Consider the following 72,089-nt stretch of genomic DNA (forward strand, 5'->3'; position numbering starts at 1 on the left):
TGATGTAACAGGAAATCAAATATAATCAAAACCTTTGGAGTGACTAGGGGAAGGATTCAGGATCCCAATTTCTTCATTCATGAGACAGGAAAAACAAAAACCAGCTAGTCAAATCCACTCAAGTTTCCTGATGATCCAAAAGAGAGTGGATATGAACATCTTCGAATTAAATAAAGCACCAGAATAATTATGCAAAGAGCCCATACACATACAACTCTGATTTAAATTGCTGAGCTGGTGACTGATGGCTTTGAGCTTCTTATTCTAGCTTCAATTCAATTTGTTCCTCATCAGCGCTTGCCACCTAGGTAATTTGGGAGCAGATGGCAAGAGGAATGGAGGGTGTTCCATTTAGAACTGCCGCCTACCTGCCTCTCACTCTGGGCCATTGGAGCCTCCCTGTGTGCTCTCTAGTCCCTCATCACTAGCCCAGCAAAGTGATCTTTATTGCTCATGATATAGTCCTTATGGCCTAATTAGAGGCACTGGGAAGACGTAGAAGATGACTTCACTTGAGTTCATTAGGAAATAATATATCAGGTCTTGTTTAATTACAGCTGAATTACTACCACCTATTATAGAGCAGAACCTTGCTGGAATGACAGAGTGTGGCAGAAGTCTGTCTTACATTAATCCAAGATCTGCATTAGCTCTTTGGGAAAGGGGATGATTGCTCATCTTGGTTGGAATTGCAACACATACATTGGCAAAGGGTTTTATTGAATTGTGACCCCCTTATCACCAGATAATATGATCAGTGTCACATGCCATTCAGTGAGTCACTCTTTGCAGCTGCTGAGGGCTCCAGTGGAAGTAAAATGCTAATTTCAATTGGCAATTGCTTCTGAATGGCACAGAAAAACATCTCACTTATTGCTCCTAACTGCTTAATTGCTGGACATAATGTCGTGCACTAAAAGGGAGGACAGAATGGATTAAATATGAACATAACATTCTTTTAAACATAAGGCAAAAAAGGACACTTCCTTCTGAAGTCCTTTTTTTCTACTTAGTAGAATAACGTGTTTGCTTATTGTTGTATTCATATACTTGACAATTATTTGTTGCATATTTACTATGTAGTCAGCTCTATGTTAAACTTTGTAGGGGCATACAAAATTGAAGACCCAATCCCTGTATACCAGGAGCCTACACTTAAAAAAATGTGTCTGTATGCAATGCAAATATTTATAATATGATGGTTGAATGAATATTTCAGATGAAGAAAATTTTCATTGAAGAGATGGAATTAGGGTAAAAGTTAAAGAATGAATAGAATTTGGACATAAAATCACTGAGTAAAGTGCATTACAGATAAATGGATATTATGGGCAAAAATATACAGATCTGATAGTAAGGATCATGTATCAGAAATGATTTAGGTGAAATTTAGAATTAATGAAAATGTAATTGGAAAAAAGATTAAAAGCTAGATAAACTATGATAAAATGGACTTTGGTTTTTACTTTTGGTCATCCAGTACCTTTTAACCTGTTCCAACCACATACTGATTTCCTTCAGAGAATTACCATTGTACATAAATTACTGGGGCTTTATGCAAAAAAAGGGGCATGATGCCCCTAGCCAAGGTATGACTATTTAATGCAAGTTGGGTAAAATTTTCCATAAGATCTTTAAATCTTGAGCAGAATGACAAAGGACTCAGGTGGTGCCCCAAAATGATGGTTGTTGGGCTCTGGCTTCTAATTCATTTTATCCTATGTCCAAAGTTGGATTTTCTGGGGATGGCTTATTCTTTGACTAGCCTTTGTCTTCATGTTCTAAATCCTCTTTTAAATTAAATTAGCCATACATTGCTTATAACCAATCCATGGATTATTAGAATCCTTGGAGATCCTGAAAGCTATACAGTGGAAGATAGATTGTTCTACTTTCATACTATCAAAAATTTTGATAAAATTTGCTGTTCTCAGATGCCTGCAAAGTATCAGTTTGAAGTGATTATGATCATGTTAGAGACATAGTCATTGTAACTGAGTAATCAGAATTGGATATGAATGAATGTGTAAGGGTGACCAAGTTTTTTAAAAAAAGCCTGGGTGACTTGGAGATTGGTGATATATTAAACAACAACAACATCAAAGCTAGTAAACACAATATTTCTAAGGTAAAAGTTCCATTTCCTTTTTATTTTAATAATTGTTGAGATGTTCTGACATGATATAGGACAACTTTTTTAAAAAATTGTTGATAGTATTACAGATATCTCTCCCCCTCTTATTCCCTTTCTCCCAGCCCCTACCCACTCAGTAATGACAATGGCAACAATGGCTGCAGGGCAGGCAGTGTGCATGAAACATGATACAGATGAGAGCAGCATTCCGCCCAGAGAGCTCTAATGGTCTCAGGGCCTCCTCAGGTGGTGTGCCATCTCCTGGATTTCGTTTCCACCCACCATTAACCCTGTAGCCTTTGCCCAGTCACTTACCTTCCCAGGGTGCTGTCCTCAAAGGGGACGATGTGATTGGTTGCTGGCCTGGAGGGAGGATCTTTCAGCCGGATGAGGTCATGTGGTCAAAGCTTACAGAAAGTGGTATTTCATTACATGGGCAGAACAGAACTGGAGAACAGTGCCTTTTCAATCCCTGGCTATGGAGGAGGAGGTAGTGATTAGATGGGGAGACTTGGAGGGCCAGAAGAAAAGACATTTTACCAAGCCCCTCACGCTTCTCAAACTTGAATGTGTACATGAATCACCTAAATGTTTTGTTAAAAGGCAGATCCCAATTCTGTACTCTTGGGTGCGGCCTGAGGTTCTGTATTTCTAACAAACTCCAAAGTATCGCCAATGGGGCTGATTCTAGGGCCACATTTTGAATATATCCTCTTTCCCTTTTGTGATGAAGGAATGAGACTCAAAGAAGTCCAGAGATTTGATCAAAATCTCATAGATACCTGTGTAGCAGGATAAGTCTAGACTGGGGTCTCCTCAGCTCCTCCCCTAACCCACGCTCTGTTCATGGGAGCACCTGGAAGGGGAGAAGGAACATAGAAAAGGGGCTGTTTACATAGGGGCTGAACAGATACAGGCGCTAACGGAATGTGATGTCGAAGAACAGGGGAAAAAGGGAACAGATTAAGGACTGAATTAAATAGGGAAAAAAGGAAACAGCTAGTGAGGGAATGTTAGAAAGGGTATTACTATGTGTGTCAGGAACTGATTACCTTCAATTAGCACCAGACTTTGAGTCAATAATCCCACTTCTGTTCTCGGTTATTTGGTTGATCTAGAATGGTGATTTTCAACCGTTTTCATCTCATGGCACACATGAACTAATTACTAAAGTTCTGCGGCACAGCAAAAATATATATATATTGGTGATATGATTAAAAAATAGATGTAACATTGATTCATTCACACTGGACAACTATTGTGTTGGCTGTTGTCATTTTTTAAATTTGACATTCTAAGGGAAAAGAGGTCAGTGATCCTGACTAAATAGTCAGGTACCACATGTTTTAAAAATTCTCCCAGTACACCAGTGTGTCTCTTGCAGCACACCAGTTGAAAAATGCTAGTCTAGAATGATCTAAAGATTGCTTCTAACTCTGGAATTTTATGGTTCTCTAATGTACTTAATTATGCCAAAACTATATGATTTATTATACAGATGTTTTGTTTTATCTTTTCTTTCTGCCTCTAGGAAGTAGACTATCTGAGTGAGAAGGAAGGAAAATATTTAGGGTAGGGCCAAATCACTTTTTAGAAATCTGCTTGATTAAGAGTTGTTTCTTTCCTACATTTCCAAAATAGTGTGGTAAAGGTATCTAGGGCAGATAGCAGTCAGTAAACTTGAGTTTAAATTTCCAATAAGTACAGTTAATTAAAGACTTTGAACATTGTAGCTGAGGATTGGAATTAGTAAAGGGTATATTTATGTGGTGTGTATTTTCATTGTATGTCACTGTTGAAAATGCACATCATAGAAATACCCTTATTAAGACACACCATATTTTCATACTTCTATCCTTTACTTGAGCTAAGATGCAGTTGGCTGAGAAAATTGTTGATTCTTCTAGTACATGTAGACAAGTACATTCTTGACTTTATAAAGTTATGATTTCTGTGCTTGAGTTATCATTTACTCAGGCAGTAGCTTTTCCCCTCGGTTAAAGAGGAAAGTTACTCAAATCTAATCGTATCAACATGTTTCCATTTTATTCTATTATCCTTGTGTTTTTAATGCCTGGTTTAGTTAATGAGATTTGAAAGTTTTATAATGAGAGCAGTTGAAATAGAATTCATTAACAAGCAGAGATTTTTCTACCATATTCAGGAAATTACATGCTAATAGAATAGAAATACGATTTGAGACATTTCTAATACAAATTGATTTTTACATTAATGATTTCAGTATCTAATCCTAGGAAAGAGGAAAGAAGGATTCAGTATGTATAATATATATGAATCAAAATAAGTATTTACTGAACCCCTGCTCCACATGCAGCCCCAGATTACACACTTCGAGGTCATAATAGTGTAAGATGTGACTCTTGCCTGGTCAACACTCATTGTGTAGTCAGAGAGGTGACTGACATATTTCAACCAATTAGAGAGCAACATGAGACAAAATTTAATTAAATTAGTGCTTTATTGTTGTAGACTGCAATTGATAGCCTCATTTGGAGACTGGAGAGAACATTGGACCAAGAAAAGTTTCAATGAGGGCAAGATTGCAATGTGAGCCCCCACTAAACTGAGAGGGTGGAGCAACTCATGAAGACTCTGTTTTCTCTAGTTGCAAGTAGTTTCCTTTGTCTGTCTTTTCTGTTTTTTTGTTTTAAACGTAGACTATCTGTGATCATTACCAATGCATTGAAAAATAAACTTAGAATCCAAACACCCAAGGGGAAGAGAGAGAGAGAGAGAGAGAGAGAGAGAGAGAGAGAGAGAGAGAGAGAGAGAGAGAGAGAGAAGCGAGTACATGCTTTCTGTCCTCGTGGTTCTCAATAGTCTTGATTCCTTTATTTCTTGTCATATCTATTAACTTCTCCAAAATTCACTGAATAAAAATCCTCATGTTTTATCTGCTTTGTGATGAGCTTTTGTCACTTGTCATTAAAGAAATTCTAATACATCACTCCAGTGTGACTGAGATGTTATAATTCTATCATTTTCCTAATGTCGTTCTCTTATATTTTTCAGGCATGTGATATGTGGGATGTCACTAATTTAAAATGAATGTGCTTACACATTTTATTTTTATAAGAATAATTTTAAAAGAACATTTGAAGCAATGAATTTCCCTCTGAGTATAGGCCTAGTCTACATTATAAAGCCTGTTTTCATTTTCATTATTCTCTACCTCACCTGCTGTGGTTACTCTTGCTTTATTTAAATTTTAGCTTGAAGTTTCATAGCAACTTAGACAACATCACTTTTAGATTTTTTAAATATATTTTCCATGAATTTTTCTAAAAAGGTATATACTCTGATTGTAGAGTGATGATTTTATTATAAAACACTTAGCTATGGGGTTAACTTGTTACTATTTCCCCCTATTGATAGATAGGTACATTTTTTTAGAAACTTAGAGGGGATAGAATATTGGTTAAGAACCCATTATCACTCTCTTTAGAACATTTTTCTTTTGTATTATAGTGTTGCTATTTAGTTGTTTGGAGTCCAAAAACCCATTTTCTTTTCAAATTTAAAAAATGAACACATATTACTTTTATAACCAGAAAATAAAATATCACTACAAAAATGAAGAATCTTCCTTTGTTTTTTTATATGCTGACCATATAATAGGCTTAATAACATTTTACTTTTTGTCTTGCAATTTGCTTTGTCTGCCTGACATTTATTAGCTGTGTAGGTACAAGTCATTTAACCTCTCTGGATTTCAATTTCCTCATCTGTGAAATATGAATATTAATATGAACTTCCTCTGAGCTGTTTAGAAGTATGAAATGAGAATGTCTCAGTCTGAATATCAGGTCAATTCAAGGTACTGGAAAGGTTTACATTTACAGGAACCTTTCATTTTCTGTCCTTTTTACATAGTCCTTCTAAGCACCATGCTTTTGCAACCATGAAACACCCAAACATAAAGACAGAACAGAGAAGAATATTTTATTTCTCTTGATTCAGCCGAACAGGTAACATATCTAAACTTAAGATATGTTTGCATTCCCTCAAACCTTCCGTTCTCCAACATTCCTTCCACATTGGTATCTGGTCGACAGGTTTATGTAATAACTGTGTTGGTTGGGGTTAGAGATACGTCATGTGAAATATTTAGTCTTTGTCAGACTCAGAGTGGGTTTTCAGTGGATTGTGGAGGTGTTTATGGCTTGGGGTTTTGATATCTTCTCTGTTACAGTGCAAGCATGTTCTATGCCTTGGAGAGAGCAATAGCGTAACTGAAATCCTGGCTCCCTTTCTCCATCTGTGCTTAACAGAGCTGCATGACCTTGAAGGAAGCCACTTAATGTTTTTGATAGTTTTCTTCTAAGAAACCTGATATGGTTTTATGAAGACCAAAGAATATAATGGATGTGACTGAGCTTTTTTTTTTTTTTTTAGTTTATCTTTATTGTTGAAAGTATTACTACAGATGTCCCCTTTGTTTTTCCCCATTGACCCCTTCCACCCTGCACCCACCCCTTCCAAGCCTTCAACACTATTGTCTGTGTCCATGGGCTATACACATATGCATAGAGGTTCCCTGGTTAATCGCTCCCTCCCCACTCACACCACCCCTGCTTTCCCTCTGAAATTCATCAGTCTGTTCTATGCTTCTATGTCTCTGGATCTATTTTGCTCATCAGTTTATTTTGTCCATTAGATTCCACATATGAGTGAGATCATGTAATAGTTATCTTTGTCTGACTGGCTTATATTGGTTAGCATAATACTCTCCAGGGCCATCCATGCTGTTGCAAATGGTAAGAGTTCCTTCTTTTTTACTGCAGCGTAGTATTCCATTGTGTAAATGTAACACAGCTTTTTTATCCACTCATCTGCTGATGGGCACTTGGGCCATTTCCAGATCTTAGCTATTGTAAATTGCACTGCTATGAACATAGGGGTGCATATGTTCTTTTTGATTGGTGTTTTGGATTTCTTATGATATATTTTAAGCTTTTTAATTGCCTCCTTAATACCCCACAATAACTTACTTCTTGATACTTCCAAGTTCTTGAGTTGGCATTTCATGGTTTGGCCTCTTCTCATTATTCTAACTACGGTAAATTTTCTTTATACCCTACCTTCCAACCATAGCAAATCACCTAAAGTTCTTCTCAGACACTATGTTATCCCTTCACTTGGGAATTTTTGTGTGATGGGATTCCCTCTGCTAGGAATACTCCTCCTTCCCACTCCTTTGTTTGGCTTACTCTTTTTGGAAATTTAAGCTTCAACCCTCATGGTACCTCATGCAGAAAAACATCCTTAATTCTCCAAAGACACTCTGGCATCATGTTATCATTTCCATTTCCATCATTTACCAAATGTCTTTGCTCTGATCTTATATCTGTACTTATTTACGTCCTTCAGACATATTGTTTTCTCAGTCTTTCCTAGAACACATTGCATAAGCTTAAGAGCTACTGGCTGAATAGAATATATATATATATCTCCAAATCATTATTATTTTGATACACCTGCCCAGACGAAATAACAGTACTGAAGAGGTGGATGGGTAGAGTAAGTAAAGTCTTCATGGAAAAGGAGGATGATATAATAATATGTACTTTTTTCTTTTTTTTCAGGTACAGTTTACATTCAATATTATTTTGTTTCAGGTGTGTACCCACCTGGCACCATACATAGTTATTACAATATTATTGACTATATTCTCTATGCTATACTTTGCATCCCCGTGACTAGTTTGTAACTACCAATCTGCACTCAATGTGTTTTCAAGAGTTCTTAAAATTTTAAATTACTAAATAAACATAAGATGTCATTGGGTAAAATAATAACAAGATACTATTATAAATATGTAATAAGAATTATGTTTGGAGCCAGCAAGCTTTCAGTGAGACTGTTTATATTTGTGTGTTCATGCGGAGGTCAAGGGTCAAAGATAATTCCTGACAATTGCTGAGGCTAGGAAAAATTCCATCTTTCTTTTGACTTTACTGCCATCTGTTGTTCAAAGAAGTCATCGTATTTCAATGATTATCAACGTGACCCTTAATCACCAGCTTATGAAAAGTGCTAACTCCTGGGCCCAACCCAGGAAATCCACAAAAATCTGTTGGTGGGGGTGGGGCCTGTGATATTTTCCGCAAACTAACCAGCAGTTGAGGAAAATGCTTGACCTAGGACTTCATGTATATTCATAGTTGGTATGTGCAAAGCCCTGTGCTAAGTAGAGGCTGACTCTTCTGCTTTTAAAGTGGAAGCACATATTGTCGTAGAATTATTCTCTATCAGCTGTGAAGACCCTTTATCTAATCTCAGGCCATCACCACCACCAGACCACTCCTCACTTCCAAGCCCCACCTTGGATGAAAACTTCGATTTTAAACATCACATCGTTTTTTTGTTACATTTTGTTTTGATTGTCCCGGGCTCCTTCATTGATTTAACCTTCAAATAAAGCCACTAATGTTGCTGTCATTTTTCCAAATATATGTAAACAAATGGAGTCAGAGGAAACCAGTGTTCATTTCTTCAGCTCCAATCAGTGTTAACTTTAGATAATTCTTTCACCGTTTCTAAAATTTCCACCCCCATGAAAAATGCAATACTTGGAAATAAAGGTTTTGTCTTACCCAAACAAGCAACTATCCAAAGGAGTGGCGGAAACATATTACATAGTTATAATTTATTAACATTCCTATGAAGCAGTTTCTAAATGAACTTCTCTGTACCTTGGAAAAGTGAGCCCTAGGCCCTGAGACCAGAGGATTGGAGGGCTGGTTGGTCTGTGTTAGGAAGAAGGGGCATGTAAAGGATCAGAGCACACAGGTCAAGAAGTACAGTATCTCAAGGCTCTCTGTAGTGTCTGTGGGCAAACATCAGGCCGCCAGCCTCAGGTGCTAGAGTGGAAGTTAAGAGAAGTTAGGAAACAGATATCCAACGACATTTGCATTTTATAATTTCTTCCATTGCTGGCTCTGCATATCACAGGAACACATCTTATTTCATGCCTTCCAAATTCTAGCTTCTGCTGGCTCATCCTGATAATGATGTTCTTATTATATTAAAAAAATCTCTCTCAGGCCACAAACCTTAACTATAAAGCTACTAGAGGCCCAGTGCACAAAAATTTGTGCACTCGGGTGGGGGGGGGGTCCCTGGACCCCTCAGGAGATAACGACCTGCTGGCTTAGGCCTGCTCCTGGGTGGCAGAGGGCAGGCCCAATCCCTAGGTGCAGCCCCTGGTCGGGCTCAGAGCAGGGCCGATTGGGGAGTTGGGGCGCCGCCCCCTACACACTCAACGCAGAGTCGATGGGGAGGTTGCAGCGCCACCCCCTGTCACGCACAGAGCAGGGCCAATCAGGGGGTTGGGGCGCTGCCCCCTGTCACGCACAGAGCAGGGTCCATCAGGGGGGTTGGGGCTCCGTACCCTGTCATGCACAGAGCAGGGTCAATCAGGGGGTTGGGGAGCTCCCCCCTGTCACACACAGAGCAGGGCAGATCAGGGGGTTGGGGTGCCATCCTCTATCACCCACAGAGCAGGGCCGATCAGGGAGTTGGGGCGCCGCCACTCTCACACTCAGGGCAGGGCCGATGGGGAGGTTATGGCTCTACCCCTGTCACACACAGAGCAGGGCCTGTGGGGGCGGGAGGGGGGGGGGTTGTGGCGCCGCACCCTGTCACACACAGAGCAGGGCCGATCAGGGGGTTGGGGCGCCGCACCCTGTCACACACAGAGCCGCAGGGCGATCAGGGGGTTGGGGAGCTCCCCCTATCAGGCACAGAGCAGGGCTGATCAGGGGGTTGGGGTGCCGTCCTCTATCACCCACAGAGCAGGGCCGATCAGGGAGTTGGGGCGCCGCCACTCTCACACTCAGGGCAGGGCCGATGGGGAGGTTATGGCTCTACCCCTGTCACACACAGAGCAGGGCCTGTGGGGGCGGGAGGGGGGGGGTTGTGGCGCCGCACCCTGTCACACACAGAGCAGGGCCGATCAGGGGGTTGGGGAGCTCCCCCTATCAGGCACAGAGCAGGGCTGATCAGGGGGTTGGGGCAACTTCCCCTGTCACGAATAGAGCAGGGCGGATAGGGAGGTTGTAGCCCCGCCCCCTGTCACACACAGAGTGGCAGGGCGATCAGGAGGTTTGGGTGCTGCCCCCTGTCACGCTGATCCCAGTGCTGGGAGGCATATTACCCTTTTACTATATAGGATAGAGGCCTGGTGCATGGGTGGGGGCTGGCTGGTTTGCCCTGAAGGGTGTCCTGGATCAGGGTGGCGGTCCTGCTTGGGTGCCTGGCCAGCCTGGGTGAGGGGATGATGGCTGTTTGCAGCTGGTCACACACCCTTCAGGGTGGGGTCCCCACTGGGGTGCCTAGCCAGTCTGGGTAAGGGGCTGAGGGCTGTTTTCAGGCTGGCGGGTGACTGAAGCTCCCAACTGCTCCTTTTTTTCTTTTTTATTCTGGGCCAGCTTTAGCTCTGACTCCAGCTCTGAGGCCTCTGCTGCTGAAAGCAAGTATCTGGTTTGTTTGGGTTCTATAATCGAAACACTGTATCAACTCCAGCTCTGAGATCCCAGCTGGTTGAAAGCAGGTTTCTGGGGTTTTGTTTAGCTTCTATATTTGTAACAATGTTTCAAACTGCAAGCTCAGAGGCTGGCAGCAGCAGGCGGGGAACGTTGGAGTCCTCCATCACTGAAGCAAGCAAGCCTCATGTTCGCTTTAAGCTGCCTGGCTGCTGGCCGCCATCTTGACTGGCAGTTAATTTGCATATCGCCCTGATTAGCCAATGGGAAGGGTAGCGGACGTACGGCTAATTACCATGTTTCTCTTTTATTAGATAGGATATTAATTTACTCTTATTAGGTTTATTAATATGATTTTCTAGTTAACAATAACCTATATAGCAAATTAGAGATTCTTTCTTCCTTTTTCTTTATTCTTACCAGATAATTTATTTAATATTGCATTGTAATAATAGCTCAGCAAAGAAAGATAAATTGTATACTGTAGACCCAGGTAACTGTCTTAAAAATACATCATAGTGATACACGTACATAGTCCAATATAAATTCTGATGCACCTAACCTAAAAAAATTAGAGATTTTTGTATATTGGTAAAGTTTCTCCACTCCTGGTTGAGCTCCATTTTTCTTAAAAGAACTCATCAGTTTATTCTTTTTGAATGTGGGCATCCTTAACTTCTTTCCTCAAGTAATCTTTAACTATTTTATCACTATTTATCATGTCAGTATACTATAGGTTTCTGTAGATACATTCTATCAAGCTAAGAGAGTGTTATAAAGAAAGGTTACTAAATTTTACCAATAAATTCCTTTTTAGCATTTGTTGAAAGGATCACATTTACTTTTTAAGTTTTTTAATGGTACAAATTATATCAAGATACTTTACAATATCAAACCATATATATATATTCATATATATATATATATATATATATATATATATATAGAATAGCATATACTTAGTTATGTTGTTATTCTATTAGGCAAGAATAGAATTGATTTTTATTTCAAATTTGTGTTTCTATGTTTATAGATGTGATTGCCTATTTTTTCTATGTGTGTGTGTGACTATGTAGATACAAATGCTGTGCCCTTGTAACATCTAATTGTGTTTAGATGTCTCAGCTATAACAAACTTATTTTATATTTATGATTTAGAACTGTATATCTAACATGTACATTATCTTTTCCTTCAATAATTGCTGTACTTTTTTTTTCCATCAGACTCTCAGTGACTGATATAATATATTTTCAATTCTTCTGTAATGATTGAACTCTTTAGATTCTCTAATTCTCTGGAATTAATACTGACAACATATTTCCTGAAAATATATATTATATCTATTTTTCAATATTTTGGTATAAAACTATTCATAATGATTATAAGCTTATAATTTCAAGTGTTATTTTAATTATAGCAGAAAGTCACTGGAGTGTTTTCAGAGGAGAACACTTAATCTGATCTACGTTTTTAGTGGAAATTTTACTGAAGTATTCCATACCTAAACAAATGCACCTGTTATAAGTGTGCAGCTTAATGAACATTGGTAAAGTAAACACACCTGTGCAACCATCACCCTGATCAAGCAATACCATTACCCAAATCCTTGGTGCTCTTTCCCAGCCTGCCCACTGCCTGGCGAAGCTAAACATTCTCCTGACTTCTAGACCCAAATTAGTTTTCCCTGCTTTAGAACTTTATGTTATTGAAATTACATAGTAGCCACTCATTTCTGTATTTTGTCTTTCGCTTAAATACTGTGTTTTATCCATGTTATAACATTTCTTTCACATTGCTGCATAATATTCCTTGGTATGAATATACCACAAATATTTATCAACTAGAGGCCCGGTGCATGAAATTCATGCACGGGGTGGAGGGCGGTCCCCTCAGCCCAGCCTGCACCCTCTCCAATATGAGACCCCTTGGGGGATGTCTGACTGCTGGTTTATCGGGCCTAAACCGGCAGTCAGCTATCCCTCTCACAATCCTGGACCGCTGGCTCCTAATCGCTCACCTGCCTGCCTGCCTGCCTGGTCGCCCCTAACTGCCCCCCCTCCCTCAGCTGGCCTGGTTGCCCCTCACGGCCCCTCTGCCAGCCTGGTTGCCCCAGGCAGTCTGCTGTGGAGTCATTTGGTTGTCCCTCACTAACCCCCCTGCCAGCCTGGTCATAGGCAGCCATCTTGTGAAGGTGTGAGGGTTAATTTGCATATTACCTCTTTATTATATAAGATTCTATGGATCCAAATACTATGTTTATTAATTGTATTGGTTATTTATTATTTTCAGGTTAGGATTATTTAGAATGATTTCATGGGCTTTCTTTACCATATATTTTAGTAGAAAATATGTATGAAATCTGTTATATACTTAGATCTATACTTAACAGTCAAATTGCTGGGTCAGAATATACACTGAGTGGCCAGATTATTATGACCACCTGACGTTTGTAGGCAAATTAGCTATAATTTTGCACTGAAGTTGCTAGAGGGCCAGACCATTATAAATAGGAAAGCAGGTTGTTTACCACGACAGTAGAAGTGATTTTTTTCTGAAGATATGGGTAAACAATGCGATTTAACAGCCTTTGAACATGGGATATATATTATACTAAGTGGCCAGATTATTATGACCACCCCCCTCAATACTTTGTTGGGCCACCTTTTGCCTTCAATACTGCGGTGATTCTTCTTGGTATTGACTCCACGAGATGTTGAAAGGTGATGTGAGGAATCTGACACCATGCCTGATGAATAACATTGTCCAGTTCTGTGAGATTTAATGGTTGTGGAACCAGCTGCCTGATGGCTCTTTTAACTTCGTCCCACAAATCTCAATTGGATTGAGATCTGGTGATGTGGGGGCCACCTAAGCAAGGTAAAGTCTTCCTCATGTTCTTGAAACCACTGCTGCACAATATGAGCACTGTGGCATGGTGCATTGTCTTGTTGGAAGAAGCCATCTCCATTGGGATACACCATCAACATGATAGGATGAACTTAATCAGCAACGATACTTAGGTGTGTTGTGCTATTCAGATGTTGTTCCACACGAATTAAAGGGCCCAAATCATGCCAGGAAAACATGCCCCAAATCATAACACTGCCCCCACCAGCTTGAAGGGTTGTACTCATGCATGTGGGATGCATGCTTTCATGCTGTTTCTGCCAAATTCTCACTCTGCCATCTGCATGATGCAACTGGAAATGTGATTCATCAGATCACATGACTTTTTTCCAATGCTCGACTGTCCAATCCTTGTGTTCCTGTGCGAATTGGAGATGTTTTATCTTGGTAACTGCAGACAGCAAAGGTGCTCGAACAGGCCTTTGGCTTCCATATCCCATACGAAGCAGTGTACAGCTAATTTGCCTACAAACATCAGGTGGTCATAATAATCTGGCCACTCAGTGTACATATATATATCCCACGTTCAAAGGCTGTTAAGTCACGTTGTTTACCCATATCTTCAGAAAAAAATCACTTCTACTGTGGTGGTAAACAACTGCTTCCCTATTTATAATGGTCTGGCCCTCTAGCAACTTCAGCGCAAAATTATAGCTAATTTGCCTACAAACGTTAGGTAGTCATAATAATCTGGCCACTCAGTGTATGTGTATATGTAACTTTATTAGATATTGTCAAAAAGTTTCCAAAGTGGTTGCACCACCATTGTTTGAAAATTTCAGTTGCTATATATCTTCATTGACATTGGACATTTGTTTTGTTCTTTTAACGTTTACCATTCCATTGTTTCTTTGGTAGAGTTGAACTACAGTTTTAATTAGCATTTCCTTGATAACTAATTGAGAACTTTTTCTAAGTTTACTAGTTAAATGCATATCTTCTTTGGTGAAGTATCTGATTAAATATTTTACCCATATTTGTATTAGGTTTTCTACCCTTGTCTTATTGATTTGTAATTCTTTATATGTACTTGGGTATAGGCCATTTGTCAGGTATATGAATTTTAAACATGTTCTCACATTCTGTGGCTTGCATTTTTAATAGTTTCATTGGATAAAGAGGCTTTTTTCATTTAACATAATTTAATATATAATTTTTCCTTGTCATGTCACTTTTTATATTTTGTTTGATAAATATTTGTTTGACTACAAAGCTATTGTTTCTCTTAAAAGCTTTATTACTTCACTTTATACATTTAGAGTTATGTCTGAAATTGACTTTTATTATGGTGGGAGGTGATAGTCATCACAATTCATTTTCCCCCATGGAGGGCTCAGTGCTCTGCCCTCCAGGCCCACTGCGTTGGGGGTCCCACCTTCTGGGCCCACTGAGATGGTCGTCATGCTGGGGGGCAGGGATAGGCTTCCATCACTTTATGAGGAGGCCATCTGTCCTGTTGAAAGTGAAGTGATGGTTCTCCCTTTTGAAACTAAAGAGGCAGCCCTGATGGTCTATGAATCACTCTCAGGATTATTCTCCCTGGTCTTGAGGAATAGCCCCTGGTTTCTGTTGAGGTGGCTGATTAAGCTAGCAATCCATACCCATACCTAGGTCCTTACCACATAGTTGCTTGGCCACATCCTTACTATTCTCCTCTGAACAAGCTTTTCTCTCTCTCTCTCTCTCTTTAATGGATAGGCTAAGCCCTGCCCGCATGGGTCAAAGAAGTTGGAACTTTGTCCTGTACACCAAAAGGCTGCAGGTTAGATTCCTGGTCAGGGTACATGCCTAGGTTGCAGGTTCCATCCTGGTGGGGGCAGGTATGTAAGTATCCAATCGATTTTTTTTTCTCACATCAATGTATCTCCCTCTCTCCCTTTCTCTCTCTCTAAAATCAACAAACATGTCTTTAGGTGGAGAGAGAGAGAGAGAGAGAGAGAGAGAGAGAGAGAGAGAGAGAGAGAGGTATAGGCTGAGAATTTTCCAGATCTCTAGTTCTAGTTCCTTTTTGCTTAACAATTCTGTCTTTAATCCTTTTCTCTTCTTTTATCTTTTACTACAAGCAGGAGGAACCAAGCCACACTTTGCTTAGAAATGACTTCAGTTAAATAACCAATTTCATTGCTTACAAATTCTACTTTCCACAAAATACTAGAACATAAACACAATTCAGTCAAGTTCTTTGTATTTTAAAATAGGATTCCATTTCTTCCAGTTTCCAAAAACATGTCCTTCATTTCTGCCTGAGACCTCATCAGAATGGCTTTTACTGGTCTGCATTTCTACCAACATTCTGTTCATGGTTATGTAGATATTCTCTAAGATAATGGAAACTTTCTCTAATGCTCTCCTATTTTCTTTCTGCGCTCTCGCCAGAATTGGTTCATTCATGGCACTGTAGTCTTTATTTTCTTAGCATGCACCTCAGCAATCTTCCAGCTCTCACATCAATTCCATGTCTTTAGGTATTTATTATAGTAGCACCCTCACTTCTTGGTCCATGACCACTACTATAACAGAATACCATAGTCTAGGGAGGCTTAAAAATGACAGAAATTAATTTTTCCAAGTTCTGGAGGCTGGAAGTCTATGATCAGGGCTTTCAGTATCTGGTAAGAGCTCACTTCTTGGTTTATAGACAGCCATTTTTTTGCTGTGTTTTCCAATATGGAAAGAGTGGGAGAGCTCTCTGGGATTTATTTTATGCAAGCAGTAATCTCATCCATGAGGTCTCCATCCTCATGGTCAAATCACCTCCCAAAGCCTTTCCCCCAGTTCTATCACAGTGGGAGCAGGGAATAGATTTTAAAATATGAATTTGAGGAACAAACATACGAACATTGAGGCTGTAGCATCAATTATGAATGATACTTTTGCTAAATATAGAATACTAGGTTATCAGTTTTTTTCTTTGCAGTACTTTATAGATATGACTTGTCTTCTTGTTTGTATTGTATTATGTAAGAAATCCACTGTAATCTTTGTCTTTGTTCTTCTGTATGTAATATTTTATCTTATGCCAAATCTAAGATTTTGTACATATTGCTAGCTTTGAGCAACTTTATGATGATGTGTGTAGTTTTGTTTATATTTTCTATGTTTGAGCTTAATTGAGCTTTCTGGATCTATGAATTTAGAATTTTCACCAATTACAGCCCTGTTGTGTAATTCCTGAAAACAGTTGCTGCATGTATTTTGTCTTGTCTGTGTGTATGTGTGTGTGTGTGTGTGTGTGTGTGTGTGTGTGTGTGTGTTGGAGTATGTTAAATACTATTATGTTTGGAACTGGAAGTATTCATAACATAGATTTTTGAATAAAAATATGAATTCCTTTAACAGATTGGAAGCTTTCTAGAGTCTGGAGTCATATATTAAACTTCCATATAAATTCAATATACTATTTTAATAAATATCATTAAATAAATATATATTTAATAAGAGAAAATTTTTAATTTTTGTGTAAGTATAAAATAGAGATGGCCAGAGATGGGACATAACTTGCAAGGTAATTCAAACCATACAGTTATTGGCAAATGTGCTTCTAAGATGCGACTGTCCTCTTTCCAGTTTCAGAGATACACATAGTGCAAAGAGTATACAGACAGATAAACAAATCTGGTTTCAATACTTTTCAACAAAAAAAGTCATTGGCATCCTAAAACATTCTTAAAAAAAAAAAAGTGAAGATAATGAGGGAGAAACCATGCTTGCCTGGGTAAAGTTACCTGTAGCTGAGGTTGCCCACTGGCGGCACTAACTGTAGTAACTGATGGGAAGGCAAAGGAGTGGGATTAACAAGAGGAACAATATTTAAAGGGTGGATGAACATTTGAGCACACTGGAAGATGCCTCTTGGTTTCACCAAGTCCAGAGAATTTTTCACTAATGCTCTCATCAAAGAAATGTTTTTTTAAATATTATATGATAATGGATCTGTACTTGTGTACTGTTGTAGTAACTTTTAGGCAATGCCAATTATATTCTCTTTCAATCGTTAGACATTTATAAGGGTGTATGCAACCCAGTAAAATTTCAATGTAATGTCCTAGGAGAGGAGTCCCATTTTCTGATAGCAGACTGTATATTTTCCACTAGATGGCGATATATCCCTATTTGATGTCTAAAAGTCACACATCTGATGCCAAGTCTGCTGTGATCAGGGGGTCTCTTCATTCTCACAGTCACTCATTCAGCACTTTCAGAGCAACTGCTATTTGCCAGCCTGAGTCTTTGGGAGACAAAGATTAAGAAGACACACTTGCCCTGATATGTAAACCACTAACTAAAATTCAAAAAACTACACAAGTTTCCCAACTTAAAAATTCTTTTTTCTTTAGGGTGGTGCAAAAGTGGTACATGTTCAGTAGAAATTTGAATCTTGAATTTTGATCTTTTTTAAGGTTTTAATATGTGGTGTGACACTCCCAGGATTCTGGGCAGTGGCAGTGAGCCACAGGTCCTAGTCAGGCACACAATCATCAGGGTAAACAACCCCTACTCTACAGTGTACCGTGTTGCAATGGTATTTTTGAATATTGTGTACTGAGCATGTTTAAGGTAGGGTAAATAATCTATAATATTTGGTAGGTTAGACTTAATAAATGCATTTTTAACTTACAGTATTTTCAACTTATGATGGGCTTATCGGGCCATAACCCATTGCAAGTCAAGGAGCATATGAAAAAATCCCTGAATACTCCTGACTTGAGGAGCATCTGAAATGTCTATTAGCTGCTCCTGCTTCTCCCCAGTGCTGCATTTTTAAAAACTCAGGGCAATTTCATGTTAGGAGAGTTGATGTTTACAAAGTAATCTAATGCAATAAATATTTATTGCGCACCTGGTATGTATATGTATAAACCAAGACATTGGATGCTACCTTTTTTATTCATTCACTGCTTAAGAAATTTACATTATCTATGGGAGCTGAAACAAATACACAGATAACTATAACAATGGGAAATGCTTTAAGATAAAGCCTTAACATTTCTGAAAAGAGAAGGTTAATTTCTGCCTAGGGGAATCAAGAAGGTGTTCTTCTGAGAAACTCCATGTAAGGGATATTTTTTAAAATAAACAAGGTTACAGTTGATAAAAATGACTGGGTCTCTCATTTAAGCCCAAAGGGATCACTGAGAGGAAACATGACCATCGGCACAAAAGCCTCAGCCCATTTTCCAAGGCTCTATCTAACTCTGGCAGTGACACTGACTGACAGCTCTCACTCTTCAGGTAGTTCAGTTAATTTTTCTTTTTAGAAAACCCAGGTTTCTTCTCTATGAACGAGTTGACTAGACATATATAATCCCTTTCTCTCATCTCCAAAATATTCAGTTCAAAGATGAGGTGGTAGGAAAATATACTTTTTGTTTTGGGAATAAATGTATTTCTGGCTAAAGTGGAAGTTCTGGTTAGAGGCTGTTACAGGCTGAATTGTGTGCCCCTAACATTCATATGTTGAAGCCCTAACTCCCAGGACCTCAGAATGTAACTGTACTGGGAGATAGGGCCTTTAAAGAAGTGATTGAGCTAAATGGAGCCTTTAGGGTGGTTGTTAATTCAATCTGACTAGGACCCTTTAAAGAACCCCAAGAAGTGTTTGGAGACAGAAAGAAACACCGGGGATACATATGCATAGAGAAAGACTATGTGAGAAGACACAGCAAGAAGGCAGTCATCCGACAGCCAAAGAAAGAGGTCTCAGAAGAAGTCCACTGACACCTTGATCATAGACTTCTAGCCTCCTGAACTCTGAGAAAATAAATTTATCACTTGGTCTGTCATATTTTGTTATGGCAGCTTGAACAGAGTAATATAGAGGCTAACATAAAATAAGCTTGGACAAGTAAGCTGTGACCATTCTATAGAATTCTTTAAAACTGAGATAGAAATGATATATTTGAGTTGGTATTCAATAAAACACTATCATGGGTTACGAGCTTGAGAAAGCTCCCAACCAGCAGCTTGAATCTTTGAAAGTAAAGATACAGCACACCAGCCGGTTTGGGTCAGTGGATAAAGCGTTGGCCTGCGAACAAAGGGTACGTGTCCTAGATTATAGGCTCCATCCTTGGCCCTGTCAGGGAGCATGCAGGAGGCAACCAATTGATGTTTCTCTGTCTCTCCCCGTCCCTTCCACTTTCTCTAAAAATCCTTGGGTGAGGATTAAAAAAAAAAAAAAGAAGAAGCAAAGTTGGCCATAATTTTTAACACCACTTATAAAGAAGGAAATGGAATTAGCATGGCAGGGTATGGTAGAAGGCACACTAGAAGCTACAAAGTCACTTTCAAGTGTGCATTCCAGCTCAGCTCCTTGGTGACATTTTAAAAGGTTCTTGTCCTCATTGAGCTGCTGTTTCATTGTCTACCACACAGAAATGTTAGTGCTGGTCATTCTCTTTAAACTGGATATTTGTTGGAGTCAAATAAGAAAATGGTTAATATCTATAATAAGTCATACCTGAAGCTAAACACATAATCCAGCTACAGTTGAACTATTGTTAAGCACTTTTGAAAAAACTTCATCCAGTCACTGTATTTCCTATTAATCAGTTCACCATACTGTGTTATTCACTAGTAGGTGCTCAATCCTATCTAATAAAGAGGGAATATGCTAATTGACCCTCATGCCGTTGCAAAGATGGAGGCACCCACAGCCAATAAGGAGGGAATATGCTAATTGACTTCCCTGCCCTCAAAGATGGCAGTGCCCACAGCCAATAAGGACAAAATATGCTAATTACCCCACCCTCAAAGATGGAGGCAACCACAGTCAATAAAGAGGGAATATGTTAATTGACTGCCATGCCCTCAAAGATGGCAGTGCCCACAGCCACAAGATGGTGGCGCCCAGTCCCCTCAGCCCCACTGGGGTGGCAGGCTCTGTGCGCCTGCTTCCTGAGTCCCCCAGTCCCGTGAGCCCCCCAGCCGCCCAGGGTTAGCCCGAGGCACAGGCAAACATTGGATGGTGGCTGCCCAGCCACCCAGGACTGGCTGAGGCTTGCGCTGCTGGCAGTGGCAGCAGCCGAGATGTAATTGGGCATTGCCTTCCCCTGATCGCCAGGTCGCCTCCTGCACCTGAGGGCTCCTGGACTGTAAGAGGGGGCAGGCCGGGCTAAGAGACCTCCCTCCAGTGCATGAATTTTTATGCACTGGGCCTCTACTATATAATAATTGATTTCTAGTTTAGCTTAGATTAAAATTTTAGGCAGCCATTCCCTGTCATTGGTTCCCTTGTGTTTTCCAGTGAACTCAAAGCTAAACTAAAAAATGTTTGCTAGAATAGCACAGAAATCATGCCCTACACATGAAAAGTAGAAAGCGTTGGGTCTTATTGGTTTCCTTTGATAGTTAATGAAACAACAAGGCCATTTAGTAGGCATAAGTAAAGTTTCAGTAATAACTTAGGATATGTTTTTTGTATGTCATTGAGAGGGATAAAAACATTTTCATGTGGCGTGACACAAAACTATGTTGACTTGATGCACAGCTGTGAGAAATCAAGTGCTGTCTTCTGTATGTGTGTGTATTTTATGCTCTTTTAGTAGCGATAATGAGATGTTCGCCGAAAAAAAAAAAAAGGAGGTGGGGAAAGATCCTAATTCTAAAGAACACATGTCCTCCACACCTTCTCAGCTTCTCAGAGATACCCTGGCTTCACTTCATTGTATGTGAAACTGTCAATCAAAGTAGGTGTTCTTGGTGTTGAGATGCCACTTGGGATGGACAGTGTGCAAGTGAAACTGCCACTCAGAATGGCTGCCTGGCAAATGGAGCTGTCAGTCATTTTGAACAGTTCAGTCTGTTGTATTGTCAAGGGGATGGGCTGATGGGCACTGAAAGCTGCCTTATCAGATTTAATAGAATTTAAGGCTGTGAATAACTCTTCTGCAGTTCCCCAATCAATGAAAAGCTACATGTATATATAGCTTTTCATATATATATTTCAAAGCTTATAATGATCAATGAGTAAAATAGAAGAGGGTAGTGAAAATAATATACATAAGGTACAAATTGCTAATGAAAGTGGATAAAGAACTAGGTTGGCTGCTTACTCAACTTACCATCACAAGCTAAAGACAATGGAGTATAGTCTGGTATAAGCATCACTGACATGTGTTCATTCACTCATTCATTCATTCACTCCATAAATCTTTATGGTATTGCCTATACTGGGAACCAGTCAGTATCCTTTGAAGTAAGACATTACATTCAGAGAAAAGTGGAATTTCAGGTGCCTCCATTTCTCAACAGGCTCTGAGTAAAATGGACTACCCAGCGATGCTCTAATTTTGCCTGCCCCTCTCCCATTCTGGGGGCAATTTCACTTAATGAAGCCCCTTTGCTCTTTACCTGGTATGTTGCCAGTGATGTTTTCTTCTTAATCATTAACTTAGTGTCTGCAATTCACAAAAAAGCTAGTTTAGTTTTAAGATATTATGGTAAAGACATTGAATCTGGGGGTATTATTTGAATCCACTTCTACAAAGTGTCAAGTATAAATAATTTAAGCTGATATAGTTAATATATCACTTTCCAGCCACACCTACTAGCAGGCAATTAGATATTAGTCTGTCGTTTCATCTAATTCACCTAATTTATCCTGTAGCTGCATATAGTTCCCAGTGAAATTCAGCTCCTTGTTGGATAAAATGCCAACACAGTGTAGCCCTTGGTAAATGATGTTAAATGAGGGAATCTTAGAATGTGAAATAGGAGCGGTCTCTCTAATATAAAACAGTTAGAAACAATCTTGCTAGCACACCTAAGCCCAGGATTTGGAATGATAGGGCAAGTTCCTGGGCTCCTGTGGACTCAGGGTGACTCAGCCCAGTTCTAAGTTGCCCTACACTGAAATATTGAACCACTGCCTTCATTATTTTTAGTCTGTAGCACAATTAATTTCTGGCATTCAAGTTTTCTATTACCAATGACACTGAGACTCTAATACAGCGGTTCTCAACCTGTGGGTCGCGACCCCTTTGGGAGTCGAACGACCCTTTCACAGGGGTCGCCTAAGACCATCAGAAAACACATATATAATTGCATATTGTTTTTGTGATTAGTCACTATGCTTTAATTATGTTCAATTTGTAACAAAGAAATTGAGGGTCACCACAACATTAGGAACTGTATTAAAGGGTCGCAGCATTAGGAAGGTTGAGAACCACTGCTCGAATACAATTCTGACCTAATCCTTCCCAATGTCCCTCTCCCAGAATTAGAAGCAACTCTGCCACCCAAGCCTCACCTGGACACCTGATTGCTGCCTCTCCTGATCATGACTTTTACTCACTACCTCTACTTTTCTTAGAATATTCGAACACCTTACGTACTTGTCAGGATACTAATTTATGGCATCTCTGAGCTCTGACACTCTCCACAATCCTTTTTTGGTCCCAATCTTCCTCTGCCTGGTACTTTCTCAATTGCCATGGCTCCTAGTCAAGTTCCACTAAGTCATGGCATCAACTAAGTAAATAAACATATAACTGCACCAATAGTTTTCCTTTTAGATGACAGAAATGATGAAAAGTATGGCATATTCATTAATAGAATTCATAGTATTTTCTATTACTTTTGCTTTTCAGTTATTTCTCTTAGCTATGCCTTGGCTCCTTAAATAGTTTTAAACTTTATGAGATCAGGTGTGGTTAACATAATGTCAGGATCTTTTTTTTTATTGGGAGGAAAGAGGCCTGTGTTCTTCTGATGAATCTGCCACTAATTTGTTGGCTGAATTTTATGAGAAGTTAGCATTAGATTATTTTTGAGGTTCCTTCTGGCTCTAGAATTTTTCTTCTTATATCAATGAACAGAGACGTGAGGGAATAAGAAAAATCTTTTTTTTTTTTTGTTTCTCTCTAGGAAATGAGGAATTAGGGAGTATGAATGAGGAGCAACAAATCCCTGTCTAGGCTGAGGCTAGTGTTGCTCAGTGGTGAGGTTCAAATGGGGAACAACAGGTCCTTGTGGAAGGCTGTGTTGTGGGAGAATAAGTCATATACAATCTCAATAGATTAGGATATGCCACTCTTATTTGTTGGAGATACAGTTTTAATATCTTTTTTACTGTGTTTTCCTTGACAGACACCAGGTGGCATAAGGATTTTATTTTCTTATGTGGAGACAAGCCTACACCTTGGCAAAAACATGAGGTAGCACACCTCCTTCAGGCTCATATAAGTAGTAAGGCTTTGTTTAAAGAATTATGTAGACTATTCTGTTGCTCTATTTAGCATTGAAAATGAGCTACTCTACGTGGTACAGAATATTTATCATGAAAAACCTGTCAATGAGGGCCATTAATATACCAATACATAAAAGACATTAGGCAACGGAAGAAATAAAATATTTTAACGGAAGAGAGACAGAAGGAAGATGAGCAAAAGCGAAAGAAAAGAAGTCAGATGTTATACCAGAGCAGAAATGGTACAATTAGATCTGGATAAAAGTTTTTAGACTTGGGAAAGTTTTAGAGGTGAATTACTCTAACTCTATCCAGGTGGGAAGACGAATCACCCAAATTTAATGTACAATGCTCAAGCATGTATAAATAACAGTAAAAATAGAGGTCTTTATACATCCAGCCATGCACATATACCCAACAAGGTGTATCACTGTAATGGTCAATTTGTTTTTATTGACACTTTGAGAGACCAGTTAAAGGACAATAAATTACTTCTGAGCAGTCAGTCATATCCATGTTTAAGTTAATAAATTAAGTAAGGTTGATTTGGTAACAGAGCTAGCCATTTCAGCTATAAATTATCTCAGAGGTTCTTCTAAAATTTGTCTACTACAGGCAACTTTAGTTTATAAGGTAAGCATAGTTTTAACTTGATAACTGGAATGTCTTTATGGCAGAGATTTTCTCTTTTCTTCCCTCCCACCCTTCTATTCATCTAATGTTATGCCTTTGTTTTTTTGGTGTAACTGAAAAAGAAACAGCATTTAAAGCCAACAAAAATTCCTTTGGCCTATGCTAAGTGGGGTGACCATAGAATTTGAGACTCAAACTGAGACACTTTTAAAAATAGCATTATTAATATTTAATTAACATGATAAACTGTACATATTTAACATGTAAAATTTAATAAATTTTTACATAGTCGTATACCCATGAAACCATCACCACAGTCAAGTTAGTGGACATACTGCCCACAAACATTTCATTATGCACCTTTGTAATTCTTAGCTCCTGCCTTTCTTCTCCTCCAACTACACCAGGCATCCAATAATCTGTTTCTGTCCCTATAAATTAGTTTGCATTATCTAGAGTTTTAGATAAGTGGAATAATAAAATATATATTCTTCGTTTGTTTGATTTATTTGACTCAGCATAATTATTCTACGAGTCATCCAAGTTGTGTTTATTAGTAGTTAGCTACTTTTTTATTATTGACCAGTACTCCATTATCTGGCTCCACCAGACTTACTTATTCTCCTGTCTATGTGCACTTGTGTTGTTCCCTGTTTTTAGCTGTTACATGTAACTCCCCCCTCCTTTTAAAAAAATTATCTTTATTATTGACAGTATTACACATGTCTCCTTTTTACCACCATTGACCCCCTCCACCCCTCTCCCGGCTCCCTCCCCAGGCCTTCAGGACACTGTTATTTGTGTCCATGGGTGATACATACCCTATATAATCCTATATAATAAAATCCTAACATGCAAATCGACCAAACTGCAGAACAACTGGTCGCTATGTTGCACACTGACCACCAGGGGGCAGATGCTCAATGCAGGAGCTGCCCTCTGGTGGTCAGTGGGCTCCCACAGGGGGAGTGCCGCTCAGCCAGAAGCCAGGCTGACATCTGGCAAGCACAGAGCGGTGGCTGGAGCCTCTCCCGCCTCCGCTGCAGGCAGGCAGTAAGGAGCCAGGGGTCCTGGACTGCGAGAGGAATGTCCAGCTGCTGGCTTAGGCCCGCTCCCTGGGAAGTAGGCCTAGGCTGGCAGGCAGACATCCCCCAAGGGGCCCTGGACTGCGAGAGGGCGCAGGCCGGACTGAGGGACCCCTCCGGTGCATGAAATTTCATGCACCGGGCCTCCAGTATGTATATAAGTTATTTGATTAACCTCTTTCTGCTCCCCTTTCCTCTGAGATTGATCAGTCTGTTCCATGCTTGCATGTCTCTGGATCTATTTTGTTTATTTTATTCATTAGATTCTACATATAAGTGAGATCATGTGATACATGTCTTTCACTGACCTCTCTCTCCTCCTTAATTATCAGTTTTCAGTAAGCCCAGGCTTTTACAAAAGTTGAAAATTCTATTTTCAGCTTTTCCAATATCTTTGAAGAAATAAACTACTAAGAATGTAACTCAGGTTTCTCCACCTCAGCAGTATTGACCTTTGGGGCTGGATAATTTCTTGTCGGGTGGGGCTGTCCTGGGCAATGCATGATTTAGCAGCATCCCTGGACTCTACCCACCAGATGCCCATAGAAATCCCTCACAAGTTGTGACAACCACAAATGCCTGCATACATTACAAAATACCAAATGTTCTCTTGGAGTGAAATTTACCCACTTTGAGAATTTCCTAACTATACAATAGCTTAAAATGAAGAGGTGAGAAAATATGGGCTAAAAAAAAGAGAGAGGGATTCAAATTTAAGAAATTGTTAAGCTCTACCTGGTTTGGCTCAGTGGATAGAGCATCGGCCTGTGGGCTGAAGGGTCCCAGGTTCGATTCCGGTCAAGGGCATGCACCTTGATTGCGGGCACATCCCCAGTAGGGGGTGTGCAGGAGGCAGCTGATCGATGTGTTTCTCTCTCATCAATGTTTCTAACTCTCTATCCCTCTCCCTCCCTCTCTGTAAAAAATCAATAAAATATATTTTAAAAAAAGAAATTGTTAGGCCCCCAGTCATTTGCAGAATATTTGTACTATACTAGATTAAGCATTCTATGTTGTTTCATCTTATCCTCAGATAAAACTTATGATGGAAAATATTGATTTCCCCCCTTATTTTAGAGTTAAGAAAAACGATATTGGATTATTTAGGGTCCAGTCAGGAGTAAGAAACCTCACAAGTTGCTTGAACAGAGAGATTTTTAAAAAATATATTTTTATTGATTTCAGAGAGGAAGGGAGAGGGAGACAGTAATAGAAACATCAGTGATGAGAGAGAGTCATTGATTGGCTGCCACCTGCATGCCCCCTGCTGGGGATGGAGCCTGCAGCTGAACTGTGATCTCCTGATTCATAGGTTGATACTTAACCAGTGAGCAACACCAGCCAGGCCGAACAGAAAGATTTTTAAGTTAAAGCCATCTCAACTAAGTATTGAGTTATTAAAAAGGCAACTGAAACATTGATAGGAGAACGCTAAGATGTGGCAGCTGTAAACTGGTTCTGTGATGTGGGTGTGGGAGTAACCCTGCTTTTTAGTGTTTGCTGATATCAGTGGTATGCTTACAGTTACATGGCTGATGTCAAACTACCAGCGTGATACCCCTGAATGCAAAGTGGGGGCGAGAAGAGCATAAGAAGTTACTGGAGCTGGTACGAGGAGCCCCAGTGCACCCCAGAGCAGAGGCATCACTGAGGCAGCAGCTGCAGGAAGCAGTTACCCTGCCCAGGACTATAGAAAAGAGATAAGATTGGAATTATGAAAACTCAGAAGCTTAGAGGAGGACCCCTAGGAGCTGAAACCCCGACCTCTGAGGAAGAGATGCTGCTTGACCAGCGCTGGGGTCCTTGGACTTGGAGGAAGGACCCCGTGAGAGTAGGACCCACATCTCTGAGAGGGGACGCTAGTGCCAATTGACTAGCTGGTATCTCTAAAGCTCTACAAACATTGGAACAACCACACAGTGGGTTTGGCAGCTGCCACAGGAAGGAATTGCTGCTGCTGGAGTGAAGAGGTGTTGCTATGGTGATACTGACAGTCCCTTCTGCCTCCTCCCACTAAGCAAGCTCCTTGCAATGTGGAGCCCAACAGGGAACCACTGGCAAAGCAGAAATGTGGTGGGTAGAGTCCCAGTCCCAGCATCACAAAGCAGAACATAGTAGGGTGGATTTGGAACTAAAAGATCATGGCACCGATTCCTAGTGAGATACAGGGTCACTTATGTAATCCTATATAATAAAAGGCTAATACACAAATCAACTGAAAGGCAGAACAACCGGTGCTACGATGCACACTGACCACCAGGGGGCAGATGCTCAATGCAGAGCTGCCCCCTGGTGATCAGTGTGCTCCCACAGGGGGAGCGCTGCTCAGCCAGAAGTCTGACTCATGGCTGGCGAAAGTGGCGGGAGACTCTCCTGCCTCCATGGCAGCACTAAGGATGCCCGACTGATGGCTTAGGCCTGCTCCCCACAGAGCCGTCAGTCAGACATCCCCCGAGGGCTCCTGGACTGCAAGAGGGCACAGGCCAGGCTGAGGGACTCCCTCCTCCATCCCGAGTACATGAGTTTTGTGCACCAGGCCTCTAATTATTAATAAATATCAAATGTTTAAGGATAGTTAATATCATATGGATTTTCACTCAAGTAAATATGACTCTGTGCTATGAATGGATTATCACTCTATTCATTAGCAATAAGTATCAGTAAAACTTCTTTTACCTAATGAGGTTGTTCTTTAACTTGTGTATCAGTAGATTGTTTATCATCTACTTGATCTATGGTGATCACAGTTTTTAAAATTTATAACATGATCTTTGATTCTTCTTGGAAGCAAATGCACCAAAAATGAATACAATAAGATCTTAATTGTTGAAAATAGGTGGAGTTTAGATTCCAAAAAGCATTCTTATTATGTCTTCATTATATTCACAAAACTGACTAAAGGCTCAGTAGAGAAAAAAAAATCTCATGTTATATAAGCATTTCAAGTTTCTGAACACAATTTTAAGATTTACCTTCAGTATCTAGGAAATAAATGTTGTATTCGAATGGCTAAGTAGAGCTGAAATATGGACAACTCCAAACATCCCCTTCCATCATTAATCACCAACCAAGTGGAGTTGGGAAAGATATAAAATGCTTGGTTCAGGGATACACACACACACACACACACACACACACACACACACACACACACTACAGAGAAGCTGTATATATAGAAAAGACAGAACTTAGAAGCCAGTGATTGTAAGATACTCTATTAATTTACTTATCACAAAAGGATGCCACTTAAATTGTGACACTCCCATACTTGTAAAATACACCACAACTTCAAAAGTGTTAAAATATGAAAAAAATTTGCCTTGGAATATATAAAATATGGTAGAAATAAAGGGTACAATAAATTAGGCACATGGGTTACTGATGACATATTAAGTTACAGGGATTCTGCTCTAATGAGAAGAAAGAACAATTTCAAATACCTTAGTACAATCTTTCAGATATCAGAATCCTTTGTCCTTCCATCTCCACCAAACAACAAAATGAAAGGGTAAATTTTTGCTGGTATGTAGAATTATAATTGAAATTAAGGAAAGTTTTATTTTAATAATAAGTTGCATTAGTCTGTGTCCTTTAAGAAGCAGACATCATGATAGGATTAGAAATGGCAGGTGTATTGGAGCGGCAGAGCAGGAGTCAAGGGACAGCCTTCAGACTGCAATGCAGGCATGGCACCTAAGGAGGAGAGATGGAAAGGAGAAGGATTGGGGTAGGAAGTCTCTGACTACAGCACAGTTTGAAGAAAGGTTTGGCAAGGCTCATGGGAAGCCCCAAGTCCATGTCACCTGTTGGAGGAGTAACACATCTTGCTGAAATAGGATTGCTTCCAGACCCCACAATGGTCAGTTGCTGCCTGGGAGCCATCACAGGAAGCATGACCTTGTTGAAAAGGTGGTGGGTCCAGAGGGATAGCAGCTGAAGTTGTCAATTACCCTCCCTGCAGCAGAAAGCTAAGCAGAGCATTTTCATGTTTGCAATTTAAGGCCCAACTAGCAGTGGAGGAAGACTGAGCATTTTTCTCAATGTTATGTGAAATCTAATATTTTTTATGAGATTCATTCTAAAGACGGGACAAGCCATTTAAATCTTTCTCAGAGCTGCACAAATCTATATTGTGATCTGCAATTGATGAAGCTAGGAGCAAGAATCACAGCTGGAAATAAAAGACATTTTAATTGCAGGAATGTTATTGAGCATGTACCAGATGATGTTGCAAAAGTCATATTTGGAAGTCTACAGATGATGCTGAATTAAGTGGAATGGTAATAATGAGCATAGTGTATTCATATACAGAATGACTCCAGCCATTTAATTACTGTGCTGGGCTAACATGATAAATGTACCTGGACACAAATCAATGGTAAATGATTCCCAGAACAACGTATTCAAGAAAGCCATGTTTACTAAATAGAATCATGTTTGCGATATGCATCCAGAAATAATTCTGACTTTAAAGCCCAGAGTTGAGGCAGCAGAATTCTAATTATATGTTGAAAATGGCTCTGGTAGATGAATTGAGCTACTTTCTGGTTACAAATGTGCTATTTTAGCAGGTTCTATGAGGCTCAGAAATACTATTAGAGCACAAATTGGCTCAGTATGTCTTGGAGTCGAAGAATAAATACTTTTTCTCTCCCTCTACTGAAGTCTGAACTCAAACCTAGCATCTGCATTCAAACAGGTAGAAATCCCAACAGGTAAGCCGTGTGTCCCTATTTCTCAAGCTCTTTCACAAAGAGAAGTATGGATGATACCAGGGGGAAAAGTCACAAATACACTGAGGACACTACACAATGTCCATGTCATTCCCAATGGGCTTAATCAGTGATAGCTTCGCTTTTGTCACTATTCCTAAAATGCAGGCGGTGAGTGGAAATTCATGGACATTTTTATTTTTGAAACAATTAAAATATATTTGTAGCAGACAGCCCAGAAACATATGTGATATCGAATGCTTACTAACTGAATAAAAATTACTTTATTAAAATACCACTTTTTGGTAACATATATAGAGAAAGAACCTATATAACTAAGGAATGCAGTAAGAAGTCAATATAGAGTGCATTTGTTTTATTTTGAAATATAAGACATCTCATCAAACACAATGAAAAACAGTCCCCATGCCTGTTTAGGGCTCCCACCCACCTCCTTTACTCAGGATTGTAGATTTTAGGAAACTGACTGTATCCCAGACCCAATAATAGAACATGTGAGCAGGGCCTATGAACCAGTTAGCTCATTCCATCCCCTAACACTGGATGGTTTGGGGATGGGCACAGCTTCTACCAGGCCAATCAGAGCGTCTATCTCAATGTGAGTACTTTTGTTTGAGCCTTTGGGGGCGTGGATTTACTCTCTGCTGCTGAATATAAACTTTAGCGGCTGTGTGAACTGGACCAGTTCCCATGATGTTGCTACAAGGTGGGACCTGAAACTGCAGTCAGCACAGCAGCAGGTAGAGCAGAGTCAGAGCATAAAGTGAGCCCTGAAATCATCATCTAATCCCCAGCCCAGCAGTACTGCAGCCAGTTCTCTCCCTGGCCATTTCAGTAATGCGAGACAATAAATTCTCTCTGTATTAAGTGAGTTTGAATCAGATCTTTCAAATTACCAGACCGTGGGTGGAGTATGGGGAGGGTGGGGTAGAGGACATTAAAATGACAAAATGGGAAATGAATCTAAACTTTACTTACTGTTAAATATCCCACAATCCTTCTTTAATAAGTGAGATGACTGAATGAGCTAGAAATGCTTTTAGGGCTCCATTTTAGAACATAAAAATGGGAAGATGGGGTGTCACAGAGAGCAGCAAGAAGAGAGAATATTTCACGGTGGAACCAGTGGTTAACAGTTTCAACTGCTCCTGGAAAGCCACATAAGATTTAGACTAATGCCCATGTGATTCAGTTTTATGGGGATCATTGGTGTCTGTATTAAGAGCTGTGTCAATGAATATAACAAACATCACAATCAAAGTGCTATCTTAAAAATAAGGCCAGAATCTCAGTATTAGTGCATCCTGTCCCATTTTTTTTAACCTCACAAAGAGCACATCCCAAATCATTCATTGTGAATCCTAATGAAACCTATTCCTTGAGGTGTCAATTGAAATGTAAATAATGTTTCTGTTTTGAAATGATCCAGGCCTCAGGAAATGAGGCCTGAACAGATGCTGTTTCTAAATACCCAGAGTGATCTGATACTATTGTATTGCCTACCGGAACTTTGTTCTAATTAAATATTCATAGCCTTTGCTGCTAAAAATGAAGCAGAGTAGGGTGCCCCTAAAGTTGGGGCAACCAAGTTAAGCAGGTGTACACCAACACTTGGACACAATGAGCTAGTCTATTGAGTTCTCTGATTCAGAGGAAAACATAGCTAGGCCTGTTTGAATAGCATCTCTTCATGAAACAGGAGCTGGAGAATTGGGTTTGGGCTGCCTAGTTAAGTTGCCTGTTGAGACCATTTGCAATTGGAGACAAGTGGTCTGGAGACGCCCTATGACCCCTTATACTCACCCACTTTCTCAGTCAGCAAGTCCCTGAAAGCAGTTTGTTAAAGAGAATGTGGTATTTAGCAAAATAGAGATGAGATCACTATTTGGTGAGACAAAATTTATTTGACTATGACGCCTTGTGAAAGTGAGAAAGGAAGCAGGCCAAACCTGTAATGTTCGCTGTCAGGTGCATCTGCACCCACACAAGCTGTTCCCGGAGACATCTGCAGGCACAGAGCAAGTGTCGCTTTTCAGACCAAGTTTCTGTCTTCAGTTTAGGGAACAGCTGCTTCTATTTGGGAAAAGGCAAGAAGAGTATAAATTTCAAAACATGTGCTACAAACCCCTTCCAAAGCTCAACAATTCCAACAGAGGCAGACACTGATCACTTTTTTCCTCCACAGATTCCCTGTAAAATGGCTCATTCATTTAAAAATAAAACACAAAGAAAACAAACATACATTGATAATCTATTGTTTGTTAAGATAGGTACTGAGATGTAAAGGGAAGATATGTGTTAACCTTTACCTCAAGAAGTGTACATTGTGTAGGACCAGGCACACAATTAAGTATATTGCAATTTGAAAATGATCATTGATATAACAAAAGTATAAGAAAAGGAATGTGAGAATGCCAACCCCCGAGTATAGTGGGACAAGGTTGACTTTAGGGTATGGAGCATATGAACCTGAACTTAAAGGACAAGTATGTTTTGAATAAAGAAAACCAAGGAATGGTTTATGGGTAGGGGGAACTTCATGAAAAATGAGTTGGAAAGATGAGAGGGATCACTCATTTAAAAAACAGTTGTCTGTCCAGCCCAGTTGGTGTTGCTCAGTGATTGAGCACCAACCTATGAACAAGGAGGTCATGGTTCGATTCCTGGTCAGGGCACATGCCTGGGTTGTGGGTTCCATCTCCAGTAGGGGGCATTAAGAGGCAACCGATCAATGATCCTCTTTCATCATTGATGTTTCTCTCTCTCCCTCTCCCTCTACCTCTCCCTCTCCTTCTCCCTTCCTCCCTGAAATAGAAACATATTTTTAAAATAAACAAACAAAAAAAGCAGTTTGAGATCCAAGCAAAGGTAAGCAGAATGTAATGATTGTTTCTATTCTATCTGAAGGTTAACACATGGCAACGGGCTTGAAAATTTGTATTATTAACTATTTATAAAATTCAGGATGGGGGAAAGAGGGAGAAAAGAGATCCTTTTTACTACAGATGGGAAAGAATATAAAGAAGCATGTGTTTTATATTTTTAGGAGTGTGATTCTAGAGGTCACTCTCTAGAATGAGCACCTGCACTTCTAAGCTGTGTGACCTTTGGAAAGTTACTACATCACCCTGAGAACTCTGGTTTGCTCATCCATAAAATGGGCGTAATAACAGTACTCACTTAAAAGGGTGTTTTGGCATATTGAGTCAATGCGTGCAAAACCTTTGGGCCTGTGCCTGGCAAATAGTAATCCTGTATCTGTTTTAGTTTTTATTTTTGTCCCCAAAACCTTATCCACTAGTTATTTGATAGATTACAGCTCCACCTACTGGTGGACAGGAGTTGGTATTGTCAAGTTATTTAGACTCATTACATTTTTATGTATGTGCATAGATGGCAAGATATTTTATTTAATTTTCCCCATTTCTTCTTCCCCATCATGTTCCCTTATTGCAGCAGGTGCATGATCTTTTACTTCTTTGTCTCAGAGGAAAACAATTGGCAAAATAGAAAGTTAAAGTCACCTATTTTGGCTTTGAAGAAAATACGAGATTCCCAGGTGTAGACAGACTTCCTTGAAATAACCTAAAGGGATTACTTTTCCTAGAACAGGAGAGACATCTAGAGCTGACAGAGGAGCTGGTATGGGGATTGGTCTATTATTTTCTTCCCAGCAGCTCTGCTGAGGAGGTAGAAAGGCCCACAGGAGGATTGGAGATTAGGAAGACAAACCAGAGTCCTAGAGTCTAAAACTGGCCCAAGCATGACACAAGATAAGTCTTGGTGTGGGGGTTAGGGGTCAAGCTACCTGGGATGGTGCTATCTTTGCACAGAATGTCTGACTTTAGGACAGGAAATACCACTATCACAACTATTGAGATCTCTTTGAAGTCAGGTGAGGTCCCAGAGGCATGAGGTACCAGGAAATCTCTGGAAAGATGGAGGGCCTTTCTGGCCTGCCAATCAGCAGAATGGTTGTGCAGAATTTGCTATTGAGTTATTTAAAATAAAGAAGGTAAACTGGCTTGCTCACGTGAGCTTTTGACTGCATAGTAGTTATACATTGGCTATAAATGAAAATGAAGAATTTCAGAAAATCCAGATACGTAATTCTTTTTCTTCCTCTGTTTTGCTTTCTTTACCTTGTTTCAAGGTTAAACAAAAAATAGGGTAGAACTGGGACAGTGAAGTCTCACAGGTTTTCAAACTACTCTTCAACTCAGTTAAAAAAAACTCAAAGGCTATAATATCCACCTGAAGTCTCCATAAATCTAGGCTACATTTGTTTACTCAATTTGTCTCCATTGTTCTCCTGAGACTCATACTGAGATCCCTTCATCACCTGCCTTCTTTCTCTGGTTTTCAAGAAACCAAATTTCTTCACATCACCCACTTCCTCCCTAAGATTATTCTAAAATTTCCCTTTTCTCCATTTCTATGAAATCCCAAATACTCATTGCAATTCTCTGCCTTATGGAATTGATCTGTTTATGTAATTAAAGTCTTTCTGAATAAGGCTTGAGAGAACACATATTTTCCACAAGCCATTTGCATTTTGTGAATATAAAGGACATGCCAGTTATTAGAAAGTGTGAGAAAAATACATTTAATTTGGGATAATGTCTTGGGCCCCTGTGTATTTAATACTTGGTTTTGCAGGATTTCACAAAAATGAGATCATCGCTGCAGTTCCAAGTAAAAATCTGCTCTTATCCTTGGAAGTGAAAGGAGCCCTCAACCAATATCTTGAAGCTCTTCCAATTAAAAAAAAAAGTATTATTTCAAATACATTAGCCCATTTGATCTTCACAGTCACCCATGAAGGTAGGCAGGACTGGCACCACCACACTTAAATGAGCTATACCAGCTGCTCATACCTTCCAATGTTAAATGTGCAAGCTTTTGCTGAACTCAACATTTTGTGGACTATATTTTAGCTGTTTTTTATTAATGTGATCATAATTATTAACTCTGAAGAGTTTTCATAATTTTATTCTACAACGTTAAGTAACATTCATTTTCCTCTGGCTCAGAATAATGAATGTATAGAAAAAAAATTAATGTGACTTCAAAGGTTGACTAGTTTAATAGTTACTTAGAGGCTTCTAGTTCTTACTGAGTAAAGGCCAGAAACTAGCTACCGAAAAATCAAATATAACATGCCTATCTACCTTTAAAGGGCCCTGTTCACACTCTCCTCATAGGTTCTCAGTGCCACAGTGAAATCCCCTTCACTGTTCTTCACTTAGAAATTCACCACATGTTAAAATCATAACTACCAATTGCTAAAGCTAAGAGCAACCTTAAAAACGATTTATAGCATCCCTTATTTTTCTGATTCAGGAGGTCAAGGATCTAAAAGCCATAAAATTAACAGATTTTCTGCAGGCCACAAATAAATACCATTACAGATAGAAAGCTGACCTTAGGTCTTGGTTTCCTAATGCAAATTACAAGTCCGTTCTATGACCTAGGCTGCACACCACAGACTATTCTATGGCCCGGATCCCACACTATAATCAGGTAGGTTAACACTCATATACTGCCCCTTCCCCATAAGCACACACTTAAAAAATTTTTTTTTAATTGAATTCAGAGAGGAAGGGAGAGGGATAGTAGAAACATCAATAATGAGAAAGAATCATTGATTGGCTGCCTCCTGCATGCCCCCTACTGGGGGGTGAAACCCACAACCTGGGCATGTGCCCTGACCCAGAATCGAATCATCACCTCTTGGTTCATAGATCCACACCCAACCACTGAGCAACACCGGCTGGGCACAAACAAACACTTTTAATGCCATTTCTCTCTCTGAAAGTCACTATTGATGTCTTTCCCCCTTTCCTTCCCATTAATCAATCTTGTCTATTAAAGAAAAACAGAGGTCCTAAAAAAATAGAGACACAAATTAAGAAGTTGGTATTTGAAATTAAAATTGCATTAAATGAGTTAATACAGAAAAAAAGTGCTTGGAATAGTGATCCAGAAAGAGTGAGCTCAAAACACACACTAGCAATTATTTCATTCCTGGGTGGGCCAGCACCGACACCAAAAGTCCTGTTTTTAGTCATTGGTGCCATAGTGGTGGACATCCAGGCTGGAAAAGTTCAGATTTCCCTTGCAATCTGTTAGCACTTCTGAGATCTGACCCCAGAAGCAGATTAGTGTTTCTGAAAACTTTGTTCCTGAAGAAGTAGGCTATAGGTAAGGGGCTCTTTATTTCTGTCCAAAACAAGATCAGGGCAAGAGGTCATGAGAATCACAGATGCTGCCTTTTGTACAAATAATGGTCTAAAATGGCTGGGAAAAATGACTAGAGGGACATAATACTTTAAACTCACAGCTTTCTTGCCCTTCTATTTCCCTTTGCAGTCCAACAAAGGCCTTTAAAGTTATTTGAGGCTCTTTGTTCTGTGTCTTAAAACATGTTTTATGTAAAAGTCAGCCTGGGCTCTCTTTCCTACACTATAATTTTTATCTCTCCATGCCCTAGGCATGGCCAGGCTATGTACACAGACTTCCTTAGGAGAATGTACTAACTCCTCATCCTTTTGCCATTCTCTGAGTCTGTCTCTATTTGTAGCAAATATCCCACTGTTGGTTCAGTGGTGTCAAGCCATTAGTTGAAACGGCAAACAATCTGGTCTGAGTGTGAAGATGTATAGCAGAAAATGATGCTAAATTGCACCAGTAGTAACGTAGCTCATCTTAAGGAGCAGATAGAATTGATCATTTACCACCCTATCAAAACTTAGTGCTTGATTCACCTTTGTCCCAGGGACTGTGGCTCACACAGCAGATAACCAGAGAAAGTATCCCTTATAGAACTACACTGCTTTCTTTATTGGTATGTCCCTGGTTGTCACCTTATTGTAACAGGACCATTCTTCCTTCTGAGATAGATGACAGGGCGCAAGCACCCTCAAATAACACCGATGAACTTCCCCAGAGTCCTCGACGAGGCCATTCGTCTCATGAAATACATTGTTAACAGTTTCAAAACAGAGAAACCCAGCATATGGCAGTTCATTTGGATCTTAACGACTCTCTATTTTGAAAAGGCAAATGATCAGCAAGCTGTTTCAAACCCTAACCTGCAATTTGAGAGGAATAATTTATTATCCCAACAAAAATATTTTAATTAATCACAACTTAACATTAAAGTCAGAATTCAGTTATGCTTCCAAGCCCATCTGTTGACAGGTATATGCACATTCTCCTCCGCTGCTGACAAAATACTTTGTCCTACGTAAAATTAAAAACAGGTTGTTACTTTTATTTTTATTTTTCAAAGTTAATTATATGCAGACAGTGTGTTATTCATTGAATGAATCTCAGTGACTTTTAATCAAGTGCCTGCTGGAGTAAAAGCTATGAGACATTTCTATGAAAGAGTAAGGTGGTAGATAATGAAGACTATAACATAAAAAAGCAGTTATCAAGTTGTCAGGCAGAGGATGACATAAAAGTGAGTTTGCCTGATTAGCAATAATGACAAAAGCCATCTAATCTGCCATGGCATCATCATCCCACAGCAAACTTTCCTTCATCTCTTGACTGCTAGACGTCTTACCAAACTGGAATTTAGTTACTAGCAGTTTTAAACACACAGACTTAAACAGGTCTGGGAATAAAGTGCAATCTGAAACAATTTTGAGTGAACAAAAACTAGAAGTCCTAAAGCATGAGGCAATAACATGCCTCTCATTCAACGGCTCAACATTTACTTGTGCTATTTGAACGCAAGTATAATCACTTGCCACTAAGTTTGCAAGTCTACCATACATAGAATACAGCAATGGGAAGGGTTGAAATAGGTTATGTGAAGGAAAGCATAGAACAAATGAATTGCATCTGATAACAAGAAAGGAGACAGATAATGTTAAATAGTCAAAAGGGATTTTAAAAATTTATATATGGCTACTTCCTGCAGAGAGATTTAGCCTATCTATTTCAGGAGCTCCTGAGAGTATTTTTTATGGTGAAATTGAAGGTAATAAACAATGACTCATGAATAATGTTAGATTATGCCTACTTCCTACAACTTAAGAAAGTAATTAAGTAAGCATTGGTCTAATGCCATGTAAATTTAAATTTAAAATAATGTATGTACATCTCGAACACATGCTTACTAGAACAATTTTTCCCGAACAAGCTAGGTTTGGAAAGCTTTCTGGTTCAAAGTTGATTTGGCCTGAGAACTTTAATGAACACTCAAATAGACTATGGGCTTAATTTGATAGAAGAGATTTATTTTAGACGATATGTTTGACCAGCTTGGAAAATCATTTTAACTGAAGGGTAGCAAGGGCCTTTCTGGAAGTCTCTTCTTGAAATTGTGAATCCATTCAGTGTTCATCTCAAAATATATAAACCTAGCAGATGGGTTTTATAAAGGGTCTTTCAAATACTTTTCTTCAGAATCTCAAAGATCCAACACCTAGTTCAATCAAACCTTAGTGTTTTTGAATGAAGAAAATTTTTCTTAAGTCTCACCTCCCTACATGTTCATTTCCCAGTTCAATGTTAAGTGAAAGGTGAACATGGTGGACGGTGAGCAGGCTGGCTAAGTAGCCATCTCAGACGGTGATTTAAGAAACATTGAATTTATTTAAGGAAAGGGGCTGGGGAATAGATTACCCAAAGGGAAGGGCTGCACAGCACTGAGCCAAGGGGACATTGGGTCAATGAGGGCAGCATCCAGGAGCTGCAGTTTCATCCTTACATGCAGTCACTGGCGGGAAGCCCTCATCCGCAGTGGGTTTGGGGACTGAGCTGGGCTTCGATGCTAATGGAATGCAGGTGTGTGATCAGGTGTCTTTGGGACAGTTTCACTTCCTTGTAAGGTCTGATTCCTACTGTCCAGCAAATTTTTCCTGGTCTTTCATTCTCCTGTGGCAGGAAGCTTACAAAATGGCCATTAAGGATTGTATTACCCCACAGTCCTAACATTTCCCTCCTCTTTCTATTTGTTAATAATTATTCTTAATAAACAGTTACCCCACATATCAGAAACCAATCAGCCGGCAGCTTAGTATCTGCATTACTATAAGGGGGTGGGGGGGTGGGGACAGTGAAATGACCAGATACCCAAGGCTGAGGAAACACATGGAGTGTAAAAATTGTCCTGAGGCAGCCAGGGCACCACTGTCTGGCTTTGCTGCTTTTCTGAGCCTGGAATTGAAATACCACTGAGGCCTAGATGTTATCTTTAGGGAGGAAAGGGTCAAGGGGTCTAAATCGCCTGACCTGTGATATGAAAGATCAGGTGTCCAAACCACATGACCAGCAACATGCTAGGGGAGGAAAGCTTACCCTGGGGGTGTGGTTCTTGTTTTCCCAGTTTTGCCCCTTGTTAGGCATCGGGAGCTTTCTGCCCTGGTGAGTTTCTATACCTGCCCATTGTCCTTGCTCTGGGGGCATCTAACATTCTGGGGTTCTAACATTAATCTCTTCCCAAGATAACTTATAGTTGTGTAATTGATTATTTTCAGGAGAAAACTCCATCCTCACTTTCACTGTGTGCTCTGAGTCTTTGGAACCAGCAAAACAAACCCAGGATATTCACAGAAGGGTGCAAATCTGGGTTTATTTCTATTCATGCCAACTCTCCCTATAGGAGTGGGCTCATTTATAAGCTTGTTAAGATATTCACAGTGATGACATTGGATTATGCAATTTTAGCCATTCATCCACTGGTGAATAACAGGGTCCTATGGGAGTAAAAGTGACCTGAGAATGCCCAGTTGAAGTGAGGTGCTGTCGGGGATAATAAGGCCCACACATGTAGCAGGGACTCGGGGGAATGAGGAGAAAGGATGCAGCAGCCAAAACTGTGAGCAGCAAAGAGGAATGAAGAGCTGCTGAAGGCAAACCTTCCTGCACAGCCATCGTGTTTACGTCAGTCCTGGCTGGTGAATGCGGTGTGCTCTGCCAGAAGGCTCTGACTCAAACATGCGGGGGCGGGGAATAAACCAGTGAGATAGGTACCGCCACTGTAAGAACGTCCAAACCTGTAGAGAATATTTTATGAGTTTATTTGAGCCAAACTGATGACATATGCCAGGAGAAAGATTTCAAATGCTCAGGAGAATAATAGTTTGCAGTTTCTTTTATGCATTTGAAATTAAGGGGCGAATGTAAGGAAAAGCACATAAAAGTGAGAGAAAGCAAGGTAGGGATTGGATTACAGGATAGTCAAGATTGGTGGCTCTCTTAAGGGTGGTCCACTTTAGAAAGAGGAATCTCTAAAAATAAGCATTTCAAAGGTATGTACAAAAACAATGAGCAGAGCTTGCTTAAGGCAAAGATAAGCCTTTTACTAAAGAGTTATATGCCCCAGGCAGGACTACCCTCCATGACCTGCCCAGTTAGGAGTTTATTATCAGATCACCTGTGATATTAATTTCAATAGAAACTTTTGTCCACAGTACCCAAAGACTGAGTGTCTCACAAGGATATGTCCATCTCTTTCTGAGGATTTTCTAAAAGCTAGAGAGATAGAGAGAATTAGAGATATAAAGAAAGAGAGAGAGATTAAAAATAGCTTAAAATAAAGCTAAAAATAATCTACATTTATTCATTCTATGGGAAGGCCCATAGGGTAAGGCCCAGGAGATCATGCAACTGCATCCAGTGACATACAGTGGTTATTTCAGAACCATGATAAGAACCTTATCATACAATTTGTCATGCATTGCTTTGTTGTTTTTTGTTTGTTTTCCCTGTCCTAATGCCCTACACCAAATATGTGGCTGCATTTATGTGGGTAGCTGAGGAAGGAATGTGAGTGAGACGGGAGAAATATTGATAGGATGTGGGGCCTTCTAACTCTTTAATGAACTCTCACTTTTAAGTTTTGTATCTGGGATTAATTTAAAATGACCACATATCCCCTTTGCTTTCTCCCTTCCCTCCCTCCTTCCTTAGTTTCTTTTTTCTTCTCCTCCACCCCTCCTTCTCTTTTCTCTCTTCCTCTTCGCTCTGCCCCACCCTCCTCATTTTCACTCTCTTGTTCTATCTGTATATTTTTTCTCTACTGCTTTACTTTTTCTTTTGTTTCTAATTTGGTTTTCATTTCCACTGAAATGTCATAATTGCTTTTCACATAATCTACTGATGACCATTACCTGGATCACTTTCTATTTATTCAGATTTGCCTTTTGTTCAGTAGCACCTGATTGAAGAGGAAAACATTTAGTTGGGACAATACAATGAAAAGATTATGTGGCTCTGTAATTATGAAATTTAATGGAAATTATGTCTATCAGTTAGTATAAAAGCACTAATCCTATTCACTAATGGAATACTGATGAAATAATTTAATCCTCATGTAAGATCCTATGGGAAAAATAAGAGAACTATAGTTTGTTTCAATAAGACAAATGAACTTCTCTTGCCATGCTTTAAGCTTTATGTTCATTTTTCATTATCAATGTTGTAAAAGAGTCCCCATTAACCAAATAGCTCTTTTTCTTTTATTTGGTGAACTCTAGAATCAATCACTATAGAGCAGTGGTTCTCAACCTTCTGGCCCTTTAAATACAGTTCCTCATGTTGTGGCCCAACCATACAATTATTTTCGTTGCTACTTTATAACTGTAATGTTGCTACTGTTATGAATCGTAATGTAAATACCTGATATGCAGGATGGTCTTAGGCAACCCCTGTGAAAGGGTCGTTTGACGCCAAAGGGGTCGCGACCCAGAGGTTGGGAACCTCTGCTATAGAGCCTCTTGATGTTTCTTAATAGAGATATCTCAGAGCTTCTTTTGGATCCTGGGAAGAAGGGAAAATTGTAAGTTAAAGGAATATTCTGGTGCTCCAGTTTGGTTGCTATAGGAGCTGTTAAAACAAATATTTTGTTCTTTGTTAAATTGGTTTGGTAATTAGCAGCCATATTTTAGTGTCTTACTGAAACCACATTAAATGAAAAAGGAAGCTTGCTTCTGATGGCCACAGGTGAAGATTCTAGCTACAGACTTCTTTCCCAGCCAACCCTATCCCCAATTATGGAAGTGTTATGCCCAGATTTCAAGATCCCCAAAAGCCCGCCAGGAAGCCAGCCGAGTCCGATGCAAAAGCAAAGAGTCTTTATTCGAACTAGTTCGGCTCCCCGACCACACTCACCGATGCAACGGCAAGCCAAGTGGCAGAGAGAGGGAACTCTGTGTGGAGAGAGGTTTTATAGGGGGTTGGAGTAAGGGGAGGAGAAAGGACTGTGGGCCCTGCCGATTGGCCAGGCGCAAGTCGGTGTCTTGTTACACAGGATGTGGTCATATCTATGGCGACTTCCCTTGATTGTCATTTGTTAGTTTAAAGAAGTCCTGGGTGTGGCTAGCAGAGTAGCAGAGGCTTGGGCTTCTGGGAAGAAGCCTTGCCTAGCACATGGGCAAGGTAAGATGGAGGGCGTAGCCCTTACCTTCAGGCAAGATGGAGGGCGTAGTCCTCGCCCTTTCAGAAGTTTCAAGGATGCAGTTGTTTTTCTTTGTTGAAAAAAAATATATAGTATTCTCTTTCTTTGTCTTTTTTGAACTAAATGCATTTGTTGTTGGCAGATTCATTCAAATTCTGGTCTGATTATTTACTAGCTGTGTGATATTAGCAAATTCTTTAGCCTCAGTTTCATCATCCATATTTAGGCACTTTTTAATTATTGATTATCATAATAATTATGAAATAATCCATACCTTCCTAAATACTAACATCTAGGTACATATATTCTCTAGTTTATTTTCTAACAAAATGTTTATATCTTTATCACAGTGCTAAGAGTACAGAGAGTGTTTTAATGTCTCTATAGTAATATGAGAATACACTTTTTGTTGCCTTGGCACTATGCCTTTACATGGTGGTTCTCAACTTTCTGGCCCTTTAAATACAGTTCTGCATGTTGTGACCCAACCATAAAATTATTTTTGTTGCTAATTCATAACTGTAATGTTGCTACTGTTATGAATCATAATGTAAATATCTGATATGCAGGATGGTCTTAGGCGACCCCTGTGAAAGGGTCATTTGACTGCCAAAGGGGTCGCGACCCACAGGATGAGAACCGCTGCTTTAGACTCATACAGTTGGAAGAAAGTTGAGAGAGTATCTGCTTCAGACAGTTGGCATCTGCTTTGCCCTTTTTCAAGATGCCCTTGTCTTTTTCCATTGTTCCACTTGGAATAGTAACATAACCACTGGAGCTCCCGCAGCAATATTTCACCATGGAGCATGTGAGAACACAAGCCACCAGTTAAAGGTGGTAGAGAAAAATGTAGACAAAGCCTGGGACATCGCTGACAACATGATGCTGATAAATCACCCTGTTTTGCTTACCTCTGCACTTCAACAACTAATTTTTCAACCCACTCTTATATCCAGTCTCTTAATTACTGAAATCAATTCCTCATAGACAGCAACAGTGAGCAGAAGACTAAGCCAAATTTTATTGAGTTATTAGACCTCTTCTTACACATGTGAAAAGTCAATTAAAAAGGAGAAAGAAGAAAGGTCCTTTTATCTTCGTGCCCTTTTTCTTCCTTTGGCTAAGCAGTTTCTGATAAAGAAGAATAGTCTTTCCAAGTATATAAACTCTACGTAGCTTTTAGCTAAAAAGAGAGACGTCACTAGGACAGAACATTGATAATCTTTTGAAGTAATCTATAGCATTCTCTCTTAGCAAACAGTTCCTCCCGCCCCCTCCCACCTTCTTAACTTGTGACCTTTCTCCACTTTTTGCTTTAGTGTTGGTTTGGGAAATATTTCGAATGCATTGGATTATCTTTAACACACCCACCTTCATGTTCCATGGCCTTCCACCCTCCTCAAGCCCTTCAGGTGTTCCCCTGGATTCTCAGGGCAGAGCCGGCAGATCTCAGCCGGTTATGCCTTCAAAGGTTTCCCACGTGCTAGCATATTCATCATCCTTCTAATTTTCATGTCACCAAAACTCTCATTTGTCCAATTATTCCCAGGCTTCCCAGAAGAAGGAAAAATCTTCAACTAACTCACCTTGAAATATTCCTGATGGACTCTAGTTTTGAACCCATCACAATATATCCCTAGACTATTCTAGTCTTTGTACATCAATTTCTCCCCTTATTATTACCTGTACAACCCACACAATTTAGTCCTTAATTACATAATGTCTTATGTTCCTTGAAGCTCTTTTTTATGTTTTCCTTCATCTTCTAGACTGTATATTTCCTGACAGTGAAACATTAAGTATTTATTATATCCTATAACACATAACTCAGCACTAGGCATACTATACTTATGTTGACTGATGTTTAATGTTTTTCAAACCCTGTTATTATAAAACATGAACTAGATTCTTGTGTCATAAGTAGGTTGAAGATGATTGTTTGACACTATCAAAACAGGATACAATAATATGTTGAGGAAAATGGTATAAGAAATTTGGGATGATATACAAACCAGAATCACCACCTTGAAGCAAACAGAGATGTACTAAAAACTGAAGCTAGTCTAGAGGATTAACAAAGGCAACCTTTGTGCAGATAAGGATATTTGAAATGCACCACCACATTCGATCCCTTGTTAAGACCCTTGCAGAAATGCTGAAAAGGACACAAGTGCTACCATTCTGTGGAGTGTGATCTTATAAAATTACTTCCACTCAACAACTTCTGTCAACTGTGTTGAATCTGTAGGAACTCTTGTTCTGGGAAAAAATGAGAATATAAGCCTCACCATTTCATTCAATGTATTTAAACACTGTTTCACCATGCTGTACTATGGGAAATGCATTGAACCCTGATTCAGTACAAATGCATGCACTCAGAGAAATGACACAAAAATTTCTTAGGTCAGAGGTGCTGTGATATCACCTATTCTAGCCTAGCCCCATCTGTTTCCTTATACACAGATTGCAATGCCAAATTGATTTCAAAATACAGTAATGGATCATAACAAGCAGTATTAAAAATAATCTGACTTAGCTTGGCCAGTGTTGCTCAGTGGTTGAGTGTCAACCCAGGAATCAAGAGGTCAATGGTTGGATTCCCAGTCAGGGCACATTGATGAAGTTCATCTCTCATCAGTTTCTATCTCTCTATCCTTCTGCCTTCCTCTCTCTCTAAAAATCAATAAAGACATATTTATAAAAAAAGAAAAATAATCTAACTTATGTACTAAAATCCCTCAAGGCATGAAGCAGCTCAACTGCCCCTGTGATTATATATATATATATATATATATATATATATATATATATATATATATATCCATCCACCCTTTGGAGATACTGGAGGAAACAAAACAGATCCAGAGACAGAGAAGCATCAATCAGACCATCAAACCTCAGAGGGAAGGTAGGGGAGGGTGGGGGTAAGGGGGAGAGATCAACCAAAAGACTTATATGCATGCATATAAGCATAACCCATGGACACAGACACCAGGGGGGGTGAGGGGGATTGGGGGGGGAATGGGGGGTTAAGGATACATATGTAATACCTTAATAAAGACAAAAAAAGGCTTTTGTCCCTCTTGGGAAGAGACAGCATGCTTACAGCTTCCCCCCAATCTTCTGATGGTGGGGAATTAACTGAGCAATATCTTTGAGTCTCCTCATCTTCACTTGCCTACAATTGTGAAATTCCATTGGACATTTTCCTTGCGAGGATTTAATTGTTCTTGGCTTTTGAAAGTATAGTCTTTTAGTTTTTTTCTGCTTGGATGGATTTTCATCATGTCTCAAAGCGATTAACGAGATCATTTTTAACTCATCCATATTAATAGACCCTTTATTACAGGTAAAGTCATAATGATTTGACATGGGCCACATGCCTTTATAAAATTTTAATTTTCTATCATTATTGCTGTAGGTAGAAAGGCTGAGTTCCATTTGTGGAATGTGCATTTTGGGAAAATGCAAGAAGAAATTTTTTAAAACATAAAATGCACAGGTTCTTATGGCCCATATTCAGCCACTTGGGTGAATATGTATGTGTATACATTTTCTATGCCTTGTATAATTTCCTATTACAGCATGTATTACACTCTATTATTTTTCCATTTATATCTTTCTAGCTACCTGCATATGTGAAACCCATGTTTTCCTAGATCAAACTAACTGTGAGAGATATATAGAGTCATGCTAACTTTAATAGAATTTCTTTGAATTTCATTACATCCACTAATGCAGCTCCTCTAGCCTTTTAAAAATATATATAATTTTATTGATTTCAGAGAGGAAGGGTGAGGGAGAGAGAGAAAGAAACATCAATAATGAATCACTGATTGGCTGCCTCCTGCACACCCCCCCTATTGGTGATTGAGCCTGCAACCCAGGCATGTGCCCTGACTGGGACTTGAACTGTGACCTCCTGGTTCATAGGTAGATGATCAACCACTGAGCCACACCGGCTGGTTGTCCTCTAGCCTTAAAAAATGCTTCCAAAGATTTTGAGGATCTCCAGTGACTTTTGCCACTGAGCAGCATTGTCATTTTCTTCTTTTCCTGTTCTGGTCCTATTGGATGAATCCCTTTGACTGAGAAGCTGCAAGCTCTTTCCACATCACTGTCTGAGTTCACCCAGCAAGCTGCCCAGGGCACCACTGCTGAGTAATGGTGCCCATCTCCCCACCCCAGGATGCTGCTAGAGCTCACTGCAGAACTCCCATGTGCCGAATACCCACTCTGTCTATGCGACAGTGGGGAACATGGGGACTTCCTTCCTGTTGTCACAGTGTTGACAGTATTGACTTGTCTCATCATGTTGAACAAAATATCTAGAAACATATTAATTACTTTTTATTTGAGATAATTTTCCCCATCATATTAAATCATTAGACCTGATTGGAATTCATATGGAAAGATGGCCATGATGCTGTAAAAGTTAACGGCATATTCTTCGGCCAACATTTTCTCTGACTCCCTTTCCCTTTAGGGTATTTTGCAACTTTTCACGCAAATTCTCCTTGTTCCTGTTTATTCAAATAATTCCATGTGGTCTTTTTTAATGATATGCCAGATATTTTGAGAAATCCCAGCTATTGACACAATTTAAAGTCAAGTTAGAATGAATACCCATATATGTTTACAGATATGTCTCCTTCCAAAGAAGTCCTGTTTATTTCTGTATTGTGAGCAATGTGTCTGGCACAGAGAAGTAATTTAATTCATATTTTGTTTATTTGAGTAAATCCAGATAGGAGTGTTTTGTCCATCAGTTTCTTTGAATGACATTCACCCTTACTAGTTAATAAATTAGGAAATTTTTTTCTCAAGTTCTCAATTGATATGTAGTATGGTCATTAGTTATATAGTAAGAGTCCTGATTAATAATATTTCTGTGACATATTTGCTATGTGAATTAGGTAACACATATTTTTCTTATCTGGAGCAGTTCATTTTTTTCCTAAGTGAGGAAGATGGATCAAATAATCTAAGAATCAATCCTGTTCTTGCCTCCACCTTCTCACTCCACAGGTCTCCTTCTGCATCTGTTTTTACCATCTCTAACTCTGGGCAAGGTTGTTGTCTTTTTCTTTTTAAAAAAATATATTTTATTGACTTCAGAGAGTCAGAGGGAGAGAGAGAGAGAAACATCAATGATGAGAGAGAATAATTGACCGGCTACTCCTCCCCCCTCCCATACCTCACACAGGGGATCGAGCCGGCAACCTGGGCATGTGCCCTGACCAGGAATCGAACCATGACCTCCTGGTTCATTGGTCAACGCTCAACCACTGAGCCATGCTGGCCAGGAATTTTTCTTGATCTCTTATTAACCCTAAATGAATTTTATTTATTAAATAAAAAGTCTAAATAAGTGTATAATTAACTTCACTAAAATGTATGTTCAGTGCACTTGTTGGCAAGTTTAATAGCTTAAAATGATATGAATTTATCATCTATCAGATATTTGTAGAGGTCACAAGTCCAAATCACTGTCACTGGGTGTCATCAAGGCGGGTTCATTCTGGAGACTCTGAGGGGAGAACCTATTCGCTTGCTTTGTTCAGCTTCTAGGAGTTCCCTGCATTCCCTCACTCTTGGCCCCTTCCTGGCATCCCTCCAACCTTTTGCTGCCTGGTCACATCGCCCTGTACTGACTCTGAGCTTCCTGCCTCTCTCTGATAAGGAGCCGTGTGATTGATTGTATTGGACTCACCTGGACAATCCATTCTCCCTTAACTTATCCCTTCCCATAATGTATGTGCTTTTGAAAATATTTTGTATGTTTGAAAACACATATGGTAGATTTAAACTAAGAATATGAAATGCAAAAATGATGTTATTTTCTTATTGGAATTAAGCTAATCTCATTCATCTCTATTCCCTCTAGTGGTGAGTTTGGGGTATTACAAGATCTCTTGTTTAAAAGGTACCTTGAATAAATATCTGGCTATTTCTCCTTTCTTAAGGAATTTTTCTCCCCCCCCCCCCCTTTTCCCAAGCACTCTGTGTCTGAGGTAAGCTCAGTTTTCCTCACACAACTGGACCCCCTGAGAGAGAGCTTATCCTACCTTGGCATCGGCTGGGTTGGTAACAATTAAGATCTTGGAAATATAAAAACAAAAAATATTTTCGTTTAATATCTTAAAAATATTACCTGTATTATACTTACAACACCATTTGATGTAAATCATTGTTATTATAGAGGTAGCCATACAGGCAATGACTTAACTTACTGTGGTCATTTGAAGAACTTACTAGAAAAAAAATACCTTGGAGACATCAGTCACTTAGGCCAGTGGTTCTCAACCTGTGGGTCGCGACCCCTTTGGGGGTCGAACGACCCTTTCACAGGGGTCGCCTAAGACCATCGGAAAACACATATAATTACATATTGTTTTTGTGATTAACCACTATGCTTTAATTATGTTCAATTTGTAACAATGAAATTGGGGGTCACCACAACATGAGGAACTATATTAAAGGGTCGCGGCGTTAGGAAGGTTGAGAACCACTGACTTAGGCAATATAGGAGAAAATAGAGTAATGTCTCTTAGTTATTTTCAATTTGCTCTTTATCTAAAATTGACAGAGGCCTTTTGAATCCTGCAAACTACTGTGTACACACAGACTTAAAGGTAACAGGCTAGAGACTCCACTGACCTTTTCATGGTTTCAAACATTTTAGTTTGAAAAGACATCTTAGCAGGGGGCATGGTTTAGCAAGAGGAATGTGAACTTCTTGCAGGCATTAAAGATGGGCAGTCCCCAAGCTGTGATTCATTCAGGTTGTAAAATGCTAGTTAATGAACTTCAAGTTAATGCTTGTTAACATCATGTAATATGGATTCCTGGTCATTCATTTTAACCCAAAGTTTAAACCTAATTGGCTCTCAGTGGAGCTTTATTCAAAACAAGGTGCTGATTTTAATAGCAAGTCCACAGACTCAGCAGGGGGAACTGTGTGGATGAATTTCAAAGCATTCTTCTGAAAAAGTGATGCACAGTGTGCGTGGTGTTAGGTTTCCCTTGGACAAATCAATAAGTTCCCGCTGTACAGGGCTTTGTGGTTCCTTTGGTTGTCCTCTGGAAAAATACAATCTGGTTTTCCACATCTATATAAGATATAAAAGTGTTAACATTAATATAAAATTCCTTTACTTAAGTTACTTCTGTCATCCCTGGAGAATTTTTTAAAAATATGAATGTAATATCGTGAAAAAATTCTGATCTTGGAATAAGAAAATCTTTTCACACACCGTTCTGCCCATAGCTCTGCCTCTGGCATCCTTAATTTAGAGAAGTCACATACAACTGCAGCATCAAAAGTTTGTTCTTTATTTTAATTTATTTGCCATTAATCGGCTTTTGAATGAATACTGCATTCCAATTGTACAAAAGTCAAAATACAGACATTTACAAAGTAAAATGACAGACAGCATTCGGTCTGTCAGTCATCCAGTTGTCTTCTATGGTTACCTGTTGCTTATGTATTCTCCTAAAGGCTATGCAGAAATACTTGACAAAAGCAGATAGAGAAGTTCAAGGATAGACAAGAGTGTTTCTATAAAAATCTGTATCAAGACATTCTCACATGTCTCCTAGATTGAGAAAAGTCATTTAAGTTTTCTAAAAGGTTTGCTTAGCTTACTCTAGGCGAATATAATTCATGGGCTTTAAAAGTTCTTAGAAAAAGAAAGCTTCATTAATGCCAGCTGACTGTCTGACAGGTTAATTTGTTAATATCCCTTATTAAAATATGCTAAATATACATCAATCTACTTACACATGACATTTAAAGAAGATTTTCTTAGAATCTTCCTCTAAGTTTGCTATTTATTTTGTGTAGCTTAATACATTCATAGCTAGTAATAAGGCCTTTGGATTAAAAATTTTAAATCAGTATTAATTTTTTTTTCTTAATTAATTGAATTTAAGATCTTATGGTAACTGTAATACTGTTGTAATTTTTAATGTTTTAGGTTTATAGAAAAAGTAAACAGAAACTACAGAGTAAATTTTATTATTTATTAATGCTGTTATTTTCTTAACTTTCACACCATACTTCTTATTTAACACTAGAGGCCCAATGCACGAAATTCGTGCAAAGGGCTCAGCCCCCACCACCACGGCGGCTGCCTTGGCCCCTGCCTGCTTCGGCTTTGTCTGGAAGGTCATCCAGAAGGACATCTGGAAGGATGTCCTGTCTGATTAGCATATTATGCTTTTATTATTATAGATTAGATTTTTTTTTATGTTGTGGAACCAATATAGGACACAGTATGCAGCACTAAACTAAAATAAATGGTTTTATTTTATCTCGGGTCTATACTTATCATGGTCAGCATTGCCTTCATCATCATCAGATTGTCTTCTCCCTTTCTGTGGGAGTCTGATAGAAAATATGAGATTGGTCTTTTCTACCTCTTACTCTGTAAAATAATAGGTTAATCAGACACTTTATTTGTGTACCTTATTGTTGCTCATAGTAACTATCAAATAGGCACTTAAAACATTGACTCAAAGAGGCAATATTTTTAAAATAAAGAATTTACCTAATTAAAAGATACAAAAGCTAATCTCACTGAATAGAACATTATTTATTTATTTTAATCTCAATTCAGGCTTCTCAATGCACACCGGAAACTGATGGAACAAATAGCAGAGTGACAACTGTTTGCGTAGTGAGTCAGAAAGCCCCCGGCACACTGAGCCTGCTTCTTCTGAAGTCTCCATGTGACCTACTAGTCAGATAGGTTCCATAAACAGAAGTCAAAGGGCTGGCTATACAGCTGCCTGTGACAAAGAAACCCGGGACCTTTTCGATTGTCAAAAGTAGGAAATAAAGGATCAAGGATGATACACTGTAAAAGGAGGCCATCAACTGACTTATAATCCTTGTCACCACAGAATGGTTTCATCATTAGAAACTGTTTTCTATTTCTGTCTTATGATGTGGATTTACAGGTGGCTTTAAATTATCAAGGGCATGTCTAGAATTAATTTGTTTTAAATAAGCCTCCCTGAGTTGACAGGCTACTAATTGAAATGAGTTCATTCTGGACACAGTTTTGCATAATCGGAGGGAAGAGCAGAGTGTCAGAAGTGAAGCTGCATAATGAAATCTCCACCAGCCTCACTCCAAAACTTCAGCTGCATTGAGGCCTTGGCCTTGAAACTGAAATGAGGGATAACAACAGATTCCTAAGGGACACACTGGTCCATAAGTGGAAGCACAGCTCCATAGAAATGAAGAGATATGACAAAGCAGAAGGAACGGCTGGAAGTTCCCAAAGCTTGATCCTAAGAGTCACATGGACAAATTTGAGGCACTTACCAGAACTTTGTCATTAGTACATTATTAGTTTTGGTCTAATGCACTTACAAATTAATTAACCAATCAAGTACCTTAAGTGTAAGATATAGTGCTTTAAGTAGCTTTGAAGACATTTTTAAGAATATATTGGGCACACACATTGATGTTAAAAGAATACCCATTCTAACTAGGAAGAAAGCTAACATAGGTAAAAGTACAACCTTAGTGTGCCATGTCAGTACACCAAGGGTTCAGTGAGCCTGAGGGGGGGTGGCGAAGGATGTAGAAAAGACAGACAAAGAGAATAAGCTGGATCTATAGGTTGATCTTTCCGTGCCTGGCTAAGGCCACAGAGAGAGATCCAGACAGCAAGCTGAGCCTTTATTTTATAGCCAGAGGTAAACCAGGTAGTGGTGACCATAGTTCCAATGTTCTTGTGAGTTTCACTTGTTTTGGCAGCACTTGCTGCATCTCCCTTAGCCCATTTGCTTCCCAGATAAGATCTAGGGAGCTTCATAAGGTCAAGCCTAATTATGCTAAGAGGGCTGTGCCCTCTAAGCTGGGACTTGTTTGTGGCTTTGCCAACAGATCAGTCCAGGGCTCAACCCTATAGCTGCTCCCTACACCTTAGAATGAAAAGATAATGTTAAATTAAATCTATTCTCACTACTGAGTTAATTCGTCCTGGGACATTACATCTTCTGTAATCTTTCCAAAATATTGCTGCACAATTTCTCCTTAATAACCAACAGTAACAGGGAATTTACTACTAATTCTTCAATTTTTAGGGCAATATATTTCAACTGGATCATTCTAATACTTAAAAAGTTCTAATATCTTTTGAAGGAAGGATAAAAACAACAACCTGGATTCTTAACTAAATTATTTGGTGAATGAACTCCAGTGATGAATTTAAAATGGCAAAATGTTAAATCTGGTACCTGAATATAGACAGTGTTCTTCTTGATAAGACTATAAAATGTGTGAGACAGAGGAAAATGCATGTGAGATGAAATCTGCTGTTGAGCTACTGAACCCTGAACCATTTCTGCTTCTCATGACTGGGGTGTTTCTAGGAAAGTCAAATAACTTCTCCACTTAAATAGTAAGTAGGAAGAAGATTAGATAGAGAGATATAAATAGAGAGATAAAGAGAGAGAGAGAGAGAGACATGGATGGAAGATGGAAGAAGGAAGGAAAGGGGATCAAAGTTAGTAAACTACATACTACTATCACACAGAAATTAGACATTTATTTTTTAAAATGACTTGAAAATATTAAAAGCAAGGTAATAGTATTGCTTTTTAGACAGAACTTAGGATCATAGAATTCATTGTGTTTGCCTAATGTTCTGGCACATTTATCCAGTATAATAAATAGACCTCAGTTGCCAATATTTACATCAAAGGAGCTAGATGACTGGCTCAAGAGGCTTCACACCTGATGTGAACTCCAAATCAGTTTATTAATGTAAACTGCAAGTCAAAGGCCATAAACCCTGGGACTGGTGATAAGGCAGACTGACATATCAGCCAGGAAGGCTAACAACAAATAGATCAAAGTGGGAGACAGGGCCAACCAGAAAGCCCATGTCACTGGGCACAGAGACAGCTGGCTCAGAGCGCCGAAATCAGGATGGATAGGCGGGGAGCCAAAGGTTGATGCCAGAAGTCGGTCACAGATACCTGGCTTTGCCCGGAAGTTAAGCTACATACTGCTCAATAAATATTTATTGACTCCCTGACTGAATAAGTGAATGTTGATAAGGAGTTATATAGCTGGCCAACCAATGCAATAAAAGCCTCACTAAGCTTTCAATTTTGCATATTCGTTTTGTTTAAATTTAAGTAACATTGCTTTATAACATATATGTTTCCAGTGTGCAACATTATAATTTGACATCTATATTACTATATCATGCTCATCACCAACACTCTAGTTTCCTTCTGCTACCATACAATGGCCCCCTTTACCTGTTTCCCCCTCCCTCCATCCCCTCTGGTAACTACCATTTGTTGTCTTCCTCTATAAGTTTGTGGGCTTTTTGTTTGTTTGCTTGTTTGTCCATCTCTTTGGTGTTTTTTAAATATTTCACATATGAATGAAATCATAGGTATTTGTTATTTTCTGGCTGAATATATCCTCTTTATCCACTCATCCATCAATGGACATTTAGGCCATTTCCAGATAGTAGCTATTGTAAATAATGCTGCAGTGAACTGAGGGGCACATGTATCTTTCTGAATTAGTGTTTTCACACCCTCCAGATACTCAAAATTAGAATAGTTGGATTATAAGGTAGTGCTACTCTTAATTTTTTGAGGAATCTTCATACTGTTTTCCATAGTGGTGGTACTAATTTACATTCCCACCAATAGTGTATAAGAATTCCCTTTTTATCCCCATCTTCTCTAACAGTTGCTTCTTGCCTATAATTCATGAAGAAGGATAATCCTATATAATAAAAGCCTAATATGCTAAGTGTCTCGCCGTCTGGTCGGCCATTCAATCAATCAAAGCACAATATGCTAATATGCTAAGGCTGTTCAACCGCTCGCTGTTACATGCACTGGCCACCAGGGGGCAGATGCTCCAAACTGTAGGCACTGGGCCTCTAGTTAATTAAATAATAACCAATGATACAACTACTAATAATAATGGTAATAAATACATAGCTACTATTTATTGAGCACTTATATAGCAGACACTACAATGAGTGATTTGCATACATTATCACATAATATCTTTATTAAAACTTGTGAAAATAGTTATTGTAATCACCCCACTTCTGGAGGCCTGGAGAGAAATAGAAATCTTTGCAAAGTCACAAGGCTACAAGCAGCAAGCCTAAAGTCGCATGCAGATGTGGCTGCTTTTAAAACTTAGACTCATAATTCACTGGTATGACTTCATTAGCATACAGGGATTGAATATCTGTTATAGTTTAGTCAATCCCAAATGCTTTGCAAGACATAAAAAGGTACAACACAATATATTCTTTAAAGGAAATCTTCCTATTGTGTCTTATCTAAAGGATAATTAATACCAAATAGCTTTTATTTTTCTTTTTGTGTTTTTTTTTTTTACCTTTTTTATTTTCTTGAGGGGTACAATATTATATTAGGATTATAATGTGCTTTTTTATGCACTACTTTACTCATGACAAGATTTAATAAACATTTTTAAATAGAGATATAATTTGTATACATTAAAATTCACCTTTTAAATATATATAATTCTCTGATTTTTATTAAAGTTGTGAAACCATCATTATTCACTAATTTCAGAACACTTTCTTCACTCCATCAATCCTTAATGTTAGTTTGATTTTGAATTTCATTATTTCTCAATTTTTTATTTTTTTTTATTTTATTTTTATTTTTTTTTATTTATTTATTTTTTTATTGCTTAAAGTATTACAAAGGGTATTACATATGTGTCCATTTTATCCCCCCGCCCTAGACAGTCCCCTAGCCTCCCCTATCCCCCAATGTCTTATGTCCACTGGTTATGCTTCTATGCATGCATACAAGTCCTTTAGTTGATCTCTTACCCCCCTACCTCCTGCCCCGCAACCCTCCCCGGCCTTCCTGCTGCAGTTTGACAATCTGTTCGAGGCAGCTCTGCCTCTGTATCTATTATTGTTCAAAAGTTTATAATGGTCTCTATTATCCATGAATGAGTGAGATCATGTGGTATTTTTCCTTCATTGACTGGCTTATTTCACTTAGCATAATGCTCTCCAGTTCCATCCATGACGTTGCAAATGGTAAGAGTTCCTTCCTTTTTAGAGCAGCATAGTATTCCATCGTGTAGATGTACCACAGTTTTCTAATCCATTCATCTACTAATGGGCACTTAGGCTGTTTCCAGATCTTAGCTATGGTGAATTGTGCTGCTATGAACATAGGGGTGCATATATCCTTTCTGATTGGTGTTTCTGGTTTCTTGGGATATATTCCTAGAAGTGGGATCACAGGGTCAAATGGGAGTTCCATTTTCAGTTTTTTAAGGAAACTCCATACTGTCTTCCATAGTGGCTGCACCAGTCTGCATTCCCACCAGCAGTGCACAAGTGTTCCTTTTTCTCCACATCCTCTCCAGCACTTGTCGTTTGTTGATTTGTTGATGATAGCCAGTCTGACAGGTGTGAGATGGTACCTCATTGTTGTTTTGATTTGCATCTCTCGGATGATTAGTGACTTTGAGCATGTTTTCATATGTCTCTTGGCTTTCTGAATGTCCTCTTTTGAAAGGTGTCTATTTAGGTCCTTTGCCCATTTTTTGATTGGATTGTTTATCTTCCTTTTGTTAAGTTGTATGAGTTCCCTATAAATTTTGGAGATTAGGCCCTTATCAGATATGACATTGGCAAATATGTTTTCCCACACAGTAGGTTTTCTCGTTGTTTTGTTGATGGTTTCTTTTGCTGTGCAGAAGCTTTTTATTTTGATGTAGTCCCATTTGTTCATTTTCTCTTTCGTTTCAAGTGCCCTAGGAGCTGTATCAGTGAAGAAATTGCTTCGGCATATGTCTGAGATTTTGTTGCCTTTGGATTCTTCTAGAATTTTTATGGTTTCCTGTCGTACATTTAAGTCCTTTATCCATTTTGAGTTTATTTTTGTGTATGGTGTAAGTTGGTGGTCTAGTTTCATTTTCTTGCATATATCTGTCCAATTTTCCCAGCACCATTTATTGAAGAGACTATCTTGGCTCCATTGTATGTTCTTGCCTCCTTTGTCAAATATTAATTGAGCATATTGGTTCGGGCCGATTTCTGGGCTCTCTATTCTATTCCATTGATCTATATGCCTATTCTTGTGCCAGTACCAGGCAGTTTTGAGAACAGTGGCTTTGTAATACATCTTGATATCTGGTATTGAGATCCCACCTATTTTGGTCTTTTTCAGGATTGCTGCAGCTATTCGAGGTCTTTTTTTATTCCAGATGAATTTTTGGAGAGTTCGTTCTAGATCTCTGAAGTATGCCGTTGGTATTTTAATGGGAAGTGCGTTGAATTTATAGATTGCTTTGGGTAGTATGGACATTTTAATGATGTTGATTCTACCAATCCATGAACACGGTATGTTCTTCCATCTGTTTATGTCTTCCTCTATATCTTTTTTCAACGTCCTGTAGTTTTCTGAGTGGAGGTCTTTTACCTCTTTAGTTAAGTTTATTCCTAGGTAGCTTAATTTTTTTGGTGCGATGGTAAACGGGATTGTTTTTATAATCTCTCTTTCTGAAAGTTCACTATTGGTGTATAGAAATGCCTCGGATTTCTTGGGGTTAATTTTGTATCCTGCTACATTGCCAAATTCATGTATTAAGTCCAGTAGCTTTTTGATGGAGTCTCTAGGGTTTTGTATGTATAATATCATGTCGTCTGCAAATAAGGACAGTTTTACTTCCTCTTTTCCAATTTGGATGCCTTTTATTTCTTCTTCTTGCCGAATTGCAATGGCTAACACTTCCAGTACTATGTTGAACAGGAGTGGTGAGAGGGGGCATCCCTGTCTTGTTCCTGTTCTTAGGGGAAATGGTGTTAGTTTTTGTCCATTGAGTATGATGTTGGCTGTGGGCCTGTCATATATGGCTTTTATTATGTTGAGGTATGATCCTTCTACTCCCACCTTGCTGAGAGCTTTTATCAAAAATGGGTGTTGAATTTTGTCAAATGCTTTTTCTGCATCAATTGATATGACCATGTGGTTTTTTTCTTTCAATTTGTTTATGTGATGTATCACGTTTATTGATTTGCGGATATTGTACCATCCTTGCATCCCTGGGATAAATCCTACTTGGTCATGGTGTATGATCTTTCTGATGTACTGCTGGATCCGATTTGCTAAGATTTTGTTGAGGATTTTGGCATCTATGTTCATGAGGGATATTGGCCTGTAATTCTCTTTCATTGTGTTGTCTTTACCTGGTTTTGGTATTAGGGTGATGCTGGCTTCATAGAATGAGCTTGGAAGTGTTCCTTCCTCTTGAATTTTTTTGTAGTAGTCTGAGGAGGATAGGTTTTAGTTCTTCCTTGAATGTTTGGTAAAACTCCCCTGTGAAGCCGTCTGGTCCTGGGCTTTTGTTTGCTGGAAGCTTTTTGATGACTGCTTCAATTTCTTCCATAGTTATTGGCCTGTTGAGATTTTTAGATTCTTCCTGATTGAGTTTTGGAATGTTGTATTTTTCTAGGAATTTGTCCATTTCCTCCAGGTTGTCTAGTTTGTTGGAGTAGAGCTGTCCATAGTATTTTTTAACAATCATTTGTATTTCTGTGGGGTCTGTTGTTATTTCGCCTCTATCGTTTCTAATTTTGTTTATTTGGGTCCTCTCTCTTTGCTTCTTGGTGAGTCTGGCTAGAGGTTTGTAAATCTTGTTTATCCTTTCAAAGAACCAGATCTTGGTTTCATTGATTTTCTGTATTGTTTTTTTGGTCTCTATGTCATTTATTTCTGCTCTAATCTTTATTATCTCCTTCCTTCTGCTCACTCTGGGGTTTTCTTGTTGCTCTCTTTCTAATTCTTTGAGTTGTAGAGTTAGATGATTTACTACCATTTTTTCTTGTTTGTTGAGATAGGCCTGTAGAGCTATAAACTTCCCTCTCAGGACTGCTTTCATTGTGTCCCATAGGTTTTGGATTGTTGTGTTTTCATTGTCATTAGTTTCCAGGATGTTTCGAATTTCTTCTTTGATTTAATTGGTAACCCAATGAATATTTAATAGCATGCTATTCAGCTTCCAGGTGTTTGAGTATTTTGGGTTGTTTTTATTGTAGTTTATTTCTAATATTATGCCATCGTGGTCTGCGAAGACGCTTTTTATGATTTCAATTTTCTTGAATTTGGGGATACTTTGCTTGTGACCCAATATATGGTCTATTTTTGAATATGTCCTATGAGCATTTGAGTAGAATGTATATTCCCTGGCTTTCGGGTGAAGTGTTCTGAAGATGTCTATTAAGTCCATCTGATCTAGTGAGTCATTTAGGATTGCTGTATCTTTGCTGATTATTTGTCTAGAGGACTTATCCAGTGCTGTCAGTGGTGTATTAAAGTCCCCTACTATGATTGTATTGTTGTCGATGTCTCCTTTAATATCTTCCAGGAGTTTTTTTATGAATTTGGGTGCTCCTGCATTGGGTGCATATATGTTTACCAGGATTATATCTTCTTGTTGTATTGATCCCTTTAGTATTATGAAGTGGCCTTCCTTATCTCTTGTTATGGCCTTCACTTTGAGGTCTATTTTGTCCGATATAAGTATTGCTACCCCAGCTTTCTTTTCCTTTCCATTTGCCTGAAAGATATTTTTCCATCCTTTCACTTTCAGTCTGTGTGAGTCCCTTCTAATGAGGTGGGTTTCTTGTAGACAGCAGATGTATGGGTCATGTTTTTTTATCCATTCAGCCACTCGATGTCTTTTGTTTGGAGCATTTAGTCCGTTTACGTTTATAGTTATTATTGAAAGGTACTTGTTTGTAGGCATTTCTGTTTTTGTGTGGCTGTTTTCTTTCTGAGCTTTTTATTTCTTATTTTTATACCAGTCCCTTTAGCATTCCTTGCATTGCTGGCTTGGTGGTGATAAACTCCCTTAGCCTTTTTTTGTCTGTGAAGCTTCTTATTTCCCCTTCAAGTTTGAATGATAGCCTTGCTGGATAGAGTATTCTTGGATTCAGTCCTTTGCTTTGCATCACTTTGTAAATTTCCGTCCATTCTTTTCTGGCCTGATGTGTTTCTGTTGAGAAATCATTTGACAATCTAATGGGAGATCCCTTGTATGTAACTTTCCGTCTCTCTCTTGCAGCCTGTAAGATTCTCTCTTTGTCCTGAACATTTGCCATGGTAATTATGATGTGTCTTGGTGTGGGTCTTTTTGGATTCACCTTGTTTGGGACTCTCTGGGCTTGTGTGACTTTTTTCTTCCCCACCTCAGGGAAGTTTTCTGATATTATTTCTTCTAATAGGTTTTCTAATCCTTGTTCATCCTTCTGTTGTTCTGGTACCCCTATTATTCGTATGTTGTTTCGTTTCATGTTGTCCCAAAGCTCCCTTAGGCTCTCCTCCTGTCTTTTCATTTTTTTCTCCAATTGCAGTACGTTTTGGGTGTGTTTTGCTTCCTTGTCTTCTAAATCACTAATTCGGTCCTCCGCTTCTCCTAGTCTACTGTTGATACTTTCAATGGAGTTTTTCATTGCAGCTATATCACTCTTCATTTCTACTTGGGTCTTACTTAAGTTGTTGATTTTTTCATCTGTTTCTTCTAGCTTCTTGCTGAGGTTGTCGATTTTTTCCTCCATCCGGTTTATGCACTCTAGGACCCTTATTCTGAATTCTTTTTCTGTCATGTTGCATGCCTCTGTATTACTTAGCTGCTTTTCTGGAGAGTCCTCCTTCTCTTTCCTTTGGGGGTTTCTTTGTCTACCCATGTTTGATCTCACTGACATACCTAGACGTTGAGTCGTTCAGTGGCTGCTCCCTTGGTGGCAGTGACTCCTTGGTCTGCGGTTGCTCTTCGGGCGGTTGCGGTAGCAGCTGCTCTTCAGTTGGCAGCAACTCCTCTGGTGGGTGCTGTTCACAGCTGTGGTGGCTCTTCTGGCTGGTGGGGCGAGGTTTCACGTACAGCTGCTGTTCCTCAGCAGAGGGTGTGGTGCTCAGGAGGTTGCTGTTGCTTGGATCTGCTGTGTTGATTTAAAGGCACAAAATACAACACAACAAGGCACCACGTACCAGGCACTATACACAAATATATTCACGATATTAATAACCCCAAATAAAGGTGACCACCTGAATTAAGAGAATTAGGGGATAAGGAAGAAGGAAGAGAAAAAGAGAAAATAGAAAAGAAAATTAGGGACCAAAAAAAGGAGTGCAAAAATGAAATTGGGAAAAAGGAGGGGGGAAAGTAAAAGCGAGTAAAGAAAGGAAAAGAAAAAAAAAAAGAGCGAAAAGAGAGAATGAAGTGGAAGAGGGGAAGAGACTTTTTTATATGAGGAGAATACTCCTATAGAACAGCCATTAAACCCAACAAATTCCAGCAACAGCTCCCTGGAGATGAATGCAAACTAGAAACAACCAATAATATAACGATGAAAATAGAATGGAGAACACTAATCCCAAAATAAAATAAAGAGAAAATAAAATGGCACTTTAAAAAAAAAATGGTAAAATGGTAGCAGTAATAATACTGGTTAAAAATAAGAAGGTAGTAATTAAAAGGGTAAAATCAGGTGATGGAAAAAAGAAGAAAAAAAAAAAGAAGAAGAGGAAAAGAAAAAAAAAGAAAAAAAAGAAAAAAAAATTGGTTTCTTAGTTAAAAGGTGAAAAAAGAAAAAGAAAAAAAAAAATATTGCAGTAGTGAAGGTCCTTCGGTTCTTCTATTCTTCAGTGTGGCTCGCCTTAGACCTGCCAGGTATTCAGGAGAGTGTTGAGTTTCCCTGCGATACACTGTTCCTCTGTGTTGTAAACCACAGTCCTTATTTTAAAGCAAGCCGCATTTGTTTCCCAGACTGCCTTATTTTGTGTTTAGCAAAGAGTCAGTTTGTGGGTCAGCCTCTGGGTGGCAGTGTTCTGGGGTTGGCCTCTGAGGCTACAGGGCCTCTCTGTCCAGTGGAAGTTCACTGCCCAGAGCTGGCTGCGTAAGAGTTACCAGTGCTGTGTTGTTGCTGGGATTGCTATTTCTCAATTTTTAAGGCAGTGAAACTATGTTTCTTTAAATCTTCACCCAAGGATATTTTTCCATTGATTTTTAGAGAGTGGAAGAGAGAGAGAAAGACAGAGAGAAATATTAATGTGAGAGAAACACATCAATTGGTTGCTTCCTACATGCCCCTGATCAGGGCCCAGGCCAGGGAGGAGCCTGCAATCAAGGTACATGCCCTTGACCAGATTTGAACCCAGGACCCCTCGGTCCACAAGCCGACTCTCTGTTCACTGAACCAAACCTGCTAGGGAAGCAGTGAAACTATTTTTTAAAACATACTTCTTATACTGAAATTCAGAAAAAGACACATTAAAGTAGAATTCCCTTAGTTGTGTAGGTGAGTGGGAATTAATCCCTAACCACTCTCCTACTCTTCCCCCTCTACAACTTAGCATTTAATTTAAAAAACAATGTCTTTCTTGATTTTTTTAATGTGCATTGTAAACATCCAGTAGAAATAACTAAAAGTCCTTAGTGGATGGTGGGACAGGGACAAGAGTATGGAAGGCCCCTGTAAAGGAAAGCACCCCTCAGTATTTACTGTGTGGGTGAAGCATAGGATTATGCTCTTACATGTTATGGGTCAAATTGTTTCCCTAAAACTCACCTGGTGCAGACTTATCCCCCATTAACTTAGTACACATTTTTTTGAAATAGCATTGCAGATATAAAAAGTTAAATTAAGGTGTGCTCATTAGGATGGGTCCTGATCCATATGACTAATGTCCTTAGAAAATGGGAAGTTTGGACCCAGAGACACACATACTCTGGAGGCCATGTGAAGAGGGTAGAGATTGGCGTGAGGCTTCTAAAAGCCAAGGAATACCAAAGATTGCCACCAACCACCAGAAGTTAGGTGAGAGGTACAGAACTGACTCTCACTCTCTCAGCTCTTGCAAGGAACAAACCCTGCCAGCACTTTGCTATTGGATTTCTTGCCTCCAGAATTGTAAGACAATATATTTCTATTATTTAAGCCACCCAGTTTGTGGTGATTTGTTAAGACAATCCTAGCAAACCAGTACATATGCCTAACTTTCCTTATGACATTTTTGTTTCATGGTGGTAGTTATTCAAAGTCTCCATGAAAGTTCCAAACATGTTCTCATTCTTTGGAAGAGGAGATTCATCAGGCCCAAATCCAATGGTATCCATGCCCAATTGTGGGAACATCCTTCATTCATTTCATTACTTTCTAGTCTTTATCCATCACCGTTTAATGAATGTCCTTATCTCTCTCCTTAGGGACCATTTCCTAATGGTCCAAAGCACCGTGTCTAAATTCTCTTTTCATCCTGACACATGCTATGATGTCACCAGAAATAGCACAAAAGCATTGAGATCTCAGGTTTGTTTGCTTTTTTTTTTTTTTTTTTTTCACACAGCAAATCTTGTTCTAGAAACAGTTGTTCTATGACCCTGTTTTTAATATGTTACAAGTACTAGTTCTTCTCAGAGGTGCTTGGGAATTAAAATAATCACGCACCATTATCTGTGTAACCATTATTTAGTCTTCTTTCTGGGCATATAAAATCATATTTTATAGGTGGTTATCTCCAGGTAGGCAACTGTAAGTAATTTTATATTCTTCTATTTGTTTATTTTTAATAAACATTGATAACATGTGCAATAAAAAGGTTTTGTTAAAAAATAACTTTTTATTAGCTCAGCTTATACATCACTTACAATGCACATAGACTGACTATAGCCAAATTTGGGATCTTTTATCTTTGGCAAAGAATAGAAATAGAAATTAATCTCCTAGTATTTCAGTTGTAGTTCTTTTTGAGTTCAACTGAAGTTTAGCAGTCATATAAATCATCTCCAATCTTGACAAGATTCAGGGGGTGGCCAATTTAACATGGATTGACATCCAAATGTCAGCTTCAGAAATGTATTCCAAAGTGGATTTTTTTTTCAGAGAGGATGAAATGAAATAACCTGAGGGGGTGAGAATGGAAACAACAGAGCATGTAATTGAAAAAAAAAAAAAAAAAAAAAAGTCTTTGTTGGTTTCAGGATCTCCAGTACTTTATTGGAATTTCAGGGAAGAAACAGAACTTATAAACTTGGTAACTGGACAGAGCTCCCCCATTATCTCCTCCATCCCTCTGTGTATTTTCCCTTTCTCTAGCAGCTTTAGAAAATCAATTTCCTTATGGGACTTGTACTTGTTAAGTTTTATAGCTTTAATGTAGCTAACACCCCTATATATTTTCCCAAGAGTTTGGTTAGTAAAGACACTTTAAAAAAATCATAATAGTTTACATTACTATGAAGTGCTTTTAAAAACTCAAAACAGTTTACATTAGTATGAAGTACAATAAATAAGCTACTAATAATAGTTAACATTTCATGGTGATTTATAAATTGCATATCATTTCCAGATGATTTCTATATGATTTCTTAATGTTTTCTCTATGACAAAACTGTAAACAGCTATTTTAAATCCTATATTTATAGATGAAGAATGTATCCTGATCATGTATTCACTCATGTTATCCTAGCAACCATAATAACAACACAAGAATAGGAAATAACATTTTCTGAGGGGCTACGACATGTGCCAGGCACTTTGCTGGTACTACTTTACATAACTTACCTGCAATCTTTATAATGAGCATGGGAATTAAGTATTTTTGTTTCCATCCTATATAATAAAAGCCTAATAGGCTAAGTGTCCGGTCGACAGGCTGGCCGTTCAATCAAAGCGTAATATGCTAATTATATGCTAAGGCCGCTCAACCGCTCACTATGACATGCACTGACCACCAGGGGCCAGACAGTCGACCGGTTGACCAGTCCTTATGATGTACACTGACTACCAGGGGCAGATGCTCTAACCAGTAGGTTAGCTTGCTGTGCCAGGAGCCGGTCCATGCTTGCTGTTTCAAAGGACCTGGCATATATGGCATACTGTTCTTAATATGTTTGCTCACCTTCTTGGCACTATGTGTTTTAACTAAGGTCTCTGAGAAAGGTTGTTTCCCCAGGTAGGGATTTTCCCCTGAAGTTAGGGAGGGAATAAAACCTCTTAACTAAGTGCCAGGCGGGTAATTAATCACTTTAACTATGAACAATCATGCTTAAGCTACATAATCTTTACTCCCTGGAATGGAGATAAGAAACGCCCTAACCTTTGTAATAGAGATTGATAGGATTGAATCAACTGGTATAAATACAGATGTAACAAGACAGCAAGACTCAGAACTTAGAAGACAGAACTTAGGACACAGAACTTAGAAGAAAGAACCTACACAGAACCTACAGACAGAAGAACTTCGCTGGAGAGAACATGGCAAAAGATCCTGGACTGAACCTGACTACAGAAATTGGCAAGAGAACCTGACTAGAACCTGGTGACTGAACCTGGCTGGAGAACCTGGACAGAACCTGGCTGGAGAACCTAGCGAGGGAACATGGCTACAGAACCTGGCTGGAGAACCTGGAGAACCTAGCAAGAGAACATGGACACAGAACCTGGCTGGAGATCCGAACCAGAACGCTGGAGATCCAGACCAGAACCTCTCTGGAGATCCAGACCAGAACTTGGCTGGAGATCCTGGCTAGAGATCCTGGCTAGGCTGCTGATCAACTGAACACTGTCTCCGTGTCATTCCTTCTTCGCCGACTCCGTCCACACCTTTGGGGACCCCTGGACCTGCTGGGGTTGGACCCCAGCATTGCTGCTGGGGTCTGGCTGATCAGAACTGAGCAAGACAGGCTGGACACGCCCTGGAGCCCTCCTGCATTCCCTCCCCAGCTTGCCAACATCCCGCATCCCTCCTTGGCCCTGATCATGCAGTGCACCAGTGGGGTCCCTCAGCCTGGCCTGTACCCTCTCACAATTCGGGACCCCTTGGGGGATGTCAGAGAGCCAGTTTGGGCCTGATCCCCCAGGCCAGGCCAACGGACCCCACTGGTGCATGAATTTGTGCACCCAGCCTCTAGTATTAAATATTTAGAAATTATGAAACACAAATATTAGCTTGTCTGAGATTACCTGGCTAGTAAGGAGCATTTTCCACTCCTCTACGAGATTCAATCCTGATGCACAGGTTCTTATTTACATAAATATTTGCATCCAGTGCATGGGAAGAGAACAGACTGGATTAAAATTGAGGCCATTTGGGAATTTTCAAACCAAGCCGGCCTTTCCAGGTGCAGAGAAGATTAGCAGTCACCTCTGTGATCCAATTTGGAGAGCAGAACACTCAGACCTCTTTCCAGGATTCCCACTCTCAGTTTTATAGCGTTGGGCCTTGAGGGATGGATGAAATCAGCAAACTCAGAGGAAGTAGAAAACAAAACAGAAGCAAGTACAGAGAACAGTCAAGAAGTCTAGTTGGGAGGGGAAAAGTTGTCATGGAAAATAGGGTGGGATGGAAGGAAAGTGAATTGTAAGATTTTACAGCTTTTCTTCCTCCCTAGAACAATTAAGAACAAGTTAGGAAGCATTACTGCCTAGAAAAAAATCTATGGAACAGGGAAAATATTAAGATTTAGAGGGCATACAAAAATCTGAAGTCTGACACCTGGCTAAAATTGTCTCCTAGCTGTATCTTTATAACTTGATATAAATTTGATCTTATTGATGGACATAGGGAGCACATTTAACCATAAGTTATACTTCTAATGAGCTCAATTAAAAATGTGTGCTTCCTCAGTGAAAAGGAACTCATCACATTAATCGAAGAATTGAAACTTAAAAGGAAAACAAGGCTGCTATTTAGTTTGGGGCACTTTTTTTTTTTTTTTTTGAAGGAACTGATTACTTTTTATTTGGAATAAAATAAAATTTGTTTCAGTTAGGAAATTTGCCATAAACTCTGAAATAGTATTTTGTTCAATTATGCAACATAGATACTTAATTTAGAATAATGAAGAGTAGATTAGATTAGATTATTAGAATGATTCAGGTTACTAAAAGCCAATGATTAGCACACGATATTATACATGAGAGTTAAGTTCTCTCACTTTGAGGATACTTCAAAGATGCCTTATTTACTCATTTATTCACATCACAAACTCTTTCCAATGGGTTCGATAACAACAAAGCTGAACACCTTTCATTTCAAGACTTTTTTATAGATATACCAGATTAAAGCGTATTAAACCATTAACTCATTAGAGCAGTGTTTCCAGCCTTGACATGAGAATTCTTTGTGAGTTTCACAAACTACCAATCAATGTCTAGGGCTCACCTCCAGAGTTCCTAATTTAACAGATCTGCGGCATGGCCTAGGTGTCAAGAATTTAAAAAGCTGCCTTGGGAGCACTAGTGCATGAAAAACCCCATTATTCCTCACAGGCACTGGCTGGCATGCACTAGGCAGGCATAGTCCCTGGCAGGGCTGCGGAAACCAGACAGAAGCAGAAAGTGCTCATTTTACGTGCTCCCTGGGTAGGTGACTGTCTTGCTCATTAGTACTATGCCTGGACAGCAACAACAAAACAACAAATAATTACCTCTTAACTGGCAAACATGTTGTGGAGTGTAAGCAGCTTGATTAAGAGAAGGACTCTATAAAGGTGAGGTATTTCTGCCTGACTTTCTACAGGATCTTTAGGATTTCTTCTGGTGCAGTTGGGTACTTTGGCCATTCTTTCATTCAGTAACTATTTATGAGTACCCACTGTGTACTAAAGGTAGTGATGGAAAGAGAAGTAAATAACATATGAGCCTTACCCCAGAGAGCTTACACATGAGAATATAAAGCATGTACACACAGAGCTACACGTATCACATACACCGACAGACACAGCTATAAGATGTATGATCAATACTGTGGCGGAAGTACAAGTCAACCAACCATATCATGAGATCCATTTTTCCAGAATTGTACATTGCCAACTATATAGTAAATGACATAAGAAAAACTATTTTATCAAAGGTATTCCTTAATTAATCATGTGCATTTTGTTCATAAATGAAAATTTTTGAAGATAAGAATCAAGTTGTGTTTATTTTTATTAGCTCTGGATCCAGCAGAGTTTAAGGCTTAGAGTATGCCTTAATAAGTTTTTTCTGAACTAATGTAAATTATCAGTTAAAACTGGTGGGAAACCTTGATGGATCAAAGACACTTTAAAATTTAGCTCCTTTTGAAAACTGAGGGTCTTACAAGAGAGAAACTAGAAAGGACTTTTGTGGTTCTGAGTTCTTAACCAAAGAACTACTCTAGCTGGTTTGTAGAAAAAAGGGATTCTATAAGTTATATAGACAATATGCAAATAATTTCCAAAGCATTGAAAAAAGGTAATGAAATAGACTCTAGGTTGTGCTTCCACAACAATTTTCAGGTCATCTTGCAGAACATGCTAGGCATTTTAATACCATATTCAGGAAGCTTTCAAATTAGGGAGTCACAACCATAGCGTTAGGTACAGAACCAGGCTGACTCTGTAGCAATGCACAGAAGCAAAATTAATGTTCCATTCACACCTTTCTTCTTTTCCCCACACAACTCAACTCTGAATTATTTGTGCATCTTTCATGGATGTTGATGTGTAAATTTGCATAATTGGTGAGAATCAGTGGCTTCTGTTTAATCAGAGACAAAAACAAAAAAAAACAAACAAAAAACCCTCCCACTGGTTCTTCGTATAATTTTTCTTCTTTTTTTTTTTACATTAATCTGACACTGTAGAATAGCAGGAACCACTTGCCTAATGGCTCTTAAATAATTTCTACCAAAAATAAATAAATAAATGTTCCAAATACTTGTGTTATATTAACTCACTTATTTCCCATTTTTTAAAAAATAAGCAAAAACCTAGGAGATTGTTTCTCTAACTTTTCCACTTTACAGATGAGGAAAATGAGGGACCTGGTGGTTAGCACAGTCAGTGTGCACAGGAGCAGGTTCTGCTTCCTGAAGTTTGGTTCGTGTCCATGATCTTGACTGCTAACCTATGCCAACTTCCAATGGTGGCCTCCAGCAGTTTCTGCTTGCTGAGGTGCTACCAATGTGCTGGACACAGCTCTAAGCACATTCCATGTATGGAAGTGCACACTCCTCTCCTACCCATCTCAAGTGGGTGCCTCTGCCAGACTGTGCAGGCTTGGCTAGCACACAATGTATGTGGGGTCTGCTGAGAGAGCAGAAGGTGTGTTTGGGGCACTCCTTCCAGAAGTTGTACTCTGAAAGATATCCCTCTTAGGCTCTGTATCCCACAAGAGCTAAAGCCAACAATCATGATCATCTCACTAGTGCATTTTAGGAACCACGTGACTGGCACTTGTAGGAACCTTTGTCCTTCATAAAGCTTATCTGTCCTGTCTCCCTTGCTGTCTGCCCTCCTGCCCTCTGTACTCTCTGCCAGGATCCCTCCCAGAAATTGACCTTGCTCAGAACATTTTCTGGCTTTGTAACTTTTATATAAACAGACCCACTTTTCCTCTGAACCTCCTACTTGCTCTAAAAGATATATCATATTATATCATCTGAAGGGGTACAGATGATATGCCACAGTGGCATAAAAATTATTTTGAGCAGAAGGCATTTGAGGTCCTGAAATTTCTAGTGTCTAAAAGCAGGTCTCCTAAAAGATGGTATCATAAACCCCCTTCCTGTGAGCAGGAGAGAAGATTGATCACTGGAGGTGAGAAGTCTCTACCCCACACCTACACATGGTCACAACGCTATTATATCTCTCATCTATCCTCTTAAGGGTCCTTTATCTTTCTAAAAAGTGTTTTTATCTTTCCTTAATTGTCCTTTCTCTTCCTCTTCTTTCTCTATTAAGATATTATTTAATCCCCAAATTACCACCCTTTTGAACATTTTGTGAACTCTCACATCTTTGTGATTAAATATTGTTTTTCTCTTTCCCTAATATGTTTAATTCACAGGCTCCTCAGTACAGAAAGTAAGAGAATAGAGGAAAAACTTTTCCTCCCTAACACATTCTTGTTATGGTGTTAACAGCCAAGGTTTAACAGTAAACACCTTAAGTTTAACAGCAGTTATCTCTGGAGAAGAGATCAGAATTTTTCTGCATTTTCCTAGATTTTTCTGCATTTTTCCTTTTTTTAAGTAATTATTAATTTCTACATCTATATTGAAAAATACGTTCAATACAGAGGCGTTGTGAAGATGCTGCCCTAGCTCCTGATACCACTTTTAGCTGTTGACCTTCATCAACAGGTAGACTCTGAAAGTGTTATGCTCAGATTTCAAGATCCCCAAAGAACCACCAGGGAGCACCCAGTCCGATGCAAAAGCAAAGAGCCTTTATTCAAGCCTGGGCTTGGTCCCTCTGCCTCCATTGCCAGCACAGAGGCAGGATGCAAGAGAGAGAACCAAGTCCCAAGAGAACAAAGAATTTATAGGGCTTGGGGTTGGGGGGTGGGGGCACACTCTGACCACTGATTTGGCCGATTCCGGTTGGTTGAGTAAGGGCCGGGGGCTAGTGAAGCAAGGGCAGGGTGCAGCTAGGGTCTGGTTACACAAAGACAAGGGGGTGGTCAGCATACTTTTGGCCTTGGGTTTGTTTTCCTTGCATTCCCATTCGCTGAGATAAGGGCAAACTGAGTAACTGATACATTCTGCAGCTTTTTCTTGGAAAAGGAGTTAGGGACACAGCTATCAGCCCCGTTCTGTCCTTTCAAAAGCTATTATGCATAGTGTAACCTTGACTCTTAGTAATTGTAACTCCAATCAGGGTGTGGGCCACTCACACAAGTGCAGTCAAACTAATGCTCTCTGTAGGAATTTTGGAATTGAGACTAAGAGGGATAGATATTTTCATTTTTTTTGTCTGTGGGAAAGGCACTTTTAATGTACCATATGGACCAGAGAAGAAGGCAAAATGAACAGGTTGGGAGGAGTGAGAGAAATAGAAAAAAAAAATGAAATCCTTATAGAGACAAGCAAATATGAGAGATAGAGAAAAGTTTTGGGGGGGCACCTAATCATCTCATTTCAGCTTTTCCTAGCCCACATGACACCGTATAATAAATTACTGTTTTCTTCTTAAACAAGCCTAAAGTCACTTTCTTATATTTACAGACAAAACAATTCCAAAATTATGAAACATTATTTACTGTATTTTAAAATACTGTTAATGGCAGGTAATGTGTTCTATGCATAAAGTCTCTGAGTGTAATCTTTTTGGCAGACAAGACTTCCTTACCCAAAGGAATGACCCCCTAATGTTGATAATGGCAAGTGTCATGTCGGGACGGTGAGGACAATGTTTAATGGATTGGGTGACCTTCCAATACCGCCTCAGATTTCATAGTTTATAATGTGTGTTAAGGCAATAGCACTGACGTCACACCTAGACAATAGACAATCTCATGACTTGTGAGTCACACTTTCCGCTCTGTTATCATAATAAAATCACAAGTTAATCTTGAGCATCTTGCTTGAAATGTCAACAAGGTCAGCCTTGCCTCCGGTTACCTTGGTGACTGTGGAGAAACCGACATGTACTCCTCACCACTTCTTTTGACAGTCAGGCCTGCAGCCACAGGCAGATGTCTCTGTGGTTGCACCCAAATTCGTTAGATCGCTTCAACCTGGAGCAGTAGAGACAGAGATACTTCAGAGAATGGTACCCAAAGACTAACTGCTGTCATAGCTGTGATATGAAAACAAATTATAATTTGCAAAAGTCAATTCAATCTTGTCCCACATGTTTGATATGGCTTATCAGATATTCATGCTTTAACTTCAACTAAGAAAAATGTATTGTGCGATTTTAACATATATTTTATATTTTAAAAAGTTAAAATATTTTATTTTTTATGCAAGAACTTTCAGCCTTTCAGCTCTATGAGTTTACTACATTTCTCAGTTGAGGTAGGGCACTAAAATATTAGCTACATACTGTAAATGATACATTAGGCAAATACTTGTTTCATGCCTACCCTGTAGTAGTCTACTGTTTTAGATACGGAGAGAAGCCACAGTGAACAAAATAGGTGACATTATCCCTTTCTGATTTGCATTTTATAAAAAGAGATGGTAGAACACAAAACAAATGAAGGAGGCTAAACAGTGAGAAATGGCATGGAAACAAAATGACCTGGGAAGGGGACTGGAGTGCCTCAGAGGAGGGAGTTCCCATTTAAATTACAGTGCTTTTATACAAAAGCACAGGATGATGGAACAATCCTTACAGTATCTAGGGGAAAATTAGTGAACACATTTTCTCTGAATCTAGCGTAGGCTGGCATGTGTGAGGACCTGCAAAGCAGCGAGTGTAGCTGAGCGAGGGAAGAGAATAGTATTAAAGGATAACAGAGCGGTAAACTTGGAGGCCTTATCATGGGGGAGAGGGTACATTTTGATGAATATAAACATTCTGACTTTGCTTCAAAAAAATGAGAAGTTATTAGAATTTTAAAAAATCTTTATTGTTGAAAGTATTACATATATCCCCTTTTCTCCCTATGACCCCTTCTGGCCTGCCCCTGCCCTCTGCCCCAGACCTTCACCAACCTATTGTCTGTGTCCATGG

Source organism: Myotis myotis, unplaced genomic scaffold, assembly GCF_014108235.1.
Source record: "Myotis myotis isolate mMyoMyo1 unplaced genomic scaffold, mMyoMyo1.p scaffold_m19_p_9, whole genome shotgun sequence".
Lineage (NCBI taxonomy): Eukaryota > Metazoa > Chordata > Mammalia > Chiroptera > Vespertilionidae > Myotis > Myotis myotis.